The sequence below is a fragment of the Juglans regia genome, chromosome 10, assembly GCF_001411555.2.
Source record: "Juglans regia cultivar Chandler chromosome 10, Walnut 2.0, whole genome shotgun sequence".
Taxonomy (NCBI): domain Eukaryota; kingdom Viridiplantae; phylum Streptophyta; class Magnoliopsida; order Fagales; family Juglandaceae; genus Juglans; species Juglans regia.
The window spans coordinates 9,449,760-9,521,848 of NC_049910.1; the positions used below are offsets into that span (position 1 = coordinate 9,449,760).

At 34.1% G+C, this 72,089-nt stretch overlaps 4 protein-coding genes across 4 annotated transcripts; 3 read left to right on the top strand and 1 right to left on the bottom strand.

The window, feature by feature from the left end:
• Positions 1-10,739: 10,739 nt before the first annotated feature.
• LOC109009396 (nitrate regulatory gene2 protein-like) lies at positions 10,740-18,666 on the top strand. Its single transcript, XM_018989856.2, has 6 exons — positions 10,740-10,978; positions 11,250-13,072; positions 13,245-13,325; positions 14,478-14,692; positions 17,457-17,680; positions 17,783-18,666. Exons 2-6 carry the CDS (start codon positions 12,055-12,057, stop codon positions 18,435-18,437), a joined length of 2,193 nt encoding a protein of 730 aa, XP_018845401.1. The 5' UTR covers positions 10,740-10,978; positions 11,250-12,054; the 3' UTR covers positions 18,438-18,666.
• Positions 18,667-19,117: 451 nt separating this feature from the next.
• LOC109009398 (acyl-coenzyme A oxidase 2, peroxisomal) lies at positions 19,118-25,011 on the bottom strand. The gene is made up of 7 exons (XM_018989857.2): positions 24,521-25,011; positions 22,737-22,852; positions 21,253-22,133; positions 20,214-20,393; positions 19,933-20,099; positions 19,723-19,846; positions 19,118-19,528 (listed from the first exon to the last, which is right to left on the bottom strand). Exons 1-7 carry the CDS (start codon positions 24,964-24,966, stop codon positions 19,373-19,375), a joined length of 2,070 nt encoding a protein of 689 aa, XP_018845402.1. The 5' UTR covers positions 24,967-25,011; the 3' UTR covers positions 19,118-19,372.
• A 7,788-nt stretch (positions 25,012-32,799) lies between these two features.
• Positions 32,800-37,896, top strand: LOC109009399. Its single transcript, XM_018989858.2, has 5 exons — positions 32,800-33,052; positions 33,278-34,173; positions 34,324-34,377; positions 34,503-34,687; positions 37,488-37,896. The coding sequence occupies exons 2-5, from the start codon at positions 33,399-33,401 to the stop codon at positions 37,575-37,577; spliced, it is 1,104 nt and encodes a 367-aa protein (XP_018845403.1). The 5' UTR covers positions 32,800-33,052; positions 33,278-33,398; the 3' UTR covers positions 37,578-37,896.
• A 16,101-nt stretch (positions 37,897-53,997) lies between these two features.
• LOC109009393 (ethylene-responsive transcription factor RAP2-4-like) lies at positions 53,998-55,848 on the top strand. The gene has a single exon (XM_035694964.1). It carries the CDS (start codon positions 54,471-54,473, stop codon positions 55,524-55,526), a length of 1,056 nt encoding a protein of 351 aa, XP_035550857.1. The 5' UTR covers positions 53,998-54,470; the 3' UTR covers positions 55,527-55,848.
• The last annotated feature ends 16,241 nt before the right edge of the window (positions 55,849-72,089 follow it).

Consider the following 72,089-nt stretch of genomic DNA (forward strand, 5'->3'; position numbering starts at 1 on the left):
AAACCCACTCATGTGCAGGTCAGAATTTTTTTCTGGTTTTTGTAACGGGATAAGTAGTGTCGACCCTCATTCGTCTTGTGGCAAGTTCTGATATCATGAAGAAATTCGCAGACCTAACTCATCTCATAAAATAGGTTCAACAAGAGAGTATTGTTCATTCCTTATAAATATGTCCAAGACCTTATCCACAAGCAATGTGAGATTATTTATCAACAGTTCCATCATGTTCAAAGTGTTAGATAAATATAGATATTAACATCTTCTCATTAGTTTAAACTTTTGTGACAAGTAATGATTTTACATTGTATCAGTACTACAGGACAAAACTTCTGAGTTCGAATCTTGACTTTACATTTTACCCATTTAGTTAAATATTCTACATATTTTGCCCATTTATTAAATCGGAGTTTAGCCTACAAGTGAGAATAAGTGTGTTAAGACAAATATAAAAGAAGTGCTATAAGTACAAAACGATTCTACAAAAGTAAGTTTATAAATTGACGTAGTTTCATATGATACGTTAGATTTACTTTACAATAAGAATAGTTTTATAATCTAACGTACTATAACAAACGATATCAATTTATAAATTTACTTTTATAAAATCTCTACTTGATTAAAGCATTTCTCCAAATATAAATATTAAAATCTGTATCTTTCCATTGCCCCACCGTATATATGATTATATATACAAGGCTTATAATATATATGGTTCAAAACTTTAGCATCGATCATATATATTATATTATAATATAATATACAAGGCTTTTTAACTCTATACTCCCCTACTAGATGACCAAGTGGGTGTTGGTTTTCGAAGTACTCTCCGGTAAAGCAAGTCTCATAGAGTCGTGATCACTTAGGATCTAATTTCCAACTGATGAGGTTTAGTGTATGATAAAAGATGAACAAAATAACAAAGTTTATTTAAAAAAAAAAAAAACTCTTATAGATAATGATGAAGTTAGGGTGGAGTGCACAGTTTCCCAATGATGTAAGGTTTATTAATTATTTTTTGTGCTATAATAAACAATATATACATATATTAAACTATTTTTTTCCATTGAGATTTGGTTAATTTGTTTATGGTACTTTTACCAATCAGGTCTTATGAATGACATCCTCCAAAACCGGAGGTACTTATAGGGTTTGATTAATTGAAAGAAAGAGATTGGTAGGTGCATGCAATAGAAAGATAGTGCATGTGAAAGACTAAAACCTAAGAGCCATCAAACATGGGTTGAACCTAGCCATGCATACACATACACTCACACACACACACACGGTTGCACTCGCAGCCATGAGTAGACAGTGGTTGGACAGGCGCTCGCAGCCATGAGATGAGACCCAACAACACCTTTTGATCTCTTTAGCCAATGTCATGCTACCTTTACACCATGCATGCTGTCTGTCTTCTTGTCTTCCAAACTCTCGGAGCACTTTCACGGGCAAAAGAGCAGTGATATATAGTTGTTTTTCTGTTTCACTGGGTTTCCACCGTTCGATCTGTAGAAATTTGTACTCATCGGTGCAATCCCATTGAAAATAGCTAGCCTGGTGTTTTAGCATTTCTGATTGGAAAACTACCCCTTTCTCTCTTCTTTATCATTTTCAATTTGACGCATCCACGCACTAACTCACATTAAAAATAAAATATCTCTATTCTTTCTCTATTAGATTTTATTAATTTCTATTTGTTAAACTTTCTACTCTCAATCATGATAAAGTCTATAATGAATAATATTATTGTTTTAAGGGAAATGATACACTTCCTCCTGGGGTTACTGCTGGTAGCTTCTGCTCCCTTTTTTTTTTAATTTTTTTTATTTAATAATTATATGTGTTTTTTAATAATATTATATTTTTTTAAATTTTTAAAAAAATATTTAAAAGTATTAAAAAATACATATATAAAAAAATAAAAATATATATATCATATAACTAACGGTAGCTAGGAGCGGTAGCTCTACCACTACCCTTCTTTTAATAAGAGTGTATATATAAATATATTTTTTTTTCTTAAAAAGAATTATTGATTTGTATAGAAATATTCTTAGATAAGAAATTCACATATTAACGTGCTTTAATATGTTTTATTAGATTGTAAGTCTATTTTTATTATAAAATAAGTTTAACGAATAATCTAATTTATAATTTTTATAGGAAATCTTTATAGGAAAAATAAGAAAAGAGCATTCAAGAAAAGACAAGGGATAAACTGGTAATTAACCAAGTCGCTGCTTTTGATACCTCATTTTCTAAATTTTTTTTATACATCTCAGTAACAATTATGTGCACTTGGTCATTTCATGGGTCCCTGTGGGCCCATGTTCCATAGTTCTTCCTAATAATTCAAAATATAGTATGTGAAAAAATAAAGTGGTTTTGATATGGTAAAGCAAACCAATCGAGCATGTAGGACCCTCAGATGGACCCACCAACATCGAGATCATAATCATATTTACAATCTCCTCGCGCATTAAAGGAACGTTTGGTTAACGAGTCAGAGACCAAGAATTCTCAAAAAAATTTAAAGTTTATTATAATCTTCTTCTCAAATATTTTTTAATTATTTTTAATTTTTTTATATAATCATTATCTAATCATTATAATATTTACAACTTCAAAATCAAACACAAAATTTAATACAAATTTTTTAAATTTTAAAACAAAAATATTATTAAAAAATTATATTCAAATAGTTTATTAATTTTATAATATTTTTAGTCAACATTTTATCTCTTTTTTATAAAAAAAAAGTCAACAAAACATCTTAATTTAAACTATTTTAATATTATTTACAAAATCTTAAAATACTTCAAATATAGGCCAATTGACACTTTCATCCTTTCTACACATCAATATTTTTTATTTTTTTAATATTTGGAGAGAGCAGCCTTTAATTATTATTTAGTTATTGCCTTATTCTTTTAGTTTATATACTTCTCTGTCCTATCATTTTCATTACGTAGTTAAGCTTATTAATTATTAAGTAAGGAAAATGAATCCTGATAAAGAATTTTTCGAATCCTGAGCATATCTTCAAATGATCCTTATAGATGATGATGATTCTTTCAAATTTTTATCAAAATAAAGAAGTTTAAACATATGAAATACGTCGGTCCTACGGTATTTTAAATAATATTATATTTCTCATTTTTTACTTAACATTCCACACATCATATATCACACATTTTTTTATTTTTTTTTCTTAACAAGTTTGTAGAAATTAAATAAAATTAAAATTAAAAAAAATTAAAACATGTAAAATATACTTGCGTATATGTACAAATGTATACATATATACTTGCGTACAGTACTACAATTTGAAAGTAAGAAAATAATAGGGTTATTATTCTCTTATTATTCATTTTATATTTAATTTTTTTATTAATTTTTTATTTTATTTAATGGTTAAAGAAGTGATTATTAATAAAATTATATATTTTTTAATTTTTTTTAATAATTAAGGATTTTAAAAATATATTTTAAAAAAATAATAAAAAAATTTAAAATTTAAAATAAACTATAAGTAATAAATAAATAGCAATAGAATAACCCTATCACTAACCTTGAAATTATATAATATGTATGTGGTGAGTTTATGAAGGGATGACCTCATCATGCATCATGTGGGCTGCATGCATCACAACGTACAACCTCTTTTACCATGTTGGCGTAGCTTTTGCTTGCTTGCTTGCTTATTAATACGCATATATAGTACATACATGATAAGAGAGAGAGCAAGGTATCAACCCTTAGTGAATATCTATTCTATTATAATAATAAGTAGTTATTTAATTATGAATAATAATTTTTATTATTTTTATGTTAACTTTTCTTATTTTTCTGTTAAGTCTTATTTTATCAAAAGACCTTTAAAATTCTTAACTATTTTACGTGTAATTTTCTTGTAAAATTTAATGAATGATTATATTTTATCAAAAATTTCTTAAAATCCTTGACTATTTGATGTGTAGCTCATTTATAGAATTTAATGAAGTATCATGTTTTACCAAAAGATCCTTAATAGTCTCACTGCGTATATAAATTGACGTCTCTTTTAATGTCATTTTTATTCTGACAGTATATTCTTTTTCCTTTCTTTTTATTTTAATTTTTTTAAATAAAAAATTAATAATATTTTTTTATTATATAGAGAGTAAATAAATAATCTAATATGAATGTAAACCAATACTCATATTTTGTTGAAGTTTAAATTATTTTTTAATTTTATTTTTTAATCTTATATTTTTCTTTTAAATAAATAAACTATTGATTTTTTTTATTTTATTTAAATTATTAAATCAGGTGTAATCCAAAAGTAACATACCCGGACTCGTTCCCTGGTTTATATATAAAAGCTTATATTGTTGTGTGCAGCAGGTGTTTGGTCGAAGATATTGGAGAGGAGCAAAGTAATTTGATTTTAGTGAGCAGCAATAATTGGTGTTTCCTACCACCTTAAAAGCGAAGATAGAGAAGAGGGCCCCCTTGCAGATGGCTCTATATAAACGACACTACTACTACAGTCCCTCGTGCCATCCATTCCACTGCCAGATTTTATGGGCAAAACTAAAAGGCAGGCAGCTCATGCACTCATCAGACATATCATTGGCTGGCAATTCCATGGATTACGTCACATACTTTTTCTATATTTCAGTACCTTTTTACCTTTTCTCATAACATTAGCATTGGTTGGTTTATGCATATGCATATGTAAAATTACCATTTTTATATATCCACTTTATCATTTAAGCAAAATTTTCACATTAACTTATGCATATTTGAGATAAAATAAAATAATAAAAATATTATTATTATTACTTTTTTGCTAAAATTAATTTTTTATATATATTTTACAATTAACATCCACTACATACATTTGATATTAATAATACAAATGTAATAATAAAAAATATAATTTTTTAATAATAATATATTAAAAATATAATAAAATGAAAAAAAATATATATAATATATTATAATAATAAAATGAATGTGCAAGTGAAGGTTTGTTTTGTTGTTGAATGAGGGAGAAAATGAAAGGATTGTGTGAGAGAGAGTGAGAGGAGAGAGAAATAATTATTTAAATATGATTTGTAGGGTGAATAGTAGTTATCCAAATTTGGATAAGCACTATTCATAGGTAGCTAAATATTTGGATATGCATAAGCCAATGTGAAAGATTTTAGAGTCATATTATGTAAATATGACTTTGCATATGCATATGCATAGACCAATACTAATGCTCTTAGAGATCGAGATCGACGAAAAAATAATAAATAATCCTCATGCGTTTTGAATGTTAAATTCATTTCAGATAATTTAAATTGATCTGTAAATAATAATAATAATATTTTATAACTCATTCGAATATAAATAAATTGAGATATATTGCTTTGTTAGAATGGATACTGGCTAGCTAGCTGTTGTGACTCTTTGATTGTGTTTCTTTTTTGTTGTTCTCCTTCAACGTCGTTATCAACGTAGGAATTGAAAATTGAATCTCTGGCAAAACGTAACGGTCGTATAAAAACCTCAAGCTTTTATTAAAAACTATACACTGGGTTTAATTATTAGTTTATTTGCCTTCTGAAAATTGAATCTACAAGATTATAAAACTCCGATTCGTTAATAAATATAAAGGCAACTAGCATTCATTCATTATGAGGAAACTTTTATTCTCTTATCAAATCCTTGATTAATTACTTGCAGTTATTGCAACTGCATGTCAATCATTGATATAATATATATATATATATATATATTGTATTACATATAATCATTTTTACATATTATTTATACATTCTACTAATATGATTAGTTAAATAATTATTTTATATTAAAAAAAAGTGACGCGACTAATCATATTAATGAAATATATGAAGAATACATAAAAATAACTGTACATATAATTTTTTATAAAGAGAAAAAGATTTAAGGTTGTTTGGACTTAAAAGACCTGTGCATCGGACACATGAACTCCTCAAACTTAACAATTCACTTTTTTCCATTGAGTGTTAGGGTTCTTCCTATTCTTGGGATGATTGTAACCATGAGCTAGTATGTTAACGGGGGGGACAGCTGCTGCAATGACTTAACCAATCACACACAAGGTATATGATGGAATGAGAAAGAGGCAACGAAAATGAATGAAGACTGAATGCAATAACATAGATTCACGCTGGAACTATTCGAGGCAGTTCCTTCCTCCCGCTACAAGCTACTGACAATAGACTCAGGATCCAAGACCCCTCCTCTAGGTGCCTCCTTCGCTCATATACAGACTCTCTAACAAACTCTCACAACAAAGATAACCTCTCATATCCTTTATACTCGACTACAGGTTTTCTAACAACAAGGAACGTACCGTTTTTGTATATACCAAAACGGTATGTTTTATACAAACCTAAGATAAAACTCAACTAATTGGAACGCACCGTTTTGGCTTATCCATACCAAAACGCTGCGTCTTACATTTAGTAACACATGACACTACAACAACGTAAGACCCACTAGATAACTAAGGACGACAATGTTCCACCAGCAAAGACCTCTTCACTTCAACTCAGTTCGCAGAACACTTCAGTTCTTCCCCTTCTTCACTTTGTTTTTCCTCTCAGCACTTAGGGTTCATAACATTGAGCTTTGAATTGGAAGAAAGAGGGTAGAACGGATCAATGCGATATTTGTTCAAAGTTATTGAAATAAATTGATTGGGCTTAGTATGAGTTAAACCCGGAGCCCAATGGACTAATGAGGCTAGATTCTTCTTTTGCCCCTTTGGTTTGGGAATTGTGGTTCGTTAGAATAGAATCGGAAGGGATCCAGCATTTGGACCTCTGAAGGTCAGAGACGAGCAAGAACTAGGTCCTGATCCAAACAGCTTCGACATGGACCAGAGCCAGAATGATATTGAGAGAGGATAATGCTAGGCCCATCTATTAACTGTACGAACAATTGTATCTAGTAGTTTTTTTTTAAGGTCGTTATTTGGATGATAAGTTTATCTTAACTCATTTCATTTAATCATTAGAATTTTTTAAATTTTTAAACAAAATATAATTATAAATAATTCAAATTTTTTAAATCCGAACATAAAAATAATATTAAAAAATTATATTCTAATAATATTTTATTTAACTTTCAACTCTTATTTCATCTCATCTCATCTCAACTCAACTCAACTCAACTCAACTCACTATTCAAATTTCCTCTAAATCAATCATTTGTGTGTTTTATGTTTTAGTGTTTTTAAAAAATAAAAAAACAAAATACACTGTTGGGTACTCACCCAGATAGCATTATCCATTGAGAGATTAGGGAAGGAGAAAAAAGAGAAAGACAGTGATTTGAGGTAATTTAATTAGTTTGTAAGTCTTATATAAACTGTAGGTCTAGCTTAGATATGCTATTTTTAATCAAATAATTAAATTACCTCATGTGGGATTAAGATTATATAACAGCTCGCAACATTTCTAAACTCTTGTAATTGGCTTTTACTTTTATAAATATTAAATTTGAGAGGATATTCGAATAAATTTAAGTCTAGGTTATATTGTGTTAGCTTGTCCGTAACATAAGTCATAAAAAGTAGAACTCATATGAAATTTCATGCTAGGCTTAATTTTTTTTTAGGACGGCATGTCCTAAATTTATATGAGAAATTATACTTACAGTCGTGAGTATACAAGTCCCGTGTAGTCGTTTTGAAAAAAGTGAATAAATATGGGACTCATATGAAAAGAAATTAATTTTTTAATAGTAGACCCCACTCTTTTTCAAAGCGACTATACGACGTTTGCACATTTAACGACTGTATATAGCATTACTCAATTTATATTTAAGATTAGTCATTGTAAATACTACTCTACACTATATCAATGGTGATCGGCCCAAAAATCCTTTCTAGAGAATTGAGATAGGGTGATCTCTTCTCTCCTTCTCTCTCTCTCTAGCTTTTCCTTGTATGTTTAGAAGAACTAAAAACTTCACCGAGAAGGCTAAGCAAGTGTGGTAACAGTATGACAAGAAGCTCGTTTTCCTTTTTGAGTTTTGTTATGTAACAATCTGCGTATTAATATTATTGTCTTTATATTCTAAATTTAAATTAGTATTGTTTTCAATAAAATCTACTTTCTGACCAATCATATTGAATGAATGCGCATATTAGTGTGCAAAATCGCTTATATTTAAATTTTTCCTTCCTTTATACAGTATATGAGTTGTGGAAACAGACGAACATTTGACTTTGGCAGAAAATTCAAGCAGGTTGTTGTGAGATGTGGATAAAAGTTATGGCTCGAGCAATTCTCACTTATGTTATCAACTCCTTCATATTATTACGTAGTAGGGTATGATGGCTTGCTTTTGATAGGGCGCCCAAATAGATGATGCGCAAAAATTAATACACTGAATTGCTTGGAGAAGATGTAAGGGTGACATAGTGATAAGCTATATAAACTAAACGTTTAAGATTCAAAATTCTGCATTCACATTCTTAAAACTATCAGACTTAGAGAATTTATCTTTAGATCATTCGAGATACACTTTCAAGTTGCGAGAAACTTCTTACCCAGAACATATACGCCTTTAGAATTAATTAGAACTTTGATTTTGCAATGATGAAGAAAAAAGTTTCGAATGTGAGGTTGTTTGAACAGTAATAAACAACAACACAATTCTGGCCTCCATCAGTGTAAATCAAGCATGTTTGTATCATAATTCTAGAATCTCGTTTGTTTTTACAGATAACATGACATAAGATAAGTTGAGTTGATATTAGAATTAAAAGTTAATTAAAATATTATTAGAATTATTTTTTTAATATTATTTTTATTTTAAAATTTAAAAAAGTTGAATTGTTTATTTTATTTTATATGAAAATTTAGAAAGATTATAATAATTAGATAAATTGAGATGAATTGAATTGAAAAAAATTGTAAAAATAAACTAGGCTATAATAATTGAGGACATTTAACTTCTGTGGCAAAGTTTGCGCTCGAATGAATTGATCCGTGTTGGAAGAGAAGACAATGAGTCGGCGCACGAGTTAGGTAGCCTTTGCAAAATCTGGGGGATCATGTGATGATTTGATGGTATTATGCATCCACCCTTTATTTCCCAAAATGTATTTGTGGATTAGATGGTGTAATTTGGATGGAATGAATGAAAGCTTTCCATTAAAAAAAACAAAAAAATTATTGGCATGAACGAAGGAAAGGAAGATATAAATTAAGAATAATGTTAAATATAAGTCTTAAATAGATAAGTCTCATATAAATTTTTTGTAAAAAAATAGATTCTAGTATTCTATTAATAAATAATAATTTTTTTTATACTTTTTTAAGGTAGGATCTATTTTTTTACAAAAACTTGTATGAGATTTATTTATTTAAAAATTGTAAAAATCATTTCTCATAAATTATTGTTCTCACAACATGAATGCCACTAACCTTAAACGTAGAAAGCAACAAGATACTGTCTCTTTTTTTGGGTAAATGCTAATTTATATTAAATAAAGAGAAGATTACAAAGAGAGGGATTAATTCCTACTTTGTGGACCAAGTAAATCGGTACAGCAGGAAAAAGACACAGCAATGGAGGGATGAAAGTAAAATATTATAATGACGACAGAAGTTTGATAGAAAAGGGATATCGAGGCTCCTTCCCCTACTAGAATTGGCAAAAGATAGTACAATTGTCTAAAATGGAAGATGAAAGTAAAATATTATAATAATTTTTTATATAGTCATGAATTATGCAAGTATCATAGTTTGTATATTCTTTTTGAAAAAGAATTTGTTCTATTATTAAAAAATTATTATTTTTTATATTTATTTTCAATTTTTAAAATAAATACGTGGTGCTCACATATTTTATGACTATAAACATTATTTTACAAAAAATTAAGGGCAAGCAAAGGTTAATTGGCCAATGAGGTTATTGCGTCCCTCCTTGTTCCGCAATTCTTTATACGGCCTAAAGATGGAAGAAAGGGCACTTTGGCATCCAAGCATTTCGAGGATATGATTACAAGTTGAAATAGGTAAATCTTAATTAGTGTGATTTTGCCCTTTCCCTTTTATCTTTATTTGGGAAAAGACAAATGACAAGCAAAAGCGTTTGACGGGCAGCTCATTGTAGGTCTATGGCATCAAAACAAAAAAAAAAATTACAGCCACATTTGAGATAGATTACCCCACATGCATAAACGTGTGTCATCTTCTGATCTCAAACCTCCTTTCTCAACTTCTTCTTCCAATTTCATGTTTCTTGAAAGAAAAATCTTCTTGTTGGGCTTTTCTGCTTAAGTAATCCGGATCTCTGTACAGCTTATCAAACAATGAACTTCATCAAACTGGGGTTCTATTCTGTTCACCCAGATTCCATGACATGGGTCGCTTCTCTCCCAGACTGCATTAAGATTAAAGTACATCATACTGCAAGGCTCATCAAGATTTTAAAATAAACAGGATAATGAAATAAAACCAAGAACATTATAGCCAGTCAGTCAATGAATTCATGACCTTTGATGGCAAACAAAAAAGAACTGTGGCCTCACTGGTCATCCAAGTCCCACTCTCTCTGTCCCATTACACTGTTGAAACCTGGCAAATTGTTGTACCGTTAGCTGTAAGGTTGCCACAAATCACAATCCTCCAATAAAAGGCATTTGCTAATACTTTTTGCTCCTTTTTTTTCATCTTTTCCTTTTCTGATGCAGGAATTAGAAAAAGGAAGCCAATCACCCCCAAAAACCGGATTCTATAAAGGAGCCGTTAGAGAGTCCGTCCCTCGGGAAAACCTAATGCCAAACATGTCAGCTAAACCCACCTTTTTCCAATGAAAACAGGAATTCTTGCCTGACAGCTCTCACCCTTTGTGCTCTCTATAAAGCAAAGTTTTTCTCTGTGGTTTTTATAAGAAAAAATGAGCTCAACCCTCCGCTCTGGCTCTGTAACCCACCACCAAGGTACACTCCTTGAACATTAATAGCAGAAAAGAGAGAGAATCCTTTTCTGGACAGAAAAAATCAAGGCCCTCCCTCTTTTTCTTCTTTTTTACGATTTCATCAATGGTTATAAATGAACTGCAATGAATGAATGGTTCCCATGTTAGACACACATCTCGAGGCTCCTTCTCTGTAGTATTAACAGTAGCTGTAGCAGATTTTTTTTTTTTTTCTCTCTCCCTGCATTTTCACATTTGCTTTAGTACTAAATATCTATCTTTTATCATTCCAGCACTATGGAAAATCATGGTCCCAGACTCACCGAAAGGATGCTGATACGCTGAGGTTCCCCCATTAATTGCTTTAGGTCTGTTTGGGTTTCCGTTAATGGCTTCGATTTTAGGAACCAGCTACTTCTCATGCTTGCTCTGCTTTTCTCTCTCTTTCATGGAAACAACTAGTTCTCTGTTTTTGGCGCTGAGCAGTGTGTGAAAGGAACTCCTACGATTTACTCTTATTTTCACGATCGGGATTTTTCCTTTCTTCTGAACCATGCCTTTTCGCCCAGTGGGCTTCTTGTTTGGTGCAGAAGCCATTTGCCTTTTGGTTGTTGGAAAAGGTTGCTCTGTTTTCCTCTGTTCAAGCCCACAAGGTTAGGGTTCGTAGAAAATAAGGGCTCTTTGCTTGTGCATTTTCTTGTACCCTTTACTGTCAAAAAGTTTTGAAGGTCCTAAGGAAGTGGCTCTGCAAATTACGGTTTGTTTCATGAGGCGAGTTGTCCAATTTTCACTGAAATGTTGGTTGCTTAGGCTCTTGGTGGCTCTATTGAACTGAAATTCTTGGTCATTTCGAAGGACTGTTTGTTTACTTGGTAAATATCCCTTGTCCAAATTCTTAGCTTCGTTCAAGCTTTTCTCAATCGGAATTTCAGTCGGTACTGCAGAGAGATGCACTTTGAAGCCTTTGGGATTGGGGATGTCGAGCTGGAAAGTTGAATCTTTAGGCTCTTTCTGGTTTTGTTCATCTGCGTTTTTGTTTATTTTGTGAAATAAAATGAATTAAATTTTTTGACCGCATCCTCAAAATTTTGGCGAAAAATGGGTTGTGCGAACTCCAAAACTGAGAAAAATGAAGCTCTCCGTCTCTGCAGAGAGCGTATGAGATTCATCAAGCAGGCTATTGATTCAAGGTATTCCCTAGCAGCTGCTCATGTATCTTACATCCAATCCCTTAGAAACATCGGCATTACTCTTCGGCGGTCGGCCGAGGCAGAGATTATGATCGAGTCGTCTCTGTCGACCTCGGATAAGACCCCATCACATTCGTCATACCCGTCTCCTTCTCCGTCACATGTTGCTGAAGTCTCGGACTCTCCGCTGCACAATGAGAGCTCCCTTTCTCCACCCGTGGCGGCTTTGAGTTATATGAGGTCAGGGGCCAGTGCTGCTGTGACTGTTATGGTCAATCCGAGTGGTGGTAATGGTTTTGTGGATGAGGAATTGATGGCATTTCCATTCCCACCACCACCTCCACCTCCTCTTGAGTCAGGCTCGTGGGATTTCTTTGACCCCATTGATGATAGTGAGAGCTTTAGATTTATGGGGCACGGCGGATTGGATATGAATTCAGATGATATGAGTGGATGGAGACATTTCAAGAGCAATGGGGCTAATGAACTTCATGAAGGAACCTTTAAGGCTGGTAAAATCCCCAGTAATATGGCTACTCGAAATAATAGCAATTATGTATCTGTAGAGCATAATGCTAATTTAATTACCTCTAGAGGAGTTGAAGGTTCTGAACAAACGGTTTCTGGTAAAGTCAGCAGGCTAGAATCGGGAGCTAATAATATTAACGGGTCATCTGAGACTTTGGCAGGTAATGTTTCAGTTGCTCTAGAACAGTCTGGTTCAAAGAGGGAGAAAACCATGGTAGAGAAGGAATTATCTGCAGAAAGAGAGGATCCTTCAGAATTCATTACTCACAGAGCTAAAGATTTTCTTTCGAGCATAAAGGATATAGAGAATCGCTTCTTTCGAGCTTCTGAATCCGGTAGGGAGGTCTCCAGGATGCTAGAGGCAAACACAATCAGGGTTGGATATTCTGAGGCAAAAGGTAGTCATTTTTTTAAATGAGAGAATTGCGTATTATCACTCAAATAGTGCTGTATTGTTTTCTAAATTTGTGTATTCTGTACTGAAAATTCCGTTTATAACTTTGTGGCTCAAATTTTTATAGTTACTGAAATGTCTTCTGCTAGTTTCAAATAACAACTAAACTTTCGTAGGGAATTCATCTGCCTTGGCTTTTTTGGGGGGGGCTTTCCAGCTTGTTTGCTGCCGTTGGAAAACTGCACTTGCTACTCACGGTAATTTCTAGCTTTTCACCTAGCATCATGTGATGGACCCTTGTTCTGTAATTGATTTCTTTATTAGTGATGACTACTTCGAGGGAGTCAGGCCTCCAGAAAGATGATCAAGAAGTAGAGAGAGAGAGAGAAGAAGAAGAGAATTAGCACTTGAATACCAGAGTTGGCCTCAATCCCAACTCATGGCTACCTCTTTATACTGCATCTGTGAGAATACAATGTATAGGAAAGATTAAACACAGTCGTGCTTAATCTCCTAGAATGAATATTAAAACGACACCGTATACTAACATAACTGCCAATACAAGTACAAGACGACACCGTATTCAACCAACTCATTAAAAGAAATGACACCGTATGTAAACTAACATCACTGCTAATACAAGTAGAAGAACGACACCGTATTTAACCAATTCATTAAAAGAAAACGACACTGTATTAACAACTAACATAACTGTCGATCTTTCTGCACTTCACCTTCAATACAGCAGCCTTCCATTGCATTCCATTACTTTCAGGCACATAACACATCAACAAATTGATTTACGATTCTAAGGTGTTCTTAGGTTTTAGCCGTGGACATTTAGCCTCATTCACTTTCGCAAAACTTTTCATCTTATCTCATCTAATTATTACAACTTTTTCAAATTTCCATACAAAATAAATAAACAATTCAACTTTTTCAAATTTCAAAACAAAAATAATATTAAAAAAATATATTTTAACAATATTTTATTCAACTTTCAACTTTTATCTCAACTCATCTCATCTAATCTGCGAAAACAAACGAAGTTCTATACAGTTTCAATCATAATCCCTAAAACGCTAATGGTAAATCCATTTATGTGGTAAACAATTTTTAGCTGTGTTGAACCTTAGAAAAAAACGGGTATGGCAGTCATCTTTAAAGTAGTGGCAAGAAGTTGTATCTATGGTACAAAACATTGCGAGACTTTTTTAGGTAATAGTATATCTTAATAGATTGTTTGCTTTAGTGTGGGATTTATTGTTTTCAATTAATATGGCCATCGCCTGCATAATGTTCAACCAACTAAGACTCATCAGGCTTAATGAAGGACAACTTTTGTCATGGGCAACTACAGTGCAAATTTCCTGCCCTTGCCTTCATATTTATTTTCCGTGTTTGTGTAGAACCTTCACAAAATGTAACAAAGGTTATAACATGGAAGCGAACAACATCTTCAAGGTCATCCTCATCTAGGATTCCTCTTGCTCCAGCATCAAAAGAAGATAATGATGACAGCAGAAATGATTTTGTTGAAGAGTTCTGCATGATTGCAGGAAGCCATGCCTCAACCCTAGACCGGCTATATGCATGGGAGAGAAAACTTTATGATGAAATAAAGGTACTTGGTTGAAGCTACTTTATTCATATAAAAGTCTAAACATCTTCTTGGTCCTCTTGATTATCTGGGATCTGGCGATGCATTCAATGGGGCATTATTAAGTAATAAACTTGTCACAATCTCATGATTTGGGGCATAAATGTAAATCTAAAATGAGCCATTTTCAGGGAACTCTATTAACAATAGCATCTTGATAGGCCTCTCAAAAGTAAGTGGTTTTATCTTGATTTCAGATCTAGACCACATTCTGTATCTTGTTTTGGGAAGGTATATCTTTTATTTACGTTTTGAACCATATCCATGACATTCTAGTGTATTATGTCATGTTATTAAGTTATACTTCAATGTGATGTAAAAACTAGTCTGAAAACCTGTTAAATATAAAAAGATCATTCATGGAATAATATTTCATTTCCTTTCATGATTAATAGTGTTGTCTTTTCTACATGGACAAAAAGAGTAAATATACTTGTTTGTGGAAGATTGCACATGGCATAGAGGCCAATTTTGTTAAGAGTTAGATATGATTCTTTGATATTTAGGAGCTTAATGCTTTTTGGTAATTGTCCTACCCTTCAACTTATGAGAAGCAAAAGAGTCTTGTTTTCATTTTTTTGTATATAAGTTGAAAATATTATTGAAGAAAAGCTATAGAGGTGCTACCCAAGTATACAGGGAGTCTGTAGGAGATGCGCCTAAACCACGAGAGAAAAGTGCAAGAAAATCCTGAAAACTAGAATCAAAAGAAACATGAGCATTCATCCTATGATAAAGAGAATTGAGGAAAAAAACTCTTTTAAGTTCTTCCATTATCCTCTTGCAATCCTTAAGCTCTGATAATTTCTTTCCCTCCAAATAGACCATGTCAAACATGACAAAATCATTCTCCATATATTCACACTATGTAGATTTCCAATCCTAGCCTTTCTCGCATGCTAGCATATCCATTACCTGTCGAGGCATGGCCCACTGCAGCCTGTACATATAGTTATGTTACCTTACAATGAAGTAAAATATGGCGAACCATTCTCTACTTTTTATGCACATACAGCACCAATTAATCATTAAAACACGCCACTTCCTTAGATTATCCAAAGGGAGAATCTTCTTTAATGTTGTCATCCAAACAAAGAAAGCCACACATACAGGAGCCTTGTTCAACTGTATTTTCTTACATGGAAAAGATGATCCAAAATTTGTTAAATGATATTTTAATATGATGCCAACTATATTTTAGCACTTGCGGATTTGAGTGTCTGGATTTGAGAGAGAATGTCTACTCAGAGTTCTCATTAGCTGGAGTTTCAAATATGCCAAGAAACAGTCACTATCTAAGGTGAGGTTTGGATAGTGAGTTGAGATCAAATGAGTTGAGATGAAAGTTGAATAAAATATTGTTAGAATATTATTTTTTAATATTATTATTGTTTTGAGATTTGAACAAGTTGAATTGTGTATTATATTCTATGTGGGAATTTGGAAAAATTGTAATGATTAGATAAAATGAGTTACTTAGGAAAAAAAAAAAAAAAGATTAGATAAAATGAGTTGGAGACATTTTTGTATCCAAACCGGGCTTAACTTAGCAGCTAGATGTCTATATTGTTGATTGATTTGGGACTTTTCTGAAGGCATTCAATTCTGATGTGTCTGGATAATGTTGTGTACCGGAGTGCTGTACTTTTTTTGTTTCTGCAGGATCAATGTATCATAAAATGCAGATGGGGCCTCTTTGTTTGTTTGTATTTTAAGAAGGTTGTTAATTTTTTTGTTTGGCTTGCTTGTATGGAGAGCTAGTCGCAAACCCACGTGGTGTGTGGTAACAGTTTCAGATAAAAATTTTTAGATTCACTTTATACCTTGTACCAGTAAAAACTGAGAAAAAAGCTTATGAGCCTATCTTTCTGAGCCCTTTTTTCTACAATATCATCAAGTAATGAGGTTTTTCATGCCTCTACTCTTTCTCAAGTGGATTTTTCTCTTTAGAAGACATTTTATTTATCATTTAATTAATTTAAGTTTAAATAAAATTAGAAATTTAATTGGGTATATTATTCTTCATCTAATAAGTTTAACGTAGTGAAATATATGGTTTAATTTTCATTTAGTTATAGTATAATAAGATAGTGGATGACGTGGCTTTATAGAAAGTAAAGCTCCATGCTATGGAAATGATATAGTATATAGATGCTATTATTGGATTCTAGGATTGGTGCTTCTTTTGGCATCTTTTTGGTTGACTCATTTGCTAATGGCTGCTGCATTTTGTTGAGGATGTGATTTAGTGCTACCGGATGGATTGAGCATGGATGTCTAAATGCTACAGTTGGGGTGTTCTAGTTGTGTTGCATCTACTGGAAGTGATATGCACTTAACTGTTCTTTCTCTTATCTGTGTAAATGGAGTGGGTTGCATTCATTGAAACTAATTGCTCTGAAATTGTGATGGTTTTATCTTTGTAGGTTGAAGTAGGTCTAGTCACCGCACTTGCTGATTTTGTTGACCTTGTTTGTTTGGCCCTGCTGTCAGACTTATTTGTGGGCTGCATTGATACTCTGTTTTGTACTGCTATAGTTTTTTATCGAAGGAAATCAATTACCCAGTTGTGGGGAGCTCAATGTTGGCTGGCAAACTGGTCCACTTTTCAACTTTGGCATCTTCACTTAGGACACACTTAAAATGGAACAAGGAGCTCTTAAAAAAAAGCACTTATAAATGATGCAACTCCTTGCTTATGACTTTTTCACCTTTTGATTCTTGGTAGGCCAGTGAATCTATCAGGAAGGAGTACGATCGGAAGTGTGATCAGCTTAGGCAGCAGTTTGCAAAGGATTGTAGTAGTCCAGTTATTGACAAAACCCGGGCAATTGTGAAGGATCTTCACTCACAAATAAGGGTGGCAATTCACTCTGTTGATTCAATATCTAAGCGAATTGAGAAAATTAGGGATGAAGAGCTGCAACCACAATTGGTAGAGTTGATCATGGGGTAAACAAATATTGTTTTCTACACCAAATTTATTCCTAATACTTTTTATTCCATCAGGATTTTACTCTGGACTAATTATGAGTTAACTATGAGACTATGTAGATTGACCAGAATGTGGAAGGCCATGCTTGAATGCCATCATGCACAGTACATCACCATCTCATTGGCATACCATTCAAGGACGTCGGCAGGAACTCCCCAAGGAAATACCCATGGTCAGATAATGTCTCAACTCCTATATGAGACTGAATGCTTTGGCTTAAGTTTTGCTGATTGGATTAACAGTCTCACATCATATGTGGAAGCTCTCAATGGTTGGCTGCAAAACTGCATCCTACAGCCACGAGAACGCTCCAGGGCCAGAAAGCCGTTATCCCCTCGTCGAGTTCTGGCACCACCTGTATTTGTTCTCTGTCGTGATTGGTCAGTTGGGCTTAAAGCTTTGCCATCTGATGAACTTAGTTGTGCAATCAAAACATTTTTATTGGAGGTGCACCAGTTGATGGAGCAACATGCCGAACAACCACAGAAGAAACTGGAACCTAGCGATGCAGAAAATGGAGAACCAGAAAGCAAAGAAAATCAGAAGGATGATGACGCTTCTTCCAATTTGTTTAGCATAAAAACAAGTTTGACAAAGATTCTTGATCAGCTGAAAAAGTTTTCGGAGGCTTCATTGAAAATGTATGAAGATATTAGACAGCAAAGTGAAACAGCTCGAATTAGATATTTGAAAGGTGGGCCAACTAGAACATAAAACGTTTATGCAATTATCGGAGTTTGTGGTTGGAATTAGATACTTGTAAATTTCATTAAAGTTGCAAAGTACTGGTAGGATCAAATATTTGGGGAGTTGTGTGAGAGAATACTAGCTAGTTTGGCTAGATTTTTGGAATCTCAAGGTGAAATCCTTAAATTTACGGGTTCGGATAACTTTTTTTCACACTGGAGTTTATGCTAACATGTCTGTCTACTCACTTTTCTTACAAGCTGATTTGGTAAAGGATAACAAACCTTATTATTGCCAATAGATTTACTACATGCATCAAGTTGCTTCGCCATGCATATTTTATTTAAAAAAAAAAAAAAGACCACTATTAAAAGGTTGGTTTTTCTCTTCTTTCTAATTCTCTCTTCTTTTTTCCTTTCTTCTCCAGGCGTAGAGCCAAGGCAAAAATCCATAGCTGTTGGTCTGCCATGAGCACCAGGGTTTTTGTTTTGATTTAGGGCTTTTTTTTTTTTTTTTTTTTGAATTAGGACGTCCTTTCCTCTTTGGGGTTGATTTTGTGTAGATTTATATTTCGTGTAGATGTAGATCTGGAGATCCACCTATATTTTGTGTAGATATGGTGATTTTCATGGTAGTCAGACAATTGGATGTACTTACTACCCGCCAAGGCGAAGGTGCTATCAGCCCGTATAGTACAACTTATTTTTCATAATTAAAATTTGTATTTCGAATTAAAAAAATTGGTGATGATTACAAATTAGAATCAATCACGTATAACGTATTGTTTCAACTTTTGAGTACATTATTCTTCCCCAAACCCCTATGAGAAATGAGATGCCAACATGGGTTTCAGACCAACGATATTGACTACCTATTTAACATGGTGGTGAATCAAAAACACTTGGACATCAGCAATCATTTCGAATGGAATTTTATGCTGCTTTTTTCCCCCCATATAGGGATTAGAATCCCACGTACTGGGTGTACTGAGAGTAAGCATCAGACTGCATGGCAATAGGCGCCCGTGTAACATGATCGGGCAGATCAAATGCATCTATAAGTTCCCCTGCAATGTTCCTCACTTGGAAACTCAAGTATTCTGCGAGCTTGTGGATTGCCTGCAAAACAAAAATATGCAACTATCAATTATTTAAGATATAACGAATAATTAGACAAAAAATGTCACATTTTGTTCTTCTTCTGCAGTAAGGCAGGTCAAAATCTTCCCATGCTTCAATAGCATTCTGTATGTATAACATATCTCAAAATATCAATAACGTTCTTAAATTCATTAGCCTTTATGGTAGAATACCTTAGCTTTGTTGGGTGCCACATAGTCAACGTTACGGTAGGTTCCTATATCCTTCCAGATTCGATCCAAGGCATAGAGATCACAAACAAGTTTCAAAGCAGCTCGGGAACTTGCATCCGGACAGCTGCCAATCACACCAAATTAAAAACCCAAGATTCATGAAGGAAAATGTAAAAGAATATTTGAGACTCAGATTTGGAGAGGAGATACCTCTTCACCGATTCAATAAATTTTGCGAGGATGACAGATTCAATATGGGACTCAGCAAGCGTCAAAAGGTGATTCAAACACCTGTTCCAAGCACCGAAGTTTCCAAGAGTTTTGGTGTGTTTGTTTAGTCTCACAGCAACACTTTGAAGCAATCGAGATGTTCGATACTGCAACAAAAAAGAAATAAAACACAACCAGCAATTTATGTAAGCCATAACTGTATGGATTCATTGTTTACAACAATTGAACTTTGTAAATCGCAGAACTGAGATAAAACTCACTCTGAAGGCGTCCAACTGGAACTTAGGATCCCGCAAATGGTCCTCACTTTCCCACCTAGCAGTTACTGGATTTGGCTGAGACAGATAAGTGTTCATGGATTCTCTCAAGTAGTTCCATGTAACTGCAAGTGTCCCACCTTGGAATTTCTCCTTGTATTGCTTCAAGAGATCAGCGGCCACCTGCATCACAAGGGAAAGGTTCAAGAGTTTAGTTTCCATAAAAGAGAGAAATTAAGGTTTACAAGTACTGCAAACACATTTACATAATACGGGATACGAAATTATGGTGCATATACATAATACGGGATACGAAATTATGGTGAATGTTAGCATCCTGACAAGTGATGCTCAAAATTGGCACTCATCTACTTAACAGTGCAATGCCATAAGAAAGGGTTTTTTCCCAGAATATATTAACCCTGCAAGGTAGTCATCTACTTCATATTTCACTTATAGCTCAAATAGTGCCCTTCTATTTCATATTATTTCATATTTCCCAAAACCCAAGTCTCCATAGAAAATTTGTTCATACAGCAGTCTCCTATGTATAAATGGAAGCTAGAACCCTCGAAGGTAACCACAAAGCATAATCTTATCTATTGGAAGCACACCTCTACTGCCTTGGAATGGCAAAGGATGCAATGTTCAGGCAGCTCACCCTGAATTTACACTAAAGGACAGGCTATTAAGAAAATATACACGGAAGCTTGAGTTCACACTGGCTTTTCAAACCTAATTTGGGGTCTTTATTTTTCAGGCACCTCACAATATCAGCCACTCGAGTAGCATAATGTTGATTTTTTAGCCCTGCTCTGTGTTTCCACCTGACTACACTTCGGAACAGCACAAGGCAGGGTGGGTCCATATGGCGGAGAAGTGCTATTCTAGTACTAAACTAACCCTGTATTCATTCCTACCCCTTCTGAAAATAGCTCCATCAATTTAGGTGCTCTCATGCTTTATCAGATGCAACAAACTAGGAGTCTACATCATCAAAGTCTTGAGCAAAATGTGTAACAGGATGGGATTTGTCTGCAACCTGTTGTAGCAGCACTGTATTGTCCCCTTCAAACGTCTGAAAAATGTCATGATCATTCCTCAAACTACCAAACCGGTTCACAGCAGCATACCCATGACCTCCACAAGCTTCCCTGCAGATGCTCAGTGACTTTGCAGTGTAAGATGTCACGTATGCCTTGAGGCCTGCCGAAAGTGCATGGACATCGCCAACCAATTGTTCATCATGAGACTTCTTCATCTCTGAATATATTTCCACCAAATGCAAAGTGGCAAAGTGGAATGCATAAGTTGAAGCCAGCATTGGCATGAGCTTGTGCTGTTGAGACTGGTAATCAAGAATACTGACTTCTGGTTGCTTGGGAGGGCCAAACTGCTGGCGCAATAAAGAATATCGGATTGCAATTGTAGCAGCTATCTTAAGGACACCAACTGAAGAATATGCAAGACCTACCCTCCCACCTACAAGTTCCCCTAATGTGGCAGCAAATCTTTTATTTATTGTTGGGAGGCTACTTGTATATTTTCCATCTCGGGAGACATCTCCAAATCGATTAAGGAGATTATCTCGAGGAATTCTGACTGAACGGAATCTCAACGCTCCATTATCCACACCATTCAAGCCCACTTTGTGGCCACAATCATGAATTTCAATCCCTGGAAGTGTTTGGTGGGTCTTCAAATCTCTTATTGGAACGACGAAGGCATGCACTCCCATATCAGAAACTCCTTTCGTGTCGTGAGTTGGCAACATCAGCTTAGCAAAGACAGTGGCAAACTTGCCATGAACTGCAGCATTACCAATCCACCATTTGATGGCCCCATCATTGGGTGTGTCAATTACAAATTCATCTGTGATTGGATCAAATGTAGCAACCGTTTGGAGGCCTTGAACATTTGAGCCTTTTAAGCACAAAAACAAAAGACAGCTTAGGTTAGATATGCATGCCAAGAAAAGTGGCAATGATGAAGAACAAAGAGCTAAGAAACATCAACAAGAAATACATATTGACCATATCAAGAACAAAACCAAATCGGAACCAAATTTTGGGGTGGTGTGGGGAGAGAGAGAGAGAGAGAACAAAAAAGTAGATGGTGAAAGCAAATAACAGGTGACTCCATTCTCTGATATTGATACAGTGAAAGTAACGTTCCAAATCACTAAAGAAACTTATACAAGCCAATGGGCTTTATCTTAAAATGTCTCGGGCAAGTTGTAAAGTGCCTGTTAGGCAACTAACCTAATTTACTTAAGATCAAATTTCATCATGTCAACAATTAGATTCAGGACAAAAGATTCCATGAAATTAGCAAAAACTGCAAAGTTGGTTCTTTGTTGTTATTGCTTGAGCTGGAATACAATAAATTCCTCAACAAAAGCAAGAAGGGTGTATACAACTATGGCAGGAAGATCCCAAGAACACAACAGCAATAGAATGATCATCTTAGTTGCAGGAATCACAAATTCAAGGAACAAAGTAATAACAGACAAGGAGGCAAGCTTACCATGATGTAGTTCTGTCATAGCAAAACAACCCGGATATTCCATATTGTCAATACCATCATAGTACTTAACCTTATGTTTCTTAGTTCCTAAATTGAGCACAGAACCTCCCCAGAGACTGCAGCAGAAGTATAGATAATCAACACAGGAGAGCGAGACCATCATACAGTTCTTATTTTGGAAAGAAAATATAACTGGACAATAAAACACTGGAAAAAATGGACAAGAAAAGATTCTGTGAATGTTTTTTGCAGATGAACATCCCAAGTAAATACAACAACTGAATTCGAGCACCATGTAGGAGCTAAAAAGAACTTGTTAGTTTAAAGAAGACTTACATAACCAAAATTTTTGAGAGAGAGAGAGAGAGAGAGAGCGTCTGATAATGCTGGTCAGGTTGGTCAGTTTTCAACCAAAGCTAGCATTTTGACCATATGAAGCTTACAGCTAGGACAGTGCAAAACTAGAATCAATGAACAAAACGGCAGAGACATTTCGAACAGTCCAATTTCTGCTCATCTTTTTAATGATACAAATGAGGAACCTGCCTCACTATCAATCATCATTTGAAGATGTAAAATAAATATTAACAAAGTCTTTGGGTTAGACTTGAAAATTTGTGTTTAAAATAAATAATTTCCCTTTACTTGGTTCAGTTTTAGTTCTATAATGGTATTTTCTGTTTTTTCAGTTCGGTTTTGAGTTTTGTATTTTCCCCACCAGAACCAAATTTAACACCAAATATATAACTTAACATAATAATTGCATTGGTGAATATGTTGTCATTGAAATTTTGTCATTATTGGGTTGGTTGATTTTTTGTATTTTAATTGAATTTGTTGTAAACTTCCAACCTGAATCACACCATAAACTGAACTGAACGGTTTCAAACTGATTAGAATAGGTTTTTAGGACTTTCCTGTTGACTGCCGGGTACAAAAGCACTGAACTAAACCAATTGGTTTGTTTTGGAAAATATACAAAACCTGGACCGAACCAAACTGATGACAGCCCTATGCATATTGCCAAAGAAATGGTAGTTCAGGAGATTTTTTATATGATACCTCACACCGGGTAAATTATCTTAGAAGAGTAATGCTAGAAATAATCCTAGGATGTGCAAATCCATGCGCAATTCCTTTCAAAAAGTGGGGGCCCACTACAAAAAAGTTGATGTTTCAGGTGGGTCCCAAGTGTCCCACCTTTTTTTTAAAGGGACTACGTGAGCTTGCACATTCTAGGATTGTACAAATCATTTTTCATCCCAGAAAATGAGTGCTGAAAACTATGAAGATAGAGTTACTAGCTAAGAACATTACCACTGAAAGAGCGGCTTAGGTGGGATCTAACCATTCAAGACTCGGCCTAAAATTTAACTAATGTGATTCAAGTAACCTCAATCAAATTGAGAGTTTTTTTCAACCCTAAAGCAATTGTAATCTAAAAGGCAATTGAAAAAAATCATGAACAAAAAAAAAACTGTATCAACTCACTGTATCATTAGGAAAAGTATGCACAACGAATCAACTCAAAACCATGGTAATCAAATATCCATTATCAGCTCAGAACATAGTAGTTAAATTAAGCATTCGTGGTTATACTTCCAGTAGACATACAAATTGTTGCCACAACAAAATTCACCAAATGTTAAATCAAACAACACCAAATCCACGTTTTAAAAAATTCTCATACCCAACAATTCCACCAGAATATGAGAAGTTCTGATGCAATCATTGACAAAATACTAAACACGAACAAAAGATGATGAGGCTGAGAGAGCAATCACCTGTATTGCACACCCATCTTGATCCCAAGAGACATGTCCACGCTCCCCACAGCCTCCAAGATAGCAAAGTACTTAGACGGTTCGTCGGTCACGTACTTGAAGGGCCTCACCCCGGCCTCTCTGACCAACGCGAGAAGCTGCCTCATGCAGAGTTCGCGGTGGTCGTCCTTGGAGATCTCCACGGGGGTCTGAAGCTCCGGTCGAGCGTTGAAGAAATAGAAAACCTTCTCCTGGATGTCCCTGTGCTTCCCTCTCATGAAAAAGGACAAGCTTTTGGCGTCCACGTTGAGCTTCGTCCTGGCAGCGCAAGTGAGCGTCCGGAGCTGCAGGTCGCCAAGCTGCCGCGGCACCGGGGTGAGGTGCAAGGACAGGCGTTGGATTCTCCGGCCGATTGGTTGATTTTCCTCGTCTTCGGTCCAATTCCGATTAAGATCTGGCGTATCCATTTCTGCTGATAGAATTCGCAGGGAGAAAGAGGTATGGGAACGCGGAGAATTGATCGTAGGTTCCTCTTTCAGTTGTTTTATAATACAAGCAAGGGTAGAGGAGGTGACGTGGCACGAGCCATATAGGAGAACGTGTCGAAAATGTATTGGCCGGAGGAAGTTGGCAGTTATTTTGTCTTTTTTTTTTTTCGGCGCGCCTTTCAAAGTTGACGAGTGCTGTCTTTCTTGGATCAGATTGATTTTGCACGATCGACGTATTTCATTTCTACGACTCTTTCTATTAAGACCAGTGCCACATCTATCGAGAGAAGTAGGCCGAAAGTCTATCGAATAGATAAAAAGTATTTTTTTATTTTTTTATTTTTTTTTATTTTATATAATTTTTTAAATATCATAAATATTTATAAAAAAAATAAAAAATTCATAATATTATTAAAAAATACTTTTTTAATCACTAAATAAAATTAAAAAAAATTTTGAGACACATATTCGAGATATTTAACATTTTTGTTCTATTAAAATAAATATATTTTTATAAAATATTTTTATTTAAAATAGAATTATATAAAAAATTATAAAAATAATGATACATGTATCATTTTCCTTTACATGCATCATCAAAATTCAATCTCTCCTATGCATACATGGAACCCGAATTTCTTTTTCCTTTTTATTTTACGAAAATACTTTTTAAATTTTAAAAATATATAAATACATGTAAACTTTGTTAGATCACTTCATGCCATCTACAAAACATTTAATATTCTCTAATTTAATTATAAAATTACTTAAATCAAAACATTATAGATAATGTTAATTCATATGGACTAATTGGCTAGTCAAGTTTTTTTTAATTATTACGTATATATTATGATGAGTTAGTCTACATACAGTCCACAAATGAGGACTGCTCATGTAAGCCCATACAAATTATGTTTAAAAAAATTTTAAAATTACAATAATATCATTTTTAAAATGATTTTTTTCTCTTTTTATCTCCATTTATCAATGGGACTGCACCTCACTCAAGATTGTAAATAGAATTTCTCTATTATGATGATAATAGAATTTGTGAGGGGAAGAATCCCCAAGGACAAGGCTGAGAGGGGTACTGAGCCTAGGTCCATGCACAAGACTTGGGGTGGGTCAATCACCAGGCCCAAGCCCACATCCAGGACCTGGGATGGAACGACCCAGCCCATGAAGTTCTGGATGAGAAATGTCAGATCAGATGTTCTGAAGAGATAGAAGGGTAAACAACATAACCTGACACAAGATTAGGGCCATTGACCAAGGGGCACCCGGCCTTTATAAGGCAATTTGGTAATCAGGGCTGGCCGACCATCAGGGACATCCTCACCCTTGACATAGCCACCCTGGGGCCATGCCACATTAAATGCATCGGAGGCAAGCACGCCACAAGGAAGCCACGTCGCATTTAATGCGCCTAAGGGTCGGCATGCAATTGAGCGCCTACCTGAATGCCTACAACGGTCCAAGCTAGGATTGACAAGATTGGCGTGGAGTAGGGTTCAGCAGGAACGTGCGATCACGGTACGGAGTAGCCATCGGTTGCTATCACCTCGGGATCCACCCCGGTCATGTATAAATACCCATCTCTTCACCAAGAGGAGGGTTACTCTCTCATACTTGAACATTGTTGCTATCTCATTCTAGTCTCTATTATTTCTTCTTCTTCCACAACCTTAGACTAACTTGAGCATCGGAGGTATCACGGTCGTTCTCCTCCTTGCAGGGAAGAGCCCGAGTATTTCTAGCATAGAGTGGCCCAGACACGCGAAACATTACATCAACAGAATTGAAAATGAAATTTTGCAAGAGAGAGAATTCAAAGCAATGGAATGGATAAGGTTAATGGTTATGACTTATGGATAACTTCGGTTGGAATATACGCTAAACTAAATAAAATAACAATAGCCGCGAGAGAAAAATCGATGGCACATCTCTTGTAGGTGAGCTGAGATTTAAAAAATAATATATATTATATATATATATATAAGAAACAAGCACGCAATAATATTTGCAAAACAATTTAGACATAGGAAGCTCTTTTATACATACCTAATTCCAATTTTTATTCCTAATCCGATCTTTCATTATTAATTTTTTATTTAGTATTGAAGTGTTTCTAGAGAGAGAAGTTCTACCTTCTCTTTAGAAACCCAAACCGACAACCAACTCAGAGGGGGATGGGAGCTTCGACTCCTCCCTCCCTCCCTCCTCCCCTACTCTCAGATGCAGTTTTCTCCAAGTGTTTAATTTTTCAGTCGATATTTTTGTTTTGTTTTTGTTTTTTTCTGGTCAAAGCATGGAGAAGCAGCGTTTGATGTTTTTCAGTGGCCAGTGACCACCATGCGCCCCACCATGGGGTTCCCAAGCCACTGATCTTTTAGACTGCCGAAGGTTTCGCCAAAAGGAGCAACGCTTGATCCACACGCGCGGGTCAAAGTGTGCGCGTGGCCTCCACACACCACTACACATAGGATCGACAATCCGGTACACTCCTAGCATGGCACGTGTCCTTCACGCGCCATTACAGCCTCCTTGCTCAATGTTTTTTCAGTTTTCAGTGTATTTCAAGTTTTTGTTTTGTTGAATTTCTGTTTTTTCAATTTTTCCTATGTTTTTCTACTCTGTTGCTTGTGTTAGATAAAAATAAAAATAAATAGACAATTGGACTTGTTGTCCATAGCAGGAGAACCCTCTCCTCCTTTGGAGGATGGGGGATAGTTTTCCCTCTCCTATTTTGGAGAATGGGGGTGGTTGTCCCTCTCCTCCTTTGGAGGATAGGGGTTGGTTATATTGTTTTTACATAATATTATATTCACAGACAAACCAGGATTGAAATCTCTATTCTTACAAAGTCCATATCTCATAAAGTTTTGTCATTAGAGAGTTTGTAGAAGTTAAGAAAATTCCCGTCACAAAAACATTTGTGTGCTAGGAAGTCCCAAACAGATGAATAGTTTAGCTTATAATCTTGATTTTTTCCTATATTTATCAATCACGGTTGTAACTTCAGTTTCAAAAAAAAAGAAAAAAAAAAAGAAAAGAAACAAGCACGCTTTTTTTTTAAATTTTTAGAGTATTTTTTTTAATAAATTTAATAAGAGAAATGTTTTAATCATAATTTTTTTTTATAAAATTGTGTAAAATAAATCTAACGTATATATAAAATTATGTATTTATTTTTATAGAATCTACTTATAATTGTAATACTTTTTATTTATTGAGAGTTCTTCTATTCATCATTTGTATATCATACATATACTAAGAAAAAATAAATAAAAACATATATAGAAATAGTGAGTAAAAGTGAAAGCAAGCGTGAGGATTAGTTTACGACAAGAAACATAAAAATTTGTTGGCACGAAGACATTTCATCAATTATCGTACTTGTTTTAGTCAATCTTTGCAAAAAGAAAATATTGACTGATAAAACCTATCTCATGTACTTAAGAGAACTATAAACCTCTGAACACATACTATGGGAATGCATTTCTGCAGCAGACATTTCGGGTCAAAGTTCAAAGAATATCCGAAAGAGTAAGGCTTCATGCCAGAGTGTGAAGGTGTTAATGGCAAATATGTTCAACAAGCTACAAAAGAATGAAATGAAAGAACTGGCTTTAATTTGTTGGAACCTGCGGTGGAGGAGGAATCAACATGTTTTCAACAACCTCCTTATTGATCCTAACGTAGTTCTACATAGAGTTCATCAAATGCAACATGATATTGCAGGGTTAGAATTTCACTCAACCAGGCTCAAAAGCTACATAGTTAGAACGGGCACTTGGGAAAATCCTCCACCAAATTTTTGCAAAATAAATTGGGATGTGGCAGTTGACAGAAATCATTACAAGATTAGCATTAAGATTGCAATCAGAGATGAGGAAGGAAATTACTTGGCTACTATGAGGAAGAATCAAATCCTATATCTTGACCTTTTAATAGCAGAAGCAATATGAGCACTAACAGTAGCAAATTTTGGAATTAATCTGAGAATGAGAAAGGTAATATTAGAAGGTGATTCCAAAATGATACTTATGGATATCTAAAAACAAGTGACAGATGACAGTTACTTTGGGATAATCATCTCAAACATTAGATCAAGGATCAATTATTTTGATGTTTGTGTTACTAAACATGTCCATAGAGAAGACAATGTAATAGCTCATACATTAGGTAAAAGTGCTCTGATTGTATCAGAGTGCATGGTGGACTTAGAGGAAACTCCCAACTGTCTTCGTTGTTTGTAATAGTTTCAAATATATGAAATGAGTGCAGGGAGGCCTCAAACAGATGAGTAGTTTAGCTTGTAATTTAGATTTTTTTCTATATTTATCAGTCACAGCTGTAATTTCAGTTTTAAAAAAGAAAAAGAAACAAGCACGCTTTTTTTAAATTTTTAGATTTTTTTTAATAAATTTAATAACAGAAATGTTTTAATCATAAAAAAATTATAAAATTGTGTAAAATAAATCTAACGTATATATAAAATTACGTATTTAATTTTATAGAATCTACTTATAATTGTAATTCTTTTTATTTATTGAGAGTTCTTCTCTCCATCATCTGTATATCATACATATACTAAGAAAAAAAAAACATATATAGAAATGGTGAGTAAAAGTGAAAGCAAGCGTGAGGATTAGTTTACAACAAGAAACATAAAATTTTGTTGGCACGAAGACATTTCATCAATTATCGTACTTTTTTAGTCAATCTTTGCCAAAAAAAGATATTGATTGATAAAACCTATCTCATGTGCTTAGGAGAACCAGAAACCTCTGAACACATACTATGGAAATGCATTTCTGTAGCAGACATTTTGGGTCAAAGTTCAAATAATATCCAAAAGAGTAAGACTTCATGCCAGAGTGTGAAGGTGTTAATGACAGATATGTTCAACAAGCTACAAAAGAATGAAATGTAAGAACTGGCTTTAATTTGTTGGAACCTGTGGTGGAGAAGGAATCAACATGTTTTCAACAACCTCCTTATTGATCCTAACGTAGTTCTACATAGAGTTCATCAAATGCAACATGATATTGCAGGGTTAGAATTTCACTCAACCAGGCTCAAAAGCAACATAGTTAGAACTGGCACTTGGGAAAATCCTCCACTAGGTTTTTGCAAAATAAATTGGGATGTGGCAGTTGACAGAAATCATTACAAGATTGACATTAAGATTGCAATCAGAGATGAGGAAGGAAATTACTTGGCTACTATGAGGAAGAATCAAATCCTATGTCTTGACCTTTTAATAGCAGAAGCAATATGAGCACTAACAGCAACAAATTTTGAAGTTGATCTGAGAATGAAAAAGGTAATATTAAAGGGTGATTCCAAAATGGTAGTTATGGATATCCAAAAACAAGTAACAGATGATAGTTACTTTGGGATGATCATCTCAAACATTAGATCAAGGATCAAGTGTTTTGATGTTTGTGTTACTAAACATGTCCATAGAGAAGACAATGTAATAACTCATACATTAGGTAAAAGTGCTCTGATTGTATCAGAGTGCATAGTGGACTTAGAGGAAACTCCTCATTGTCTTCGTTGTTTGTAATAGTTTCAGATATATGAAATGAGTGCAGGGAGGCCTCAAACAGATGAGTAGTTTGACTTGTAATCTGGATTTTTTTCTATATTTATTAGTCACAACTGTAATTTCAGTTTCAAAAAAGAAAAAGAAACAAGCACGCTTTTTTTTAAAATTTTTAGAGTATTTTTTTTAATAAATTTAATAAGAGAAATGTTTTAATCATAAAAAAATTATAAAATTGTGTAAAATAAATATAACGTATATATAAAATTACTTATTTATTTTTATAGAATCTACTTATAATTGTAATACTTTTTATTTATTGAGAGTTCTTCTATCAATCATTTGTATATCATACATATACTAAGAAAAAAAAAACATATATAGAAATGGTGAGTAAAAGTGAAAGTAAGCGCAAGGATTAGTTTACGACAAGAAACATAAAATTGTGTTGGCACGAAGGCATTTAATCAATTATTGTACTTTTTTTAGTCAATCTTTGCAAAAAAAAGATATTGACTGATAAAACCTATCTCATGTGCCTTTGAGAACCATAAACCTCTGAACACATACTATGGAAATGCATTTCTGCAGCAGACATTATGGGTCAAAGTTCGAATAATATCTGAAAAAGTAAGGCTTCATGCCAGAGTGTGAAGGTGATAATGGTAGGTATGCTCAACAAGCTACAAAAGAATGAAATGGAAAAACTGACTTTAATTTATTGGAACTTGTGGTGGAGAAGGAATCAACATGTTTTCAACACGCTCCTTATTGATCCTAACATAGTTCTACATAAAGTTCATCAAATGCAACATGATATTGCAGGGTTAGAATTCAGAACACTCAACCAGGCTCAAAGTAACATAGTTAGAATTGGCAATTGGAAAAATCCTCTACTAGATTTTTGCTAAATAAATTGGGATGTGGTAGTTGACAAAAGTTATTACAAGATTGACATTGAGATTGTAATCAGAGATGATGAAGAAATTACTTGGCTACTATGAGGAAGAATCAAATCCTATGTCCTGACCTTTTAATAGAAGAAGCAATATGAGCACTAACAACAGCAAATTTTGGAACTGATCTGAGAATGAGAAAGATAATATTAGATGGTGATTCCAAAATGGTAGTTATGGATATCCAAAAACAAGTGACAGATGACAGTTACTTTGGAATAATCATCTCATACATTAGATCAAGAATAAAGTGTTTTGATGTTTGTGTTACCAAACATGTCCATAGAGAAGACAATGTAAGAGCATTGGCATTGGATTAGCCAAATGTCTTTTCATCTTTATATTTGACTAATTTTAACAATAAATGGCTCACATTGAATTAGCCAAAGACTTTTCATCTCAACTATAAGCTACAGTAATTTCATTTTTCTTTTTAAAGATGATTAGCCAAATGCATTTTCATCTTTATATTTGACTAATTTTAACAATAAATGGCTCACATTGAATTAGCCAAAGACTTTTCATCTCAACTATAAGCTACAGTAATTTCATTTTTCTTTTTAAAGATGAAAAGTCCTGTAGCAAGTCTAAACCTATTGTTTATTATATTTTGGCTCCTCTCTCTAGTGGCTCTTTTCCTTCTTCTTTCTCGGGACCCCTTTCCTGCAGTTGTGATGTATTGCCTCACATTATAACATGGTGGGATAAAAGCAACAAATATCATCTCATGTTTGTTGCTTTACCTTTCTCTTTATATGGAGGGATAAAAGCAATAAATATTGATATCGATTTTGTTTATTGGATTGTGAAAATGAAAATGAAAATGATTGTTAGAAATTATAGGTGATTATAGGAGGTTATGAAAATAAAATTAATTATAAAATAAAAATTAATTATAAAAATATAAAAATAAAAAATAATAATATTTTATTATTATAGAGTGTGTGATGACTAATCTAATGTAGACTTTAAGTTTTGAATGATTAGTTAAAACTGAAAAAGTTATATATTAGTCAAAATTTGAAGAGTAAAATAGCCAATCCAATACCAATACTCTAATAGCTCATATATTGGGTAAAAATGTTCTGATTGTACCAGAGTGCATAGTGAACTTGGAGAAAACTCCCTCAGTCCTCACTGTCTTCATTGTTTGTAATAGTTTCAGATATATGAAATGAGTTATTTTCAACCCCAAAAAAAAAAAATTTATCGTACTTTTTTTCATTTTAAAAAAATATATCGTACTTTATTTTTATTAAATTAGTAATCTTTATTGTGAAGACCTGTCGCCCATGCCTAGTCCCAAAATTCTGCGTTCAAACTTCGAACGCGGGCCTTCAGACTTCAGAGTCCGAAAATGTTTCCCCGCCTCCGCCTCGGGCCCTAAACAGTAAACAAAACAGCAATCGCGCTCTTGCTCAAGTCCGATGTAGTGTTTGCGAGTGACCAAAAACCGAATATTCCTTCTCGGTTTCAGTTCCACTTCACTCTCAAAGCCCCCGAACGAGCAACTCTTTATTTTTTTTTGTTATCAAATCTCGTCAATCTTTACAAGGTCGGTATCTCTCCCACCCCTCCTCATTTTTCTTTTTATTTGTGAGTTATGGTAGTCGATGTTTCCACATTTTAATCATGCCCTTGTCCTCAATATCTTTTAGATTTTACTCACCTTCACCGTGTTTTCCCTACAGTGGATTGGAACATTTCGTGCTTACGATCTGATACTGTTGAAATTGAATTCTGATAATTTTTTTTTCTGGTTTGTGCTTTTGTTGTGTAGTGAATTCGCGGTTCTTGAATTTTGGGCCAGAGTTTGGAATTTATTTGATTTTTTGTCCAATGGAGAAGTGGGTTTTTGGCGTATAGAGATTCCGATCTGTTACCTGCAAGTGAGTTTCAAGATGAGAGGAGATAACTTAGCAGATGGGTTTGGTAAAACCCGTCCCGCTCTAGCCGATGTGACTAATAGGAAAAGGGCGTTTTCTTCGGTTTTGGGTGATCTGGGGCTTAAATCTGTAGATGGGTATGGTAAAAAAGTGGATGGTGAAGACGGGAATTCACAGTTCGCAAAGAAAGTTTGTTTAGGAGTTGAGAATTTAATCAAAGAGAAATGTGAAACGGTGCTTGCAGTAGATAGTGAAAAAGATACGCGTCCCACTCATAGTGAAGTTGGTACCTCACTGGAGAATGTTGCATCTGCTAGCGCAGCATTACCCGATGAATGTAAGGAGACATCAAGGTTGTTTGATGGCAGTGTGCAAGCTGTTAAAGACGACGCAGTACCGCAAAGTGTTTTGGAAGCTGGTGATGCATCGAGGGATAGTTGTGCATCTAGCATTTTGCTGCCCGCATGCTCTGGATTTTGCAAGAAGGATCGTTGTGGGGCTGGAGGGAAGTGTGAAGACGGGGAAGGACACAGTTCTGGTGTTATTCAAAGCAATATGGCAAGTGAAGGATTTGTCACGCGTGTTTGCAAGGAAAACGAGAATGATATTGGCGTTGGTAAATTGGCCTTAAGCAATTACGATTCTATTGAGTGGCCAAGATTGCCCAAGTCACAGAGTTCAAAATTCCCTGAATTGGAGAGATGCACAGGAGTCAAGGGTGATGTGTGTCCTAATTTAAACGCTGGTGCCAACATTCTCAAACGCTGCTCTTGTTCATTTTGCTTGAAAGGTAACCACCCAACAGGAAAACTTATTTTTATTGTCCTACAAGTTTTGAGATTTGTTTCCACTTGCTTGATTGTTCTGATTATGAAATATAATTCTTTATATAATTTATCATACTAAAACGGGTATGCCATTTTTGCTATTTGATAATCAGTCGGTTATATTTGGTCGGACCTCCATTACCAAGATGTCAAGGGTCGAATAGCTGGTATGTTTGTCCATGGCAGCTGATCGGCTACTGTCTCTCAAAATTTATTCTTGTTTGTATTTTTTTTTCTCTTTACAAATATTATTTCGTTTCCTTTATTGGTATTGCTTATATCTTTCCACTAGTATTGAAGAAGACTCAGAAAGAAACAAGCATCTTGGTTCAACAAAGTTGCAGGGAAAAGGAGATAAATGTTGATGGCCAAGGAAACAACAACAAATTATCAAAATTAGAATCTGATTTAACAGGTCACTGGAGGTCACTCTATCTACATATGGGGGATATGCTTGTCCTTGAAAGGAACCATCTTGTGAGTGCAACCTATGTTTCTAACAGCTTCAGTTAAAATCGCTATATGAAACCATTTTCTAATATAGTTTTTTTTTTTATCGGTAATCAAGGTATTTTATTCATAAGAGTAGGCAAAGCCCAAGTATAGAGGGAGTATACTTGAGAAATACCTAACTAGAGTTTACAGTTGATAGTAAAAATTCATGGACATTTAGTCTGCTACATACAATAGCCCCCCACCCATAAGAGCAATGTTTTAAAGAAAAAAACTTTCAGCTCCTCCATTGTCTTCTCATGGTTTTTGAAGCTTCTATCATTTCATTCCCGCCATATACACCAACACATGTAGATAGAGACCATTTTCCAGATTTCTGTGACTTGTGAATTACCACGAAGACCTCTCCAACTAGCTAGAAAATCCACCAAACTAAAAGGTATGACCCATGATAAACCGAGTCCTGAGAAGAAGTAATCCCACATGTTCCTCGCCACCTCACAATGTATAAACAGATGATCTACCAATTTCCCATCTTTCTTGCACATACAACACCAATCCAACACCATTATTTGACGTTTCCTCAAATTATTTGTGGTGAGAATTCTGCCCAATGCTATCGTCCAGACAAAAAAAGCAGCTTTTGAATGAGTTTTTGTCTGTCAAACGCTCTTCCATGAAAATGTATGCATGCCTGAGCTCGTTAAAACTTTGTGAAAAGATCTGACAGTGAACTTACCTTTCTTTGATGGTTTCCAAATCATCCTATCCATGGTGCCCTTGGTCATAGGTACAGAATATAGTGCCATATAGAACTTTGTGATCATCTCCAACTCCCAGTCTTGGGCTGCCCTAATGAAATCAACATTCCATTGAGGGGAGCCACCAGAAAACACCAAGTGGTCCGTTATTGTTGCATCCTTCTTTTGTGCGAGCTCAAATATGGCAAGAAAGGTATATTTGAGGCTTCCTTCACCACACAAGTTGTCATACCAAAACTTGACACGAGAGCCATCACCCGCTACTAAATGTGTATGCCTCCTAAACACCTCCCATCCTTTCCTAATGTATATCCACAAACTCACCCCATATGGGCCATGTACCTCATTTGAACACCAACCACTCCATTCTCCCCAACCTGTACATCAATAACAGACTTCCACAGGGCCCCCCTTACATGTTGATCCGCCACATCCATTTACCCAATAGAGCTTGGTTGAACTTCATCAAGTTACGAATTCTCAATCCACCCCCTGAAGTTAGAGTACAAACGATTGACCAATTAAGCAAATGGAATTTGAACTCGTCCTCCAAACCACTCCAGAAAAAGTCACGTTGTGGAGTTAGCAAAAACGAGTGACATTCGGAAAATATAACTCCCAATCTAAAGTTAGCAAAAATCTATCAATTGTCGACCAGGATGGGAGTTCATGAGTGTTAGACCAAGTGTACTTGCCTCCCTATTAATGGAATATCCATAAGCGCCTGTTCTGTGTTGAAATTAGAAAAATCCCTCATACATACCTGATCTCTCACTCGGGAAACGAGAGACATTGAAGTCCTCTCATATACAACTTGGTAACTCTCACCAACCAGAAGTCCCTCCAATTCTTCTCATAATGACCTTCTATCCACATCAATATTGGGGCCTTATACTCCTGCAAAAGCCCATTGGAACCCATCTTCCACATTCACAAAGGAGCAGACCATAGTGTATTTGCCTACACATTCCTCTAACCTTTCCACCACCTTTTTATCAAACATAATAAGAACACCACCGGATGCTCCTTTAGAAGGCAAGTACGACCACCCAACATGATGTCCTCCCCCACAAACTTCGAATTATTTTCCTTGTTATTAATTCTAACTTCATCTCTTGTAAGCATATGATATCTCCTTGCCATTGACAAAGTAAATTTTTGACATGGAGTCATTTGTTGTGTTCATTCAGCCCCCTTACGTTCTAAGAAATTATTTTTGGCTTCATATATGATTAGTTGTTACCCGCCCCTTGAGGCGCCCCCGGCTAGCACTCATCTCCCCTCCATCATCATTCATAGCCCATGTCAACCTCTTGAGTTCTCTTTCTCTTTTCTTTTTTATCCAAATTAAGTGAAGAATCAGCTTTGGATTGTGCACTTCCAGCTTCAATAGCTGTAAGTAATGCCGAAAATTCATCTTCAAAACCCTCACACATTATCCCCACACAATGCTTGAATTCTATGGCTTTTTGAGTTATCCAATCTGACACCTTTGGATGGAACGAGTAATGGTGTTGGATTGGTGTCAAATTGGGTAATTCGAGAGACTTGGCTTTTTGAATTACCCAATTTGAACTCTATGGCTTTTCTAATATAGTTCAATTTGTATATTTTTCAAAATCCACTTTCATTCGAGAGACCTGGCTTCGGTTTAATTTATATGAATTATCTAAAAAAAGGATTAATCTCCTGACTAAAGAATGAAAGTGAAAAGATTTAGAGGACTCGTGTTATCATAAGAAATTATGAATCCACTTGCTGGCTATAAAGCTTTAGTCGAAACCACCTATCTGGTGACTACTGTAACTTTGTGAGTCAATGCTCTAACCAATGTTTTTCTGCCATCATTGATGCTGGCTATAAAGCTTTAGTCGAAACCACCTATCTGGTGACTGCTGTAACTTTGTGAGTTAATGCTCAAACCAATGCTTTTCTACCAGCATTGATGTTTCCTTGTAATTGGCCAATGTCTCAAGATCATCCTTTATCCATGGCATGAACGTTCATTTTTCTTTTCTTTTCCAAACCCAAGTGTGTTGAATATGCTCGACTTTTCTTGACAGCAATCCAACTTCGAGGCACTAAAAGATTTGAGAGAAAACTGCAAGACCGATCTGGAGATGCGCAATGGAATGGCTGCAGAGAAACATTAGCGTCCTGGTGATTGTAAGAATGAGTACTTTATCTGTTAGCATGCAGAAGCATGTGCCCACATGTGAGCCTAGGTGGTTTGCAGAACCCCTCTAGTTCTTACTATTCTTTTGGAATCTGTAAAATTTCCATTAAACATATGGAATAGTATTGTTTCCGTTAGTATCATGCATGAAAAAACATTTTCCTGCTTAGGAGAATGACAATGTTCTATCTACCTCTTAACTTGTTCAGCATCTTCACTTGGTTGAGCTGTGGCCAGAATCGAGTGTTAATTTTACCAGCTTAGCAATTGTGAGAATGTTTTAATTATTGTTTTTATTTTCCCTTTGCCATGATTAACCTTGTGAACCATTAAAGAACCTTTTTTGACATTTATTTTTACGGTCAAATTACTTTTGTGTTGGTTATTGTGCTAGTAAATGAGTGGTGGTGAGAACTGTCCAGTAAGAGGACCAAAAACTATGCTGTAAAAACCAATTTGCTATACCCGTTTAAGTTGGATTGAACGTTTGGTTTCACTGAAATGAAATTTTAAATAACATTTGTTGAAGTGTGACATAGGCTCAAAGGCAAACGAGTAATCACACTGACCACTGTCAGAGTAGGGATAAAATTAGTCTTGGTACTGAAGGTAAAAGTTCAAATTCTAGAGTGGGGTTTTGGAACGGTTTTGGTGTTTGTAGTAAACTTTCTTTAGTATGTCGTAGGAATGGTAATACTTGATAAGATTGATCTGTTCAGTGTGGATTTTGGTTCAAGTGATACGGACTAAAAGTGGTGTGCTAGAGATATTAGTCTGCTACGTTTGGATGTTGAGATGAGTTGAGTTGAGTTATGAATAGTAATATTTTGTGGATTCCATTGAGACGGGTTTAATTTTTTTAAGTTGAGATGAGTTTAATTTTTTAGGTTGAAATGTATGAAGTAGGTTGAGATGAGTTTAACTTTTTTGTGGGAAGTTGAAAAAGTAATGGATTTCAACAATGATAGGTTTGAGATGAGTGGAGTTTGGTTCAACAACCAAATACAACCTCTTTGAGCCTCTATCTAATGGCAAGGGAGGTCGGTAAACTGTTTGGAAACTACCAGAATAGGGACCCATTTTTTTGAACTACTCTGATTAGTTAGGTGAGTTATACTTGGTTCTTCAGAATGTATATCTTGTTAAACTTTGATTAACTTCCTGAGTAAGGAAAGATAGTTCATTTCTATCCTTAAAGTGGAAGTGAGAATGTTGCGCATTTATAATGCTTCATGACCCATGTGATATCCGCTGCCAAACATGGTTATGAAGCCCTTTGATATCATTATAAAGATCAAAAACTGTATCACAACCAAGCCCAGCTTGGTGTATGTTTGCTGCGACATCACCTTGAGAAGCTCTATGGAAAACTGTAGTAGATTCAAAATAAGGTGGTGCTTGGGGAGAGTGGTGTTTTGAGTTGTGGAAAACCTTGGGAATAGGATCGGCAGTTTTCACTACACACCTGTAGTGCGTGTGTTGGGTGGTGGAAAAATATCAGAAGGAGGTGGTTTTCACTAGACACACAAGGCTTGTGGTGAGGTTAGGTTGTGGAAAACCATCATAAGAGGATGGATGGTTTTTACTAGACACGCGGGACTTGTGATAGGCGATGACACTAGAATCAAGCTTTGGCATGACCCTAAATTAATCCTGGACTTTACATCTTTCATTTAACTCCAGCTCAGGGGCTAGTAGATTCTCAACTTCAAAGACCCTCTTTAATTTCCTCCCTTTCATATGGGTCCACAAATTGGGATTATTTGGGTCACAAACTTACTTCAATCCATTTTAAATAAATTATTGATAAAATTTATTATTTTTTTAACTTCATATAAAATATTAAATTCATCTAAATCTATTTTATATATTTAAATACATATTAATTTATTTATATTTAAATTTATAAAATATTATTATTTATAAATCAATTCAAATCATTTAAAATCATCTCAATACAACATTTATTGGGAGGGATGCTATTGATTCAACCGCTCAGACTCTCAGTTGCTGCTAACCAAGCAATTACAAGTTTATCATTTAAAAAAAAAAAAAAACTCGATCTTCCGTTTTGTCTTTTCTGCATTTGATATTTTTTAATCATTTTTTTTTTGTCAACCAAAAACATCATATCCTAAACCCACAACTACCCTTATTGGCTAAATCAGTCTTGTCACTATTGTTCCGATAATTGACGTTACTCAGAAATTTCTTCCCTTTTTTTTTTCTTTCTTTTCTTCCGCGAAAATGGCTAAATTACAAAACAACATATGATATTTAATTGAAAATGTTTTTTTTTAAATTAATATAAATTATGATTATATAATTTAAAAACGAATTATTTAATGATTAAATCATTGCAGCAATGTAATCATAAAGTCCACTTTTTTCAGCCAGCTAATCGAGAATCTTCATGGTTGTTGATATAATTATTCAAATACTTCCAGCCATTACGTTGGTGCTCAGCGTTGACAAATGCGCAAGTCAACTTATTAAATAACTCACTTTTTATTTTATTTTATTAAGTTAATGGAATTATTGGAGGTGATGAGAAAATGGTTGAGACACTAAAGAAAGCAAGTTGAGTGAATCATTGAGCTATCCAATAATGCATTTGACTAATTTTCCTAAAGCTGACAAACAGAGATGTTCGATCGATCATACCTCAACATGAATATTTATTTTGTTTTCTTCTCACTAAATAACAACACTATTATTTGGAGGATTAGGATTAGGATAAGGATGGCCTGAATCATGTTTCATTATGCTTAATTGCTGGCCTCAAACCTCCCACCACCTTATCTCTATATATAGTTTGATGGAAAACGCATCTATTTTTATATGTTAAATTCATAATCATCCTATCATGCACGTTAATGCTTGTTGGCGGAGCGGTTTCGGGTGACTCGTATAAATCGGACGATTTAATTAACTCGAAATTTTATATTTTTATTCTTACGTACGTTCATCAAGCTAGATAATTTTTTTGTTAAATTATCTGAGATGCACTAATAGAAAACTCATTAACTTTGATTATATATGGAAACCGCTTTAATAAAATTATTAAGGGTTTAATATATGCTTCGTTTGGTTTCACAATTATTTTCATCTCATTTAATCATTATAATTTTTTAAAATTTCATACAAAATAAAAATAATATTAAAAAAATATATTTAATAATATTTTATTTAATTTTTATTTTTATTTTAACTCATCTCATCTCATCTATAAAAACAAACTAAGGTTGAATATATAGAAGAGCAAAAACTGCACGCTTCAATCACCTATATATTATTTATTTATCTATGGGATAGCCATATTCATGATGTGATATAGTTGAAAAATCAAAGGGCTCGCTATGCTGATCCGTCAATCATTGATCGAGATGAGAACTTTTAAGTTTAGCTAGATGCATTATTTTTTTTTAATTTTCTTTCTACATTTTTCTGAAATCTTACTTGCCATTTGCTCTAATATCTTCTTGAAATTAAGTTTTAGTAAAAGAGTAGAATATAATTCCATGCATCTTCTGATCGGATGGATACCCCATTGATAGAACGTGGGGTACTGCTTTATACAAACCTATTTCTCCTCCCATTCATCTGTTTCCAATTCTTCATGAGTGAAGCCAAGAACGATCTCGTTGTTTTCCATTTGACTTCGTTTAATTATTGAATTATTTGTCTCCTTTTCCAAATAGTTATCATGATCCTGCTTTTAATTATTGAATATTTCGTTAGACTTATATATTAATATGATATTAATTATTATTAACATCTCTACACATGACATTCTAGCAAGCTAGCTAGCTAGCATTAATTGGTTTCGTTATCTTCCCTTTAAAACTTTTTCATTTTTCTTAATTAACACATTATTTATCTAATTCATCAGAAAAAAGGGAGTCTAATTTTTAAGATCAAATTGTATACGTAGTCATTTTTTCTTCTTAATTTGCAAAGAATTTAAATATATAGTTTGAGACTTCGATTTTGATGCATTAATGCAATATAAATATTATATATCAAATATTGGTTCTAATTTATATATATATCATAATTCGAGGATTTTTACTTTTATATATATACCATCAAAATCGAAGTGATCTCCAAGTCCAAGAAGATTATTGAAGCTAATTCAAAACAATTCAAAAACTCTCGTCCCTCCATTTTTTTCACTAGCTACTGCTAGAGGATAGTACGTCAAAGCTAGCCTTCTCTAGTACTTACATGATGCCGCCTCCATGTATGAAAAAGCTTTTGAATTGGTATATATATTCCTAATCAGCTTAGAACATTGGCAATGACCTAGTTATTATTAAGTTTAAAATTTAGTTAGAATGTTAGATTTTGACCATAACATAGACTAGCTATCTTAAAGTCTAAATAATAATAAAATATTATATATTTTAATAATATATAATTTTTTATAACCAATGTTTATTTTGACTTATGACAAAAGAATTAGAGAGGGGAAAAACAGATATCCAAGTATCTTTAATTTCCTAGCAATCTCCAGTAAACTGAAACAACAAAAAATTCAAAGAAACAAATTCCGAAGTGTGCGCCAATTGAGTTATTAAGTTTTTGGTTGGGAGCGGCCTAATTTGTGGTGCTACCGATCATTTATGGACATGAACACTACCCAAGGTACTTCATCAGCAAATATTACCCACACAGACTTGTAGATATGCCAAAATCAACAAACAATAAACAAATAATATGCCAAAACAGAGATGGTAGAGAATCAATACCTAATATGAAATGCAATACACCATACCATTTTAGAGAATCAAACGCAATACTAAAATTGCCCAATCACAATATGCCAAAATAGAGAATCAATGACAGATGAAATCATAAATTTCAAATCATGGAACCCAATAAAATACTAAGCAAATATGTGGATACATCATAAATCCACCATACCATTTCATCTTCAAAAGAACAAAAAAATAAAAATAAATAACAAAACATTTACCCAGATCGCACAACTAGATTTCTAGTGGTAGATGTTGTATAGGGTAGAGCCAAGCCGATTTGTGGAGCCAAGCCTATTCAATAATTATTTATCCTGGGTAGCAAATTTGCAGGTGATTTACACTGAAGAATCGGAGAAGAGGGAGAGAAGAGACAACATAGAGAAGAGAGAGAAAAGAGTGAGAAAGAGAGACTTACGTTGAAGATGACGGCAACCGCTAGAGAATGCGACCGCTGGAGAGAAGGGGACGCTGAGGGCTGGGGAAGAATGGGGCTTAAGGAAAATGTCTTGTGAGTTGAAGAAGAAAGTGGTGAAGACAGAATTCACAGAGAAGAGTGAGATAAGAGCGAGGAAGAGAAAATAACTGTTGAAGACCACGAAGACGACGACTTTTGGCTGGAGAATGCGACCGCTGGAGAGAAGGGGATGCTGCGGGCTGGGGAAGAATGAGGCTAAAGGAAAATGTCTTGCGGAGAAGAAAGGGGCGAAGACAATTTCAAGAGAAAGAAAAAAAAAGAAGATGAAATGAGGGTTTTGGGATGAAGAAGAAACAAATCGAGGGAAGGAAAGAGTGGGAGGTAGAGAAATGATAAAAAAATTAATTTGGTGTGTATACAGTCCCTCTCCTTACTTGGCGAGCTGCTAACCTTTATTGTAGCAGATATGTTAAACTTAATAGGTTTAGTTCGGCCAATGCTTGTTTTTTTTTCACATTTCCTTTTAATTTAAACTTGCATTGGCAAATGGCTAGGCCATTGCCAACTAGCCATTTGCCAATGCTCTTATAAATGTAATTATCAATGTATTGATTCGTGTAATTGATTAATGATGAAAACAATAAGAAAATATTTTGTCGAGAATCACATATTAATTTATTATTTAAGTAGTTTTATTATAAAATATGTCTATTACGTACTATAAACAGTGGGGAAAAAAATAAAGAAGGCTTATATATATACGTACGTGAACATGATGAATATATAACACGCAAATCAAACTAACATGATCTAGTTATTTGAATCAAATTAGGTTTACTTCTCTATGATAAGAATAAGATGGACCCAATACAATGATTCGACACTGATTGTCGCTTCAACAGAGATATTAACATGGAGATTAACAAACCGTTTGGAATCTTAAAATCATGCATGTGAGCGAGGGGCTAAACTCAAAGCTAATCACATGAGAAAGCCACGTGATGTGTCCGCTAGCTCAGTAAGTACTATTAATCCGCATGTGCATGGGGGAGGGGGGGGAGGAGATGGGGTTGTTGCTGCTATGATTTGTCTTAGGAATCTAACGTCCTCACTTTAGTCTCCTGTCCGTGTGCCCCAGCTTGATTACACACTAATTGGAGGTCGATGACGATCGAGCATTGCATGCACTTTTCCCAAAAACAAATGGCAGTCATGTTTTTGGGAAACAAACAAAACAAGTGCAGACTTTCTGCTCAAAATCCAAAACCCTAAATTTTTTACGTGGCCGGAAACCTTTGATGCAGAGAATAATTCAACCTTAAATTAACAGAAATCATGTTTACGTCTATCAAAGCTATATATATAATTCCTGTAAATAGTAATGTGTTCACATGATGTTGAGGGTCTTCGCATCTTCCCAATCACGAATAGTGGTTATCTTTTGTCATGCATGCACTGTACGAAGGAAATTAACATTCTCATGAGATTTCTTTCTACCACCACCTTATAACCTATTTTACATTATATATTTCCAAATATTAATTGCAATTGGTTTGATTTTTAAGTGTAGGGTTAGCATTCCCCACTCAGATTCAAAGTTTATTGCTCATAATTCCATCGTAAGTTAAACGGTTCGTTCGAATCCCATACTTCTATTTGGAATTGACTAGCTATGATATTATTTACGACTTCAAAAATGACTAAGGCTTGTTTGGAAATAATTTCATCTTAAAATTTTTATCTCATCTTATCATATCTCATTCCCAAATATAATTCAAATACAAAATTTTTAAACTAATTAATATTACAACTTTACCAAATTCTCAAACAAAAAAATAAAAAATAATTCAATTTTTTCAAATCCGCAAACAAAAATAATATTATAAAATTATATTCTAACAATATTTTAACTTTATAATATTTTTTATTCAATTTTTTTTCTTCTTTCACAAAATTCAAAAAATACTCATCTTAAATTATCTCACTATTATTCACAAAATTCATATCTCATCACACTCCCCAAACGAGCCCTTAAGCCATAATAACTATATTCTAAAATGAGCGGTAAATATACAATTATAATTTCTTGATGTCACGGTAAAGACAATAACTTTGGCAAGTTAAATATTTTAACATGAATATTAATAATTGGATCTTCGATTTTTTATAATCCACAATAATAAAATAATAACAGTTAGAAAATGTATCTCCCTCCATTACAGTTTGAGAAAGAATCTAACTTGAATATGAGAGAAAGATTACCCTAATAACTTTATCTCCGAGTGTCTCTTGATGACTAGATGCACAATAATATTGTATGTGAGAACCCTTAATCTCTCAGTACTATTTATAGACTTCTGACTATCAAGAAATCTAGAGACTTTGTGTCCCACTGTGATTCAATATAGAGTTAATCTTATATCATTAGAGTTAATTTTATCTCATTGTAACTCATCAATTAAGTGATAAATATTGAGCTATTCTAAACCCATCAGGATATGGGTATTTAAGACATAGAGTTTAAATAAAACTCTTACATAACCTAAAGTTAGTTTTTTTTTTTTTTTTCCAAAGTTGTTATTTTTAAAATTGTCTTCCTAAATTATAATTTTTTTATTAGTACATTTGTTTGATATTATTTTATGACATTAGTTTTAATGAATAAATGATATATACATGATGGATTTGAAGTGAAAAAAAAAAAAGGATCATTTCACACGGATTAATGTTTTGTATGTTGAGTTGAGTTAAACTGAGTTGAGTTTTTTTATTAATAATAGTGAGTTGAGATTGTTGAATGAGTTTGGTGGGGTCCACTTAAGATGAGTTTAAAGTATGTTTAAATGCTAAAATGAGTTTAGATATATTTATGGAAAGTTGTAAAAGAAATGAGTCTCAACATTATTTGATATTGTTCACCTGACAAGAAAAATCGAAATTGTCTGCTCTTCTGGCACCAAATACAACAAAGAAAAAAAAGATGCATTTGCGTGTACTGTAGCCATTCGTGCCAATGAAAAACAATGGTCAAAATGTAAAGAAATGAAAAGCAACCATCGGTTTTTTCTTTTTTTCATTTTCATAGTATTCACTATTCATAATTCCGTTTTCTTTCAAGTTTTTATTTTTTATATTACTTTTGAATGGAGGTATCTAAAAGGTTTTGAATGGAACATAAAGTTTGGGATTTACATGAAGGGTTGGGGAAGAAGGACAAGAAAGAGAGAGAGAGAGACAAATTGAGGAGTTATAACGGAATGGAGAAAAAAAATTAAAGTGGAGAAATGAAGTTAGGAATCCCTGCCTTTGCAGGGATGTGTCACGTCTATCTATAGTTTAGAAATGAGTTCACCGCCTTTTATGGATGAAACTCAACTCAAAGTGTGTTTGAATGGCGGATGAAGTTTAAACGAGCCCTAAAGATTTAAAGTTTAAATGGCAGATGAGCTGCTTTCATCATTCAAACGAGCCCTAAGGATTCAAAACCTGGATCCATGAGACCATTCCATGATCTCATGATGTCATGTCAAAAAGATAAAAGAAAAAAATAAAAATATGAAACAATGGTAGATTGTAATTTTTTAACCGCAAATAGAAACTTAGGAGAAATGAAATATTGGTTGAATGAGATTTTGTCGTAGAGGAGATGAATCCAGATATTAAGGAGAGATTTGTATTCAAAATCTACTCCAATTCATTTCAAATCATTTCATCTTGTTTTATCATTATAATTTTTTTAAATTTCTACATAAAATATAATAAACAATTCAATTTTTTTAAATTTCAAAATAACTTTTTTAAATTCTCACGCTAAATATAATAAATAATTTAATTTTTATTTTATTATTTATAAACTACCTTAACAAATCTTTAACTCATCTTTAAGACGTTTAGATTTAAAAATGACTTGAGATGAATTGAGATTGATTGTAAATAATAATGAGATGAGTTATAAATAATAATAAAATTTATGAGTTAAAATTACTGAATAATAATAAATAATAATAAAATGAATTGAGATAATAACAACCTCCTAAATCCAAACTTCTCAGGTCAAGGAAGTTTGTCACGTCCACGTCAGATCGTAACAACCAGAGGAGACTAGAAGCAGATACATTAGATGTCGTACCAGCACCATACCTGAGAGGGAGATAGAGAGATAGAGCTCAGAGAGTAGACCGTAAGCACTAGGCCAGGTGCTTTGCGTGGCCTGGAAGTGATATCCACGTAGGAAACTACGTGTCATCGACTCAATGTAGGCCCCCCACCCTTAAAATTAAAGGCCCATGTCCCACATCCGAGCAAATTCAGTACTGGCCTTTCGCTTACTTCTTACGCAACTTCGGAGGCACGCTTTGATAATTTGATTACATGCATTCCTTCGTTTCTCTACGTTGTTCACTTCAAATTTGGCTAACCATGGTTAGCTTTAGCCCTTTGTCGCTTGCCATCTTCAAAGTTCAAAGTTTGTAAATGAAAATAATTATTCCACAAATCTTATTTTTAGGTTTCGTTTGTATTCACAGTTCATCTCAACTTATCTCACTATTATTTAATAATTTTAACTCACAAATTTTATTACTATTCATAACTCATCTCACTACTATTTACAATTCATTTCAACTCATTTTTAAATTTAAACGACACATTAATCAATATGAGATGGTAACATATTATGAAACACAATTTTAAGAATTCGATACGATAACATTCATTTTGAAACATGATTTTGTTATTAATAACGCTCCTTCATAGCGGGTATTTGTCTGGCCTTATCTCCACTAATCCCAATCGTGATGGATTCAATCGATTGTGGTTCCGTTTGAGTATGACTCATTGGCTTTATACTCAGTACAATACGATGCATTTTGTCAAGTTTTATTCTTTAGTCTCCTTACTTCATGTGGATCCCTCGTTACCATGTATTTGGCCGCCTTCCTCACTTGCTATGAAGAATCTCCTCATGAGTCGCTTGCACTTCTTGCTGTGCCTACAAAGTGTATATTGGACCAACATGCATTATTTTGTATTGATTGATTTTCTTAATAAAAGAATATTAGTTTACTATGAGAATAATTTCAATAGGTAAAAATATAAGATAAAATTAGGAAACTAATACAATATATGATTAAATTTTTAACCATTCATATAAGAAAAACTACAAAGGGCCCAGGGGTATAAGTACTTGATGTATTTCATGCCGACACTAACCATAGTTAAGTAAGCAGAAATGGTGGGTGGGGTCATTGACATGCGTGATGAATAAAATGGCCTTTGGGAGAGCCCTTTGGATCCAAACGTCGTTTTCTCTCTCCACGACTTTGTCTGCCCTTCAATTCAATTCACTGACGCCGCAATTAACGATAACTTGTCCCTCTCGTTACCTGTCGTCAGAGGTCACATGATTACTTTCCTTATAAATATTAATTTAACCACTGTCCAGTTAGATAACTAACCATGGTTAAGCCCAACTGCTAAAGACCTACCCTTGCACGAGTAATAAATAATAAATTCAGCACGACGTCATGTAGTAGTGTGGTAGTGGTATGACTTTTTTATAATTTAAAATAATAAAAAATTTATGTGCATTAATTTTTATATATTTTTTTCCGTAAAAGATATAAAAAAAATACGCAATAAATGACGCCAAGAATACGTAAAGAAAACCAACCGCTTATCCTGCCGTTGGTATGGATAAGCCTTGTGCATTGTGATCACCATTTAATAAGCTGACGCAATATCACGTGCACAAGAAAAATTATTTACATCTGTAGTCGCAGCACATTTAAAATATTTTAAGTTTAAAAAAATAAAAAAAAAACATCATGTGAGATGTGTTACAACTACAGGCTGATGTATAGCTCTTTTCTATTCACAAAGCCACTTTTCTGCCATTAATGCTTTTGCTAATAGCAGGGATGTGACAAAGAAATTAATATACTCATCGGGTTCATGTTAATTCGAACAAAGATGTAATATAAGAGCATTTTCAATGAATTAATTAAAATTAAAGTATATTTTTTATAAATATAAAATAAAATTTTTTTAATTATTTTATTTATATAAATCTTTATATTAGAATAATTATTTTTTTATTATCTAATAATAAAATAATATAAAATGAATTTGACTTTGAATATTCACATCAAATTTTCATATTGAATTATCTATTTATTCATTATATAACAATGAGTAATTAATAATTAAAAAATATATATTTTTTTAATTTTTTTAATTAATAATTTATTTTATTTTATCACATTTTACTAATTTTTATCATTCCCATCCAACTATATTTTTTTTTATCAAATTTAGACAGAGTATCTATGAACCCTTGCACTTGAAGAGAGTATCCATTCAACAAATATTTCTAAAAACTAGACATGTTGGTTTGCTGGAAAGAGAAATAATTCATAAAATAAGAATTTGGTCTATGAACAGTAATATTCAAATTTGAAAATTATTTTGAATGTAACTATAGTTAAATTCTAATTATTCCATTGTGATCTTTTTTTATTTTTTAATGATTAAATACTAATCTATTAAGAATATTCTGAGACGGTCAATTATTTATATATATATATATATATATATATGTGTGTGTGTGTGTGACCGAGTTGTGGGATGTACAAGCCTCATCTCTTGCGTTGAAGTAAGAATGGGTAATGTTATATTACTGTTATGAGTATACAATTTTTGCGTATTCTATTTATAAAAAAGTGAGGATTATTATTAAAAAATATATTTTTTTTTATAAATTTTATATTTTTTTATTTTTTTTAAAAGTAGTATGCAGTATCTATACGTTCTAAGATTACAAATATAAATTTCTTTGTCCTTTTTAATTAGGTTGGATGGTTTGACATAAAATAAATATCAAAGTATTCATTTAGGTATATAATTTCAAAATCTTATACGAAACTATTTAAATATTGTGGGAGAATAAAAATAATATATATTCCTTATATATATATATATAAAATAAAAAAAGGTGCTTCTACGGAGATTGATAGGTCTACCATAAGAATGCACCTTCTTTATTTTTTTTCCTTAAACATTAAGAAATGAAAAAAACCAATTCAACGCATTTCTTAATAATTAAGAAAAATACAAATACAAATACAACTATAGGTGCAAATGCTCGGTAGCATTTTTCTAGAAAAAGAAAAAGAAAATAGGAATCTATATTCAGTACAACACGTGAGGCTGTAGTCTAGTTTAAAAGTAGTTAATGATATAAATTATGAGATAATGATGATGTTAATTTTATTTTTAAATTTATTTTTTATTTTGCCATGCTTTCCTTTCAGCACTCAATTATTGTACTGAGAATTTTATATTATGAGTTTTCCTACGTAACTTTCATTACACTTCATATTTTACATTTTTAAAAATTTTTAAATATATTTTTTAATTTATTTTGAGTTTATTTTATTAAAATTATTTCAAATTTTTTATTCATTATTTGTATAAAAATATTTGATAAAAAATAATAAAAATTAAAAAAAATATAAAATGTGAAGTGTGGAGAAATTATGAAGATTTATTCTTAATATTATTGATCACTTCACCCTCTCTTGTATTTTTATATTTATATTCATTTCCTTTTTATTTTTACCATCTTTTCCTCCTGGATGATGCTACATGGATCGATGTCTCTACCGATAATCCAACAGGCATTTCAGAATTTTTTTTTTTACTTTACTTTTATTTAATTTTTTAGCATCTTTAAATATTTGTTTTTTTTACAAAAAAAAGTACATAAACTCAATAATATTTATTTTTATAAATGAGATGAATTAAAATTAAAATTAAAATTAAAAGTTAGAATATATATTTTTAATATTATTTTTATTTTAAAATTTTAAAAAGTTAAATTGTTTATTTTATTTTATGTAAAAATTTAAAAAAATTATAATACTTAAATAAAATGAATTAAAATAAATTATAAAAATAAAAGAGAGGATTAATCACTAAGAGAAAAAAAAAAAAAAAAAACGAAACAAAAATCAATCCACGATCAGTCATTTATCGGTTCAAAGCATTATCCTTTCCTCTCAGCCCCCATCATTGTACTGAAAATTTTATGAGTAGTGATGGGTTAAAAATAAAAAGTAAGAATAAATGAATAGTAAAAAAATAATTATTTTCCAAACTTTATAGTAATCACGGCCTAGGGGTGCTACCCGATGGTGCAGGGCAGGGGCACCCCCCTTCCCGCCTCACGGGGGCTGGCCCCCCGCTCTGCTATCGGGAGGTGGGGTAGAAACTATACCCCGCTCAACCTATTGATTAAATTTTTTTTTTTTTAGTCTAAAAATATTTTTCGACTCAAATTATAATATAATTTAAAGTATAAATTGAAATTTATACATTAAAAAAATACAAACTCATTAAAGTTATATTTTAGATTGTCTTAACCTCTTAGACTAACTATTATATAGGAGGTCAAGGTAATACAATAGTGATTGTTAAGCAATATGAGACTTTAACTATCACCCCACAGTAAGTCCCACATTGTTTAACTATCACTATTGTATTGCTTTGACCTCCTATATAATGGTTGGCCTAGGAGGCCAAGGTAATTCCTAACTTCAAGTTTTTAATAAATTGTATATATTTATATACAATATATTTATATAAATTACTTATATAAATATTATAAATTAAAAATTTTTACATTAAGAATAGGAAGAGTGCAGAGCGGGAGACGGGGCGGGACCTTGCAGGGGTCAATCCACCCCCTGCCCCCGCATAGGCGGTGCGAGGTAGCCTGCCAACCCATGCGGGGGCGGGGTCCCGCTACCCAACCCTTCAATCATCTCGTCTACTATTCTTGTATTTTTTTAATTAAAAAAATAATTTTCAGGGCCATTTGAGATAAATTCGGTGGAATTTTGGAGGGATGGTGGTCAGTAGATTCGAGATGGTGCTGGACAAATTCAGCTTTTTTGAGAACAAACGTCCTGTCCTGTGGAATGTGGATCCGAGATTTCTAGGACGGTCCATTTTGTTGATGTTTGTAATTAGGTAGTTTACTACCCATCTACTAGTTAAAAGTATTTCAATATTTTATTTTTTATTAAGTATTTTTTAATATTTATAATTATTAAAAAAAATTTAAAAAATATATAACTTTACTAATACTCACTTTCTTAATCATTAAATAAAATATAATTTTTTAAAAAAAAAATTAAATATAAAAAGAATAGTAGATAAATAGTAATAGTGTAGCAACAGTCTAAAGAGACCACACTTTTTTAACAATATTTTAAAAAATTCAAATCAAATAAGAATTTAACAATTTAAAAATAATTTATTTCTAATGAAGTGATTATTATTATTATTTTTTTTTTACGATTGTAGAATAGACTCTAAAATAAGATATGTGAAAGGAAAATAAAACTTAAATCAAATAAAAAAGAATTTTCCTACGTTCAGTCATTTTTGCATGCTATTTTCATATTTTACTAATGTGATTGATTAAAACAGTTATTTTATATTAAAAAATACAGCCAATCATATTAGTAGAGTACATAAAAGAATATGCAAAAGTGACTGCACACAGAATTTTTGAATAAAAAAAACTTACAAATTTACAACTTAAAAATATTCAACTTTTTATAGATTGTAGTATTATCATGTTTGAACGATTTTAAAATGAAAAATTCTGCTAATCATCCACACACCACAAATAATTTTTTAGTTTTTAGTTTTAATTTTTTTCTCTTATCAAATGTGTGGTGTATGGATGATGAGTAGAAGAACTCAATTAGTCTAGAAAAAATAAATAAAAAAAATATGGTGTGTGGAGATTATGAGTAACAATGCTCTTTTAAAATAGATTCTTAAATAATTATGTCTATATTCATTAAGGTCGGGTTTGGATGTCCATATAAGATACAAACACATTTTTAATACAAATTATCTCATATGAGTTGTACTTCATATTTCACCTGCTTATCCAAATGATAGAATACAAAATTTTATCTCATCTATACTTTTTTAACCATCGCCACAGTAACGACACAGTACCACTACAGTTGATCTGTTACAAAGTTTCAGCTACCTCTACAGTACCTTTGTACCACTACAGTAACACTAACTACCACATTTTTAATATATATTATTATCTATTATAATTTTTTTATTTTATTGTAATATATGATTAGAAATATATATTTTGAATTTTATAAAATATAGTATATTAAATAGGTCCTAATTAGAATAATTTCATTTAACAAAGAAATGCGTTCATATTAAAACTATCTCATATTATCTCACTATTCAAACACATTTTTTTTTACAAAATATCTCATCTCATATTTCTATCCAAACATACACTTTTTTACAAGTTATCTCATCTCATCTTAACACAAAAATTTCATTACTATTCAAAATATCTCATCTCATCTCATCTCATCTCATCTCATCTGAACTGCGTAATTAAATGAGACCTAAAAAAAATTATATTACCAAGTTGGTATATAGAGTACACTTAGTAAAATACTTATATGACATAATTTGTTTTGAAATATAAATTTTAAAATTTGATTCTTATAATTCAAATCTTATTATTCTAAATGATATGAATGATATTCTTTATACACATTTGAATAGAATAAGTCATTCGTCAATGCGAAGATACGTTAAAGGAAAATATGATCAAATGTCTTGTGATTTCCAATAGTTTCATGGATGGGATATTCATCTCACATTGCGAAACAACAAATAAAAGAAAAAATAAAATTGTGAGTTTCTTAAACCTTTTATATAGGACAATGTTAGGATCATCTAGAAAGGTGATCCCTACATTATAACCATAATGTAGATTGTATTTTTTTAAAAAATATTTTTTTAAACTCTTTTAAAATTTTAAAATAAATAAAATAAAAATAATAAATAATAAATAATAAATTCATTAAAAAAAATTTATTAACTATTAAGTAAAATAAAATGATAGCTAGGAAGCATTTTCCTTTTATATAAAACGGTAGAATGAAAACTAAATAAGGCAAATAAGATGTCAACACGTTTAACCATTCGGCTACTGACACCTGCCAGCCACAATACGCTGCGAGGATACGTGTGAAAGCCCCATTGGGTAGCCTTCATAGGATGCAGGTTTCTTCGAAGTTTGACGAGGAAAAGAATCAGACGTTTTAGAGAGAGAGAGAGAACCCTGGGCTCGAGGCTATATAAGCAGAGAGTGGTGACTCCATAAACGCATAGAATGTAAAAGTGAGCCCACAAAACAAAGAGTGTTTGAGAGCGATTCTCTAATCTCTTCTTCCTTTTGCTGCCTAATACAATTGCGTTAAATAATCTCCCTTCCCTCTCTCTTATATCCCACTTCTCTGAATCCCTTTCTGTCATCGTCTGTTCTTTCAAGCTTTTTTTTCTTTTGGGGTTTTGTTTTCTTGGATTTTGACTGAAAGAAAAACTGTCTGTGAAAACAAAAAATCAGACCCAGAAGGGTATTTTTGAAAGCCAGGTGATTCAGAATAGAGATCCAGGTTTGTCTTGCATTTTCCTTTGATAAAAACTGTAGCTTTCCTCCAATTAACTTAACAGGGTTTGTTTTTCTGTCCCTCCGTTTTGTTTTGGAGAGAATCAGGTTGATTTTCTAGAGACTCGGATTTTCTTATATTTTTAGTGGTGTGATTTTCCTCTAGTTTGATTTTCTTGAGAAGAGATGGCAGCAGCTATAGATATTTACAGTAGCAGCTCAACACCAAATTTCTCAGAACCTTTAGGAGAAGAGCTAATGAAAGCACTACTACCTTTTATGAACAGTGCTTCACCATGCTCTTCCTCAACCACTTCCTTTTCTTCTTGTTCTCCACCCTGTCCCTCTACTTTTCTTTCTCCGCCTTCTTCATCTTTCACATCTTATCCCTCTTCTTCTTTCTCTACCATCTCTCCTTCTCAAGGGTTCTCGAGCCATAACCAACTGGGTCTTGAGCAAGCAAGCTCAATAGGGCTCAACCACCTCTCCCCGTCCCAGATTCTTCAAATCCAAGCCCAAATTCAACACCAACAGCAACAGCGACAACAACAAATCGCTGCCATGGCTTCAACTTTGCTCCAAAACCAGAGGCTGAGCCAATGGCAGAACCAAAATCTACACGCCCATGACTTCCTCAGCCCTAAAGCTATACCTATGAAACGTGTTGGCACCCCTCAAAAGCCCGCAAAACTCTACCGAGGAGTAAGACAGAGACATTGGGGCAAATGGGTCGCCGAGATCAGACTCCCCAAGAACCGAACCCGCCTCTGGCTCGGCACTTTCGATACAGCCGAGGAGGCTGCTTTGGCATACGATAAGGCCGCCTATAAACTCCGGGGAGAGTTTTCCAGGCTCAATTTCCCTCATCTCAAGCACCAAGGAGCTCATATCTCAGGAGAATTCGGTGACTACAAGCCGCTCCATTCCTCAGTAGACGCCAAGTTACAAGCAATTTGCCAGAGCTTGGCGTCTTCGCAAAAAAAGGGGAAAATGGAGGAGCCCTGTTTTGTTCCTGACGTAAAGCCAGCCATTTCAGCTCCTTTGGGTGCAAATTCGGAGGAATGTAAGCTTGATAATCGGTCACTATCGCCGGCTTTGTCGGATGAATCATCGTCCTTCATGGGATCTTCTTCACCACAGTCCGATATCACTTTCCTAGATTTCCCAGACTCGCAGGATGAGACACAGAATTTCTCTCTGGAGAAGTTTCCGTCAGTGGAGATTGACTGGGCAGCTATTTAAGTCCTATCCAAAATTAAACTCTTTCCTAAGTTTATAATGGGTATCTGTTTCTCTTTGTAATACTAGGTTTAGGTCGGCGTCTCCAGGTGCTTCTGCAATGAAATTTTTACTGTTGCAGAGGTATTGTTCAATTTAATTAGGAGTCGGTACTTATTAAGTATTTTCAGGTGTCTCCTTGGTCCTGCTGGTATTTTTTTTCCAGTCATGGTCACGAGGAATACCGAGTTTATGTCTTGGTTGTAATATCTAGTTGGGGTGTAATTAAAGTTTGTCTTGTGATATTTTTATAACATAAAGATCTAGTTTTTGTATTTTGTGAAAATTGTGGTTAGCATTTGATTTATCATTTTTTTTTATTTTATAAATTTCTGGTCACAATTTTTGTGCACAACATTGCACCTTCTCTTCACGGATTATCTTTACGTTAGGTTTGGATCTGAGTTGAGTTCATTAAGATGAATTGAAATAAATATTATTTTTTAATATTATTATTATTTTATAATTAAAAAAATTATAATAATTAAATAAAATAAGATGCAACCAGCGTGAATCCATTGGTTGGTGGATTTTATCAATGCGATCTTAACACATTGGCACACAGGCTTCAACTCATTTGTGGTTTGCTTCAACTGTAATTATGAGAATAGATTTGAAGCTTACAGAGTAGTCAAAATTAAGTCGATGGAAAGTTGGGGAATAAATATTTTCAAATTTTATTAACAAATTCAATAATTCAATTTTAGAAAAGGATGCCAACAGCATGATCACATATGATCCGTTTCTACATATAGAAAACTTGGGTTTGAAACCCTCCACCCGTATAAAAAAAAAAAAAATTATAGAAAAAGATAAAACACATCGCATAGATTTTACAGTATATGATGCTCGGTCATCTTGACTTTGGAGCATGCGAGCATGAAAACAAGAATCAATATGATTACAAAGATCACAATTAATCATTCAGATTCTAGATTCGATGAAGTGGGTCTCATTTCAAATTTGATGTACTGTAGAATCCCACAATGCGATCAATTGCGTCAAATATGTCAAGTCCTTGCTGTATTCTTTGCCTTTTATATCAAACTTTAATCTAGGAGAGATGTGTAAAATACTAACAAATCAAGTATCTATTAAATCACAAGCGACTAACCCGTGGAGGATGGCCAAGTTGCTTAGCCAAGTTGCCTAACTTTCCAATACATCAATCCAACTAATTCACGAAAAGTATGCATATGTCATCCACATGAAACCAGTGCCATGCAGCCATCCATATATGCCAGATCTTTTATTTTTTTTTACTCGGATGAGTTCGATGACTTGGAATAAAGCCATTATTGGCCTTGTTTCTTGCACCAGCTTCGTCGAGAATATCAAGAGGCCAGGAGGCACACTGCATCAGTAAGAAAAATACAATGGAAGAATCGAGTACCATCTATCACTTTATTTAAAAGGCTCTGTAATTTTCTTATCTTCATGCAGTCGTAAATGACAGGTAGGGATAGAAACACCGGTTGCCGGGGAGCACTTCAAAGGCACATAAACAATTAATGCAGGCAATCTTATCCTCTGGGGCTGGAGATAAAAAGGAGTTGGGCCTCTTAATCTTCTGGACGAGAAAAAAAGGACAAGGAATTTGGAGGCCATGCACACCCACACACAAAAAAAGAAAAAAAAAAAAAAAAAATAAATCGATTCGATTGTTCTTTCTTCTCGGCATCATGTGAAGAAGCGCGCGTTCACACTGGCCAAGCAAGTGGTGGGAATGAGAAAGAGACTGGAAAAAGCCTCTCTAGCAGGGGCCATCGAATCCTTCCAAGCATCACCACGCTGATCTTTAACCTTTCTTTCATTCTTTCTTTTACTGATGTCACCACTTGTTAGATATGCATATATATGATATAAGATTCTCACTTTGAATCGTCACTTTAGCTCTAGTTTTGTCTAAAGCATCCCATATCAGGCCAAAAGTGGTGTGAATGAGATGGAAAACTTGCACCCTAAAGTTATTCGAGGATTCCTTTAAGGGTGGAGAAAGGTCATGACCCAAGTTGCTCATTCTACTTTCCAGGCCTTAATGATGTGGCTTCGGGGGTAGATGGAGGTTAAGAATAATTTCATTTCCTTGAACCTAAAACTAATAGATACCTAATAGGTTCCTAGGCCTATGAGAGAGAGAGAGAGAGAGAGAGAGAGAGAGAGAGAGAGAGAGAGAGAGAGGGTGGCATGCATATTACCACAAACAAAGAGAGGATGATGACCACACAGAGGAAAATGATTGATTATATGTAGATTTCATGTTCTGTATGAGTAGGGAACTTGATTATTTTGGTTAAGTAAAGGATTGGTTGTGGGCAACATGTGACGCACACGCAATTGTTAAAAGGAGCTGAGACATTGAATCAACTACCTTGTTTTGTCTTTACTTATATAGTAGTACTTAAATTAATCATGGGGATGATCAAGGAATTCAAACAGCTAATAGAGATAACTCGATTGCTACTACTGGCTTTCCAACTGATCATATTGTAGGCCATCTAGCTAACTAGAGAGAGAGAGAGAGAGAGAGAGAGAGAGAGAAGGAAGAGCGAAGAACATTTTTGAGTACAGTGAATAGGATTGATTTGTTCACATGAATTTCGGTGACTTAGAGTATTAATTCCGTAGGCCTATTAATTCCATGAATAGAATCATAGTAAAAATCCCGATGTTTTGGTTCACCAAACAATGGCGAACTTTTTCCAAGATTGTAAAATCAACTGCAAACAGCATGGCGGATGCAATCGAGACAATCATCAGTGTGACAATATCATCACGAGGATTGAGTAAAGTGATGTTTATCTTCAAAAATCTTGAAAGTTAATCCAAATGAAAATATTATATTTAGGTATGGGTTATTTGGTACTTTCATTTAATCACAACATGTCATACTATTGAAATTTCGTAGAATAAATAAATTTTTAATTGTATGACATATGTGATCTGATGAGAGTATCACATATCCGTATTATATATACCAACTTTAACACTTCAAAAAACGTCTAAGATATTGGAGTTCCTCAAACTCAAAGGACTACCAAGTAAAAAGTACATATTTATCCCCAATTAGAAAGTAAAGGAATTCAGTTAAGGATGCAGTTTGTTTTAATTACTGATCGCAAAGGTGGTCAGCTAAACACTCCAAGTGGTGGTTTTACACACCCCAATTGGTGACCACCATTGGCAGTCACACTAGTTTCAAATTAATTTAAAAGATAAATTTTAAAATTTGAATCTTACAAATTAAATATTATCATTTAAATGATGTTGATGATATGCTCTACACACTGGTTTGAGAATAGAATAACTATATTTTTCATACCAGACCAACTTATAAATATAATTTTTCAAAAATAGAACCAAGTTGTGATACATGATGTCAAGCATGGGAATTGTGGAGTTCAGCTTATTGATGGATATAATAGTCTTTGTAGTTCAAACTTCAAAGTGATGTCAAGTTGTAACAGTTTTAGAAGAAAATAAACAAACATATGATAGGCCTAAGCTCAACCTTATTAGAATGACGTCTACTATGTAAATGTAGGGTAAAGCCTATATGCTCTTGCCCATTCCTTGCTCATCAAACCAATAAGTACGACAATTTTACTGAAGCCCATATCATGCATCAATATTAATTCATCATCTCATGTTGGGCTTATTCTAATTATCAGTGAAGATTGTATTATAATAAGAGAAACTCTCACACTTGATTCAAGTTTTTTAGTCCTAAAGTCCATATCCCTGTAGCTAGTTCATGAGAAGTGCACTTTATGGCTTTCTGTCCTTCGGGGATGATCTTCTAAATACCCCATATTTTGGGCTTCAAAATGACCCAAACTCTAATCGCAAACTAGTTATTTTTCAGGCTTCAACGCATTGCAAAAGAGATTAACCGTTCCAAGACATCAATAACAAGCATAGGGGGTAAGAATATAAAAAGGCATTGAGCATTGCATGCAGCACTGTTCATCCAGGCTAGTTTTTTTTTGGCCGGTCCAAAACCCGGATAATCGGGTTCTGGCTCAGAATAAACTCGGGCTGGTACCCGTATAGCAAAATCCAGGTACACCTGGACTGGGTATTGGGTTTAACCTGAAACCCGAATTCTTCGATGTCCGATCAATTTAGGATTTTTGCTTCGGATCCGATCGCAACCCAGAATTTCAAAAGACAGACCTTGATAACGTCTATTTTCTTACCGCAGCCCGGTACGCGTATTCATGTGTTTGAAATGCTTGTAACTTTTTAACTATTTCGTTGTAAATTTGAAACTTGGAGTACTGGAGTTTTTTTATTTTTTATTGTCTTTTTGAAACAGGATTTCATCTAATTACATATTCTGTGTATTTGAGTCCCGTTCTTGCGTCATCATTTTCATGTTCTACTTTGAATTCGAATTTCCCCTCCTTGTGAGTAGGGGTGTGCATGTGGCCCGAGCACCAATGGACCCGATTAGGCTGACCCGAACCGACTCGGCTTTTTATCGGGTATTACTTGAGCGGGTCTCCAACCCGACTAAATAACGGGTTTGCGAATTTGTGTCAACCCGTCCGAGAGTATGATTCTCAAACCCTAGCCAGTAGCTGCCCACTCAGCCTCAAGCCCTTCGGCGACCAACTCCACGTCCTTCTAGCCAACATGGACGCCAACAGCAATGGCACCGTTGAGTTTGATGAACTTGTCTAGGCCGTCTTGCCTGATATTGCGCACCAAATTCCCTATTTTGCCCGATATTGCTATTTTGAACAAAAAGAAGAAATTCACAAAAAGAAAAACGCAAAAAGGGAAAATGGGCTCTCAGACTTATAGATTTGAGGAGGATTCTTCGAGTGATTTCACAAGAACTGAAGGATTCTTGGAGTACTTTTCCGAAAGGCTATGCAGAGAAGAGAATAGGCTATTTTCCAGCCGAAAGGCTTATAGATCTACAAACAAGTGACGTCTCTGACGGAATCCCACTTAAAACAATTTTGATGTTGACCAAAAAGAAGAAGATGAGAGCTTCCTCTATGTCGGGCAACTCGTAAATTCACTTGTGCTACCCATGGCCTTGCAAACGGCCATTGAGCTCGACATTTTCGAGATTTTGGCCAAAGCAGGTCTTGGATCCAAGCTCTCCTCCTCGTAGATTGTGGTAGAGATGCACACTACCAATCCTGAGGCACCCTAGATGCTAGACCACATCCTCAAGATGCTGGCGAGCCACTCCATGGTAAGATGCTCAGCGGGCACTGATGATGCTGGGTTTCTTTACTTTGGTAGTGTTATTGATGAGTTGGTACTGGGCAGCTCGAGATCTTCTCCTTCGATTCCAGATTCCCAAGACCACTTCTCTCTTCCTCTCCCGTGGTTCGTGAATGTGTTTCTGGAAGCATCGAAAGGAAAATGTAAAATGATGTTGTTTTTAGAGGTCGGGTCATAGACTCATACGGGTTCGACGGGTTCGAACTGATTTGGTTTTGTTCGGATCGTTTTGGCGCGTTAATTAAAATCATTCGGGTCGGGTCAGTCTCAAACCCGTGTTTAACTGCTCTGGTTGCAGGCCTACTTGTGAGTACTGTTCGTTCATATCACTGGCTTCAAAAGAGTTCATTCTCCTTCGCCGTTTTGATTTTTATTTGGATTAGAAAGTTAATAGTTATATTTCGAATTTGTGATTTAATAGTTATATTTGGATTAGAAATTTAAATATTGTATTTCTTTTTCTTAGATGCATTTAGGTAATTAGTTGTTTCTAACTTTAGTTATTTTTTACATAAAATTTACCTTTCCATTTTGTATTTTTATTATTATGGACAATGCATGTTCAACATACTTCCTGAAAACATGTATTTTAAAAAATTAAACAAATAGAGCTTGAATGCTATATCAACATTTATTTCATGAAAAAAAGTTCATAACATGTAGACTTTTATGTTAAAAAAAAAAAAGGGGTTCAACCCGGAACCTGGGTTTTTAAAACCCGGAACCTGGGTTTTTAAAACCCGAATTCATCCGGGTTTCGGGCCAGGTCTGACCCGGGCTAACCCGGTTTGGTATACCCGAGTTCTTGGGCTGGAACTCGGATTAACAATCTTAATTGCATGTTTTCTTTTGGGTATTTTCTTATCTTTTGTTTTTTGGTTTTTCTTCTATGTAGTGCTAATCTATATGGTTTGGAACAACATCAAGTACTTCTTATACTGAGGCCATTGAACATTGCATTCATCTCTTGTTTTTTCTTTCAGATTAGCAGGCATGCGTATCGTGAAAACCTTATATCAACAACCTGCGGTTCGTCGTACATTGTCTTTGTGGCCGTTTTTCACTGTTAACTAAGACCCATATATCTTCTTTTCATCATATACATTTTGACTCAAATGATTTTGTACCAATTCTTTTCCCTTCTTCTCACTTTCATTTGGCAGCAAAAGAAACTAAAAACTACTTCCAAAAATGCTCAAACTGATGGAAATAAAATATCAAAACACAATATGCACTCCACTTCTTAAGACGATAAAAATACTATTTTAATTGTATTGTCTTTTTGCTTGTTCCTTGACCAAACACTTTGACAATTAGTTTTGTTTTGTTTTCTTTATAGCATGTGCAACTTCCTAGAATACAAGCATCGATCCTTGCAACAATATTAGCTGACGAAAACTTATTTTTTTTTATTAGGTTTTATATGCGGCATGTTTTCTTTCTAAGCTTTTCCGACCTTGATTGTCTTAAAAATATTAATTATAAACCTACTGTTGGGAATTTTGCGGTGGTCCGATTTGAGCCTAGTTATGCAGAATTATGTTTTTGATGACTTTGGTAAGGTGTATTTGGCTAATGGAGAAGCGCTGGATGTCGTGAGAATGAGAGATGTGTGCATTATACTTTCAAAAAGAACTGTGTGGACTTTGCAAAAAGTAAGACATGTTCTTGAATTAAAGAAAAAGTTGATCTCTGTGGGACAACTCGATGATGGCGGTCATTCAATAGTTTTCTCAGGTGGTACATGGAAGGTTAAAAAATGAGTGATGGTCTTGGCTCGTGGTTAGGGAATCGATACTCTATATATGATATCAGGATCAAGTGATATGATTGCTATAACTGAAGCTGAGAATAATGCAAAGCTATGGCATCCCAGGCTTGCTCATATGAGTCAGATAGGGATGAAGATACTTCTGTCAAAGAGAAAGCTACTAGAACTGAAGTTAATTGATCTGGATATATGTGAGAGTTGCATTCTGGGGTAGGAGAAAATGATCAGTTTCTTAAAGGGTGACAGAGTATTGAGGTGAAGAAAGTTGGAACTTGTATACACGGACTTGTGGGGGCCTTCCCCAGTTTCATTTGTTGGAGGTTATCGATACTACTTCACCTTTATCAATGACTGTAGCAGAAAAGTATATGTCTATTTCCTGAAAAATAAATCTAATGTATTTGAAACATTCAAGAAATGAAAAGTGATGGCTGAGACTGTCTGGTTTGTTTTCGCAGATGAGATGAGATGAGATAAGTTGAGATTAAAGTTGAAAGTTGAATAAAATATTGTTAGAATATATTTTTTAATATTATTTTTATTTTAGAATTTAAAAATTTGAATTGTTTATTTTATTTTATGTGGGAATTTGAAAAAGTTGTAATGATTAGATGAAATGAGATGAGATGAGTTGAAAAGTGTTATGAAAACAAACCAAGTAAAACGGATTTGAAATTGAAATGTTTGAGGCTGATAATTGTGGAGAGTACATTGATGGAGGGTTCAAAGAGTACTGTGCAGCATATGGTATAAAAATGGAGAAGACTATTTTCAGGATCCCATAACAAAATTGTGTAATTGAGTGTATGACCAGAACTATCAATGAGCAAGCTAGGAGGATGAGGTTGCATGCTGGGTTACCATTGACATTCTGGGTAGATATGGTTAACTGTGCAATTTATCTGATCAACCATGGGTCACCAGTTCCGTTAGAGTGTGGATTACCTCATGAGGTTTGGAGTGGAAAGGAAGTGAAATTTTCTCACTTAAAATTCTTTGGTTGTGTTTTCTACATTCATATTGATTTTGATGCTCGCAGCAAGCTTGATGCCAAATCTTCTCTATCGCCTATGAGGTTGAGTTGTTTGGGTACCGCTTTTGGGGTAATCAGAATCGAAAAATCATTAAGAGTAGGAGAAGGTGATTCTTAATAAGAAATGTACAAGGATAAGTCAAGAGTAGTAGTAGATACTGCTCCTCATGAGTGAGAGTTTGTAAGCTTGGATGAACTTTCTAAGATAACAGTGCAGAGCAGAAGTATGAGTAACAAGGAAAGTGAGTCTAGCGCACCAATTCCTATTGTTTTGCAATTAGATCTAGAGTTGTTTACACCTACAGTTGTTGTTCGTAGGTCTTCTAGGACTACGTAACATCCATAGTGGTTTTTACCCATCTTGAATTACATTCTACTGATTGATGGCGGTAAGTCATAGAATTATGATGAAACCTTGCGAGAGGAGAATTCGAGCAAGTGGGAGTTAATGAAAGATGAGATGGACTCTCTATTAGGGAATCAAACATGGAAGCTAACTAAACTTCCAACAGGGAAGAAGACTTTGCACAAAAAGTGGGTATACAGGTTAAAGACTGAGCATGACGGCAACAAGAGGTATAAAGCTGGACTTCTTGTGAAAGGACTTCAGCAGAAGAAAGGTATTGACTACTCTAAAATTTTCTGTCCAGTTGTGAAAATCATAACAATCAGGTTAGAACTAGGAATGTGGCTACAGAGAATCTACATCTTTAGTAGCTAGATGTGAAAACAACATTTATTCACAGTGATTTAGGAAAAGACATCTATAAGTATTAATGAGAGGGGTTCATAGTACAAAGAAAAACTTATATGGCCTTAAACAGGATCAAAGGCAATGGTACGAAAAGTTCGACAACTTCATGTGCATTTCAGGGTACATTAGATGCCAACCAGACCATTGTTGTTATGATATGTATTTTGACAACTCATATATCATTTTATTGTTGTATGTGGATGATATGCTTATTGTAGGGTCCAATATTGAGGAGATCAACAATTTGAAGAAACAATTGTCAAAACAGTTTGTAATGAAGGGTTTGAGAGCTGCAAAGTAAATCCTTGACATGAGAATTATTAGAGAGAGAGTCAAAGGTACATTGAGACTTTCATGGGCAGAGTATTTTAAAAGAGTTCTTAGTAGGTTCAATATGGACAAAGTCAAACTAGTGGTACACCATTAGGAAGTCATTTAAGACTTAACATGGATTAGTCATCGAAGATATAGAAGAAGTATGATTATATGAGTAAAGTACCCTATGCCTAAGCGATTGGTTCTCATGTATGCTATGGTTTGTATGAGACTAGACATTGCCCATGCAGTGGGAGTTGTGAATAGGAACATGAGTAATCAAGGAAAGCAGCATTGGGAGGCAGTAAAGTGGATTATGAGGTACCTAAGTGTTTCTTCAAATTCGTCTCTTTGCTTTACTAGAATTGTTTTGAAACTGCAAGGTTATGTTAATGCTGATCTAGCTAGTGATACTGATAGCAAGAAGAATACTACAAATTTTGTATACACTCTGGGTGGTACTACTGTGTCTTGGGGTTCAAACTTACAATAGACTGTTACTCTGTCTATCATAGAAGCTAAGTATGTTGTTGAATTCGAAACCTCCAATGAGATGATTTGGTTATAGAGTTTGTTGGAAGAGTTGGGTAAAAAGAATGAGAATGGTACTCTCTACTGTGATAGTTAGAGTGCTATATTCTTGGTTAAGAATCAAACATTTCATTCCAGATCCAAATATATTTAGATAAGATATCATTTTATTTGATCTCTTTTTGATGATGTTCAGTTGATACTTGAGAATATTTGTAAAAGTAAAAACCCTATAGATATGTTGACTAAGGGTGTTTCACTTGAGAAATTGAAGTTTTGCACAACTTTAGTTGCTTTTCTAGCCTGAGGACAAGAGCTATGAGTAGCAGGGGTGGAGGTTTCAATTTTGGAGGCAGGTGGTTGATATGTGTGGTTGTACCAATCTCCAAGTGGGAGACTTTTTGGGCTTTTTGTGTGGAGCCTAGTTCTCTTTTGTAGTGGCCTGATTCGATGACCTGATCCAACAAGACAACGTTGTAGTCTTTGAGTTGATTTTTAATGAGGCTTGAACTATAGAGCGTAGGCTTGGGTCGATAGATTTGAGCTCTTGAAATGGTCCGACTAGACCTTAATTAGAGTTTACCCACTAATAACTCTAATTAGCATTTCGCCATACAGACACGGGCTCGCACACACATATATATGAGTGTAAATTTTAATCAAAAAACCAGATCGGCCGAACTGGTGGAACCGATTTCTAAAATGCAAAAACTGGCCGGCACGAGTCCGGTTTCGGTTCTATGATTTTCAGGATTGGACTGGACCGGTTCACTATAATATATATATTTAAATTAATTTTTTTAATATTATATGTAATATTTTTAATATTATATAATATATATAATAATAAAAATATAAAATATATATTATATAGTATTAATATTACTATTAGTGTAGAATATAATATTAGTAATAATTTAGTATCAATGTATTATTATAAAATATATAATATATGTTCCATAATGTATAACATATAGTATTAGTACATTGACATACCTAAGTTAATAACAAATTAACAATTAACATCATAAATAATTTTCTTTTTATTATAGATTTTCTGTATAACATTTTGTTTTATAGCAGTTTTTTTATAGTAGAATTTTTTTTACATAGTAGAATTTTGTAAATAGTAACAGATTTTTAATAAAACATATTTTTTTAAAGTAGGTTTTTTTTTTTTAATAACAAATTTGCAAATTATTTAAACCGTAAAAGCGGACTGAATCGGACTGGAAACCGGTAAAACTAGATTTAGCGGTTTAGGAGGGTAATCGATGCGTGATCGGTTTTGGAAAATGCAAAACCGGTACATACAGGTTCGGTACTAAATTTTGTCCAAAACCGGACTAGACCGGTTACACCTCTATATAGATTGTATTATTTCGTACGGTCGTGGATTGCCGTTCAATGTATTTGAATATCATTCTAAATAAAATTCTTTGTAGCTCCGTGGATGTAGGCACACTGTCGAAGCGCATAAATCTTGTGTTCGTATGTGATTGATTTTGCTTTTGCTTTATTTTACTCTTATTGTTCCTAACAACTACCTCTTTTTATATCAAAAGAGACTTTTACTTATTTAACACCTAGTTCCCTAGGGTTAAAAATAAAGTCATTTTCAGAAATTTGAGAAACCAAGTGCTACTAACTTTGCCTATAAAAACTTTCTTTATAGTGAAGCACTCAGTATAAAAGATTCTATAACTTAGAATAAAACATACTTCATTAAAATATAAAAAAAGTACATGGAAGCACTTATTAAAATTTCTCAAACTTTGTTCTATAATTAGCATTTCGCCATACAGACACCGGCGCGCACACACATATATATGAGTGTAAATTTTAATCAAAAAACTAGATCGGCCGAACTGGTGGAACCGATTTCTAAAATGCAAAAACTGGCCGGCACGGGTCCGGTTTCGGTTCTATGATTTTCAGGATTGGATTGGACCGGTTCACTATAATATATATATTTAAATTAATTTTTTTAATATTATATGTAATATTTTTAATATTATATAATATATATAATAATAAAAATATAAAATATATATTATATAGTATTAATATTACTATTAGTGTAGAATATAATATTAGTAATAATTTAGTATCAATGTATTATTATAAAATATATAATATATGTTCCATAATGTATAACATATAGTATTAGTACATTGACATACCTAAGTTAATAACAAATTAACAATTAACATCATAAATAATTTTCTTTTTATTACAGATTTTCTGTATAACATTTTGTTTTATAGCAGTTTTTTTATAGTAGAATTTTTTTTACATAGTAGATTTTTGTAAATAGTAACAGATTTTTAATAAAACAGATTTTTTTAAAGTAGGTTTTTTTTTTTTTTTTAATAACAAATTTGCAAATTATTTAAACTGTAACAGCGGACTGAACCGGACTGGAAACCGGTAAAACTAGATTTAGCGGTTTAGGAGGGTAATCGATGCGTGATCGGTTTTGAAAAATGCAAAACCGGTACATACAGGTTCGGTACTAAATTTTGTCCAAAACCAGACTAGACCGGTTACACCTCTATATAGATTGTATTATTTCGTACGGTCGTGGATTGCCGTTCAATGTATTTGAATATCATTCTAAATAAAATTCTTTGTAGCTCCGTGGATGTAGGCACACTGTCGAAGCGCATAAATCTTGTGTTCGTATGTGATTGATTTTGCTTTTGCTTTATTTTACTCTTATTGTTCCTAACAACTACCTCTTTTTATATCAAAAGAGACTTTTACTTATTTAACACCTAGTTCCCTAGGGTTAAGAATAAAGTCATTTTCAGAAATTTGAGAAACCAAGTGCTACTAACTTTGCCTATAAAAAACTTTCTTTGTAGTGAAGCACTCGGTATAAAAGATTCTATAACTTAGAATAAAACATACTTCATTAAAATATAAAAAAAGTACATGGAAGCACTTATTAAAATTTCTCAAACTTTGTACTATAATAATCATCAACTCAAAAGCTCTTTACATGACTTAGGCCTCTGCTTCGCCTCCCTCGGCCAAGTCTTCTCCTGCAGCTTCATCTTCATAAATATTCTCAAATGGGATGGTTAAAACATAAAAATATACAAAAATGAGTCGAATACTCAATAAGTAGTACATCATACAATAAACATAATAAACATAGAATTTTCTTGAAATACGTTCGTACTTAATACTTATACTAACATAAACATGTAACATGTACTACGCATAACACATTGGACTTGTATCTACCTTTCGTTAGTCTTATCATAACTTATCTTGACCTAGAATTATCTGATTGACTAACACACCTTAACTCCATGTACAAGGTTGTGCAACGTTTCCACATCTTGTGGCCACAAGAAGAATTGCTGATATGATCATAACATATTATGGCAGACCACGCTTAGGTCTGTGGCTTTCACATCTACCCATGACTGCATTGGTACCATGCATATCTGATGGCCATTCTTAAATTTGCATTGGTACTAATTGATTTGGTCTGGTTCAATACCAGTTCAATCGGTTTCGATTTTTGAGAACTGACACCGATTAAAAATCGATTCGGTTCTAGTTTTCATGATTTGAAAACCAAATTGAACTTAATGAACCAAAATTTTAAAAAAGAATTGAAAGTTTGGGTTCCCTAGATTAATCGGTTGGCTTCAGTTCTTAGAATTTTAAAACTGACTTAGACTGGTTCGGTTCTATAATATGTCGAAAATTGGTCTGAACCAAACCGATTACACCCCTAGGTGTTGCCATGCTTGGAGGGCTTCATGTGGTTTGGTTTGGTGGTTTATGGTGGGACTTTCGATTTGGGTGAAGCTAGGCGACTTGAAGAGGCTGAGCATGGGAGGACCACTGTGGTCTTAGTTTGTTTAAGACTTCATGGTTGTAGTCCATGCAACTGCTTTGTGGTCATCGATGGAGTACGTTGGGTGCCTGCTAGGTGGTTGCCTGGTTTTGTGTCTCACACGTCTGGTGCACTTGAGGACTGACCTTATGCGGTGGCTCTCAATTGAGACGAAGAGGTAGCTAGTCTTGAGACTACTATGTTTTTGTTGAGCAAAATAGAGGACGTCGGGCTAGTGTTCCCTTCATCTGTGTGTGTGCTTCCATGTGATTGGCTTGAAGCTGGACGACTCGGTTATTTCTAGGGAGGCTTGCAGAAGTCCTACGGTCTCTCAATTTTTACTATGCAGTGGGTGACATGAAGGGCTGGTGGAAGAGAAACCCAGGCTGGTGGAAGGGTTTCATGGGCTAAGTCGATTAACAACCCAAACGAACCGATATTAAATTTCAAAATGAGCTCAACTTGTTTGTTAAATATTTTCCGGGCTATAAATAATTTCTTGGGCCTATTAACAATTAAATAGTGCCCACTTGATCCATAAATATTAACTGAGATTTAGCCTAATTAGTAGACCTGATTAAATTCCATAATCTATTATAATAAATTCCGGACCCATGACCTATACAAATTACTCGATAAATCTCAATTGGGCTTATATAAATATTGGCTCCTTAATACCATCCAAAATCATTCAAAAAACTTTAACGAACCTTAAAATAAAAGCTTGGGCAAAACTAAAATTCCTAACCATCCTCAATATATAATAGTTCTTGGGCTTATTCAATATCACTCATTAATTTAATTTAGGCCTAATAAAATTATTTTTAGAAATATTGGACCGGGTCGTTACAACTTATTGTCCATATTATTTTCGTTGGAGTTAGTTCATACGTTAATTCATAGCTATTGACCGGCCAAGACCCACTTGGTAGCTAGTTAAGGTGTAAAGTATCAATAGGTCTAGACATGGGGATAAATGCCTCGGTTTGACTGTAATTCAATGTTGGCACGTCTTAATTTTGATTGGCATAATTACTAAGAAACAAGTTTCTTTACCAAATCTAAAGATTATATGCCTTTGAAATTGAATGTAGATGTGCTTCCACTGGTTGGAACATGTAAATGCTCTCTTCTTTGTATGACACTACTTTTGTTCAAAAGGTTACTCAACATCGTATCATGCTCAAACCAGGTTGCCATGTTAGAATCTGGAGACACTCTCCTGATGGCAAGTTCTCCTTTACGTTGACTTGGAATTTTCTTTGGGATCATCTCCCTCACACCAATGCCTTGAGTTTTGTTTGGAATCAAACCCATTCGATTAATAGTTCAGTTTTTGTTTGGATGGTTTGGCATAGTGGTACCCCTTAATGACAAAATACAACAAAGTGCTCTTCTTGTCTTGAAGGATCTTGTGAAACTGCAAATCATGTCTTCTCGGATTGCCTTCTTGCAAAGAGGATTTTGGCACTACTTTGCTGCAGCTCTTGGTCATACCCTCTTAGACACTAGCTGTTGGAAGGACATAACTATCCATTGGTGGTCCTCGTTTAAGTGTTATGATAATTCAATTTTCTTGCTCGTCTACTACCATCGCTCCTCCTGTGGAAATTATGGCTAGCTCGCAATACAGCCATATTCAAGGGCTCTGACACCTCAACCCTTATAAATATTATTGAGAGCAACCATTGTTGAGAGCAGCCATTTTTGCACACACTACGTGACATCATCTAAACCACACATCTCTTAAATTAGAAATTAGAGAGAGACGATGAGAGAGAGCTGATGAGAGAGAGCGAGATGAGAGAGAGAGCGGAGATGAGAGAGAGACTGAGATGCGAGAGATAGTGGAGATGAGAGAGAGACCAAGATGACAGAGAGCGGAGATGAGAGAGAAAGACGATGAGAGAAAGACCGAGATGAGAGAGAGAGAGTCGATGAGGGATGAGAGAGAGGTCTGATGAGAGAGAGAGAGATTTGATGAGAGAGAGAGAGAGAGAGTCGAGGAGAGAGAGAGTCGATGAGAAAGAGAACCGAGATGAGAGAGAGAGTCAATGAGAGAGAGACGATGAGGGATGAGAGAGAGTCGATGAGAGAGAGAGGCGATGAGAGAGAGAGACGATGAGAGAGAGAGTCAAGGAGAGAGAAAGAGCTGATGAGAGAGAGAGACACTGATGAGCGAGAGATGAGAGAGAAAGCTGATGAGAGAGATGTCTGGTGCGTCTTGCACAAAAAAAAAAAAAAAAAAAAAAACAAAAGGATGATAAACAGCCACGTAGTGTGTGCAATGTGTACATAGCTACAGTGGCTGCTCTTTAGCACTACTCCATCCCTTACTATTATTGTCATTATGAAGTGGCTTTGTGAGCTCAATCCTCTTCCAAATCCTAATGGCCTATTTTAGTCAAATGGATTGCACCTCCTTTAGGTACTCTCAAGTTGAATGTTTACGGTGCTTTGAAAGGTAACCCTAGGAATGCTGGTTGTGGTGGGATTTTACATTCCCATAATTGCTCTATCATTGCAAGTTTATGTTTTCTTTTGGGTACATGTACCATCACTTTTATTGAATTGTTAGTTCTGAGAATTGGTTTAACTTAATGCTATAAATTGAGTGCTTTTTACTTGATTGTTAGGATTTATTCTCTTCTTGTTGTTAATTGGCTTAATAAAAACCCTCCCCCTTGGAATTATACCAATATGTGGGACGATATTGTACATTTCAAGAACCTTTTTCCTTTTAGTATCAATCATGTATATCGAAAAGGAAATGTGCTTGTGGACAACCTAGCCAATTACAGTGCAATGGGACACATGGTAAGTTTTTCTTCTCTTCTTCAACTCCCTAAATATATAATTGCTTTGTTTTCTTTGGATTGTGCAAGTCTTCCGTCTATTGGGCACCAATTTCCTAGATTATTACTTAGTTTTGTTGTGTTTTCCCTTTTTGTTTCTCATTTCCTTTTAAAAACTTGGCTTTTGGGCTTTATCTTTTCTACTCTTGTAACCCACAAGTTTCTACT

Bases quoted from the DNA above. Each gene is read 5' to 3' on its own strand.
- LOC109009396 (XM_018989856.2), top strand. From the start codon at position 12,055: ATGGGTTGTGCGAACTCCAAAACTGAGAAAAATGAAGCTCTCCGTCTC. The intron at 13,073-13,244 runs GTAGTCATTTTT...AAACTTTCGTAG, and splicing joins TGGATATTCTGAGGCAAAAG to GGAATTCATCTGCCTTGGCT. The intron at 17,681-17,782 runs GTAAACAAATAT...GAGACTATGTAG, and splicing joins TTGGTAGAGTTGATCATGGG to ATTGACCAGAATGTGGAAGG.
- LOC109009398 (XM_018989857.2), bottom strand. From the start codon at position 24,966: ATGGATACGCCAGATCTTAATCGGAATTGGACCGAAGACGAGGAAAAT. The intron at 22,134-22,736 runs GTAAGCTTGCCT...TGTGCTTAAAAG, and splicing joins TATGACAGAACTACATCATG to GCTCAAATGTTCAAGGCCTC. The intron at 19,847-19,932 runs GTATCTCCTCTC...TGTGATTGGCAG, and splicing joins TTTATTGAATCGGTGAAGAG to CTGTCCGGATGCAAGTTCCC.
- LOC109009399 (XM_018989858.2), top strand. From the start codon at position 33,399: ATGAGAGGAGATAACTTAGCAGATGGGTTTGGTAAAACCCGTCCCGCT. The intron at 34,174-34,323 runs GTAACCACCCAA...TTTGATAATCAG, and splicing joins TTGTTCATTTTGCTTGAAAG to TCGGTTATATTTGGTCGGAC. The intron at 34,688-37,487 runs GTGAGTGCAACC...TTTTCTTGACAG, and splicing joins TCCTTGAAAGGAACCATCTT to CAATCCAACTTCGAGGCACT.
- LOC109009393 (XM_035694964.1), top strand. From the start codon at position 54,471: ATGGCAGCAGCTATAGATATTTACAGTAGCAGCTCAACACCAAATTTC.